At 37.3% G+C, this 70837-nt stretch overlaps 2 protein-coding genes and 1 long non-coding RNA gene across 4 annotated transcripts; 1 reads left to right on the forward strand and 2 right to left on the reverse strand.

Moving 5' to 3' along the window:
• The first annotated feature begins 2243 nt into the window (after window positions 1-2243).
• On the forward strand, window positions 2244-54755 carry LOC113052413 (brain-specific angiogenesis inhibitor 1-associated protein 2-like protein 1). Its single transcript, XM_026216859.1, has 14 exons — window positions 2244-2548; window positions 6324-6399; window positions 8352-8438; window positions 31706-31767; window positions 34864-34935; window positions 35564-35698; window positions 40075-40227; window positions 40741-40896; window positions 40994-41099; window positions 42133-42346; window positions 45831-45890; window positions 47997-48162; window positions 53317-53357; window positions 53909-54755. Exons 1-14 carry the CDS (start codon window positions 2498-2500, stop codon window positions 53979-53981), a joined length of 1452 nt encoding a protein of 483 aa, XP_026072644.1. The 5' UTR covers window positions 2244-2497; the 3' UTR covers window positions 53982-54755.
• LOC113052440 (uncharacterized) lies at window positions 37697-40068 on the reverse strand. The gene is made up of 2 exons (XR_003277026.1): window positions 38720-40068; window positions 37697-38628 (listed from the first exon to the last, which is right to left on the reverse strand). It is a non-coding gene; the product is annotated as an uncharacterized LOC113052440 (long non-coding RNA).
• A 230-nt stretch (window positions 54756-54985) lies between the features above and the next one.
• LOC113052421 (brain protein I3-like) lies at window positions 54986-58582 on the reverse strand. 2 transcript variants are annotated; one of them, XM_026216874.1, is made up of 3 exons: window positions 58118-58582; window positions 56714-56840; window positions 54986-56045 (listed from the first exon to the last, which is right to left on the reverse strand). In XM_026216874.1, exons 1-3 carry the CDS (start codon window positions 58236-58238, stop codon window positions 55913-55915), a joined length of 381 nt encoding a protein of 126 aa, XP_026072659.1. In that variant the 5' UTR covers window positions 58239-58582; the 3' UTR covers window positions 54986-55912. The 2 variants fall into 2 exon arrangements, with proteins under 2 accessions (XP_026072659.1, XP_026072653.1); XM_026216868.1 differs by having other exon boundaries at window positions 56714-56861; window positions 58118-58581.
• Window positions 58583-70837: the final 12255 nt, after the last annotated feature.

Below are 70837 nucleotides of genomic sequence, written 5' to 3' on the forward strand. Positions count from 1 at the left end.
CACAACCCTTCGATTGGGAGTCCAACCCTCTAACCATTAGGCCACAACTTCCCAAATAATAAAACATGTCTTGAATTTAATACTGTTTTGTCATTATTTTTGTGGTCTAGAATAGGACATCAATGTGTTAAAAAATGTTTAAAATAATGCAAATCTAATTAATGTCAAAACTTGACGTCAATTTAATGTCAAGTTTTGACATTGATTTGATTTGCATATATATATATATATATATATATATATATATATATATATATATATATATATATATATATATATATATATATATATATATATATATATAAAACATTACCATGTTAGTTATGAACTGCCCTTAAAAAAAATAATTTAATGTTAAATTAAATAAAACATTTATTGAGCTGTGGATTAAAAAGTGTCATTTATGCGTGTTGTGGTATTTGCATCAATTGCGAGTTATAAAGTTGAAATTCTGAGATTTCTTTTTTTTCTCACAACTCTGACTTTCTAACTCACAGGTGAGAGTTTATATCTCGCACTTAATACAGTCAGAATTGCAAGATATGAACTCACAATTATGAGAAAAATTGTGGGATAAAATATCTTTTTTTTTTTTCAGTGGTCAAAACCGTTTTTTTTTTTTTTTTTTTACAGACATCAGTTCATGCCATTATGAAATCAGCACTCAGCTGGGTGAAGGAGGCTTTGGAAGTGTTTATTCAGCAACTCGTTTGGACAATGACCTACAGGTAATAATTTGTATTACTAGATGTTTACCTAATCATTTCTGTCCTGTTATACTAGTCTCACTCTCTTTTTTGCAAGCACTTGTGTTTCATATGAACTAGTGACGTGTCAGACCTGACCTGTTTAGACATGCTCTACTGTTATTTAAATTCATGAAAATGTATGTTCAGTGTTAATGATCGAAATGTTATGAACTGTAACTCTTACCCAAATCCTTTTTTGTTGTTGTTGATTTCTTCATCAGATGGCAGTAAAACTCGCCTCCAGCAGGAACATGAAATTCATCAGTATTGTAAGTAGGCTGCAGTTCTCTGTTTCTTCTCTGAAGTTACTGTTTTCAGTTTAAAACATCTCTTATTCACCATTAATCATAGACTCTCAAACTCAGAGTAGGTCTCAAACTCTGGTAATGAGTGAGTCAGGCTCTCATGAAGCATCATGGAATGCGATCCACTTTGTGAATCAATAGCATCAAATCATTTCATACAAGATAATGGACATCTATATTTAATAAATACAATTATTTTAAAAAGTAAAGATTCTGAAAGCACTAAAGCAGATCTCATATTAATGTAATATAGATTTTGAGTGGTAACAACAAATTACATTATATTATATGATTAATATTAAATAGGATGGTTTCATTATAAAAATGGAAAAACTGGAAAACTGGCCTCCCAACTGAGACTGGTTTCTCTTAAGTGTTTTTTTCCTCCATTTTCTCTCCACTGTCGCTTTTGGCTTGAGTTGGGGAGGCTTGACAGATTGCACAGACATTACTGGAAGAGAGCTGAACTGGATGATGACATCACTGAATCATCAATGAACTGACTTTACAATATTCTTTTACAATACTTTTACAAATTCTTGTTATTATTGAATTATGCTATACAATTTGTGACACTGATTGCACCATATGATCTTCTCACAACTTTTATTTTATTTTTATAATTTTTTTTTACAAATGAGATTCAAGACCAATTTTAACTGAAAATATGTATTTTAATTACTACTTGGACAAAATTCTGAACATTTCTTTGTGAAACTGAAATATCAAATAACTAAATTTTAAAACAACCCTTAAATCAAGTAAATAACACCAATAAAAGAAACAACATAAACAAACTAAGGCTTTGCCTGCGCTCTTTACATTCAGTTAGAGGCAACTACTCTATTTTAATCATATCCCAAGCAAATATACTGCATGCTGCATGAGAATGTTTTATTTTTATTTTTTTTATCTAAATTAGATCGTGTCATTTAGAAATTATTCCCCTCGGAGATACATTCATATAAACTCTTACTCCCAACTGTGTCGCGATTCATTTAACATTTCAACAGATCCTCACATATTTGTATCCGTGTTCAACCGGCTCAAGGTGCATCCTTACATTCCTAGAAATAACTGCTCATTGATCTTTTGATGTTGCGATACATGTCCAAACGGCTGCAATATGGTGAGTAATCGGCAGAAGGCAGCACTGATGTTGTTCCTGTCCCAGTGCACCTGTCGGAGCGCCGCCCCTGACGCGCGCGCACATTCACGAGCTCGTAAGTTTGAGGCAAAGCCTCTCTCCTCTCAACTCCACCAGTCCGTTATTGAGCTGCTTTCTGTCGGAAATTCATAACACAGCTCCAGGAGACGGCTGTCTTGCTATGAGGACTTGAGCAAGGCGATAAACGTGCCGTCCTGTCCTGATTATTTCGGAGTAGTCGACTGAGCGCGGAGTTTTTGGCGAGTGCGCGCGCTCGTCGCGAGAGGGGCAGAAGAATGTCGCGCGACCCCGAGGAGGTCAATAAACTGACCGAGAGCACTTACAAGGTGAGAGACATGACACCTAACGCCAAATTTATTCACCTGCTGAGATCTCAGCGGCTAGGATAACCGTGAAACATCCACGAGATTGCTGGATAGAGCCGGTTATTTACTGGTTAGGAAACTTCTAAACTGGTCAGGAAACTTTAAGACAAATTGTAGGTAGCACTTTACTGATTTAGCTGGTAAATAAGGATGTTCTGGTCGGGTCTTTACCAGAGCACATATGGCACATTTCATTTATTGACACAACCAAACGAGTCAGATGTGAAGCCACATTTAGGGATTTAGACGCATAACTATACTGATAAAGGTGTTTTTTGGTTTTTGTTTTTGGGAATGTGTTATTACTAAACACTTGTGTGAATCATATGCTTTATTTCAGCAAAAAAACAGGCTTAATATTATAATATTAAAATTGTAATATTATATATTATAATAGTAAATTAATATTATAATATTAAAATGAGCACATCCAGATATAATTTGTTTTTACACACACGCGCAGATTCACTCTCTGACAGCAGGTGGCGCTTATGGAACAGCTACAATAGTGTTTCCTTGGTTACCACTGTAAACAAAGCAATACAGCAAATAAGACATAAATATGGATTATATCAAAGACTATAGAATACCATAAACATGCCTCTCGAGTATATATACACACACACACACAATATGCTGTCACAATTTGTGCTGCTAAATATTTTTTTGGAACTTGTAACCATTTTTTCAGGATTCTTTGAAAAAAAAGTGTATTTAAATATATATATATATATATATATATATATATATATATATATATATATATATATATATATATATATATATAAAACTATATAAACTACTGCTCAAAAGGTTTGGGATAGTAAATATTTGTTCTCTCTTTTTTTTTTTTTTTTTTTTACGAAATGAAAACTTTTATTCAGCAAGGATGCGTTAAATTCTTAAGTGATAGCCAATATTTATATTGTTAGAAAATATTTATATTTTGAATAAATGCTGTTCTTTTTAACTTTTTATTCATTGAAGAATCCTGAAAAACAAGTATCACAGTTTCCAAAAAATAAATCAGAATATAAGAATGATTTCTGAAAGATGATGTGAGACTTTATACTGGAGTAAGTTTAGGGAAATTCAGCTTTTCATCACAGAAAAAAAATAAAAAATATATATATATATATATATATATATATATATTAAAGTATATTAAAATAGAAACCATTATTTTTGTAATTTTTTGATCAAAATTAAACGCAGCCTTGATGATAAATTTTCACTAAGGACCAATAAATGTATTATCTGTGTTGTTTTATAGAACATTTAATATGTGACGTTAACTTAGTAAACAGTGCAAAGATGTCAGGGAAATGGTTTTAAAAGATTTTAAATAATCCACAACGCTTGGCACTCAATCCTCAAGAATAGTATTTCTGACGTAAAATTTCATGTAAAATATTAAGCTGCTTAGTTTATGTTCATTTGCTTTTTTATAGAATGATGGACATTTCTTTTGAGAAAATGTTACAAGTTTACAGTTAGTTTGTGAGTACCTAATTTTTGCAGTATAACTGTGTACACAAAGAATGAATGCTTTCATTGGGAGGAGGTTTATTATCAGAGACCGGCTCCCACATGTCATATCTGTGTATGAGTGCGTCATTCCAGTATAATATCAGCTGTGCGTCCTGTCCTACAGTCTCAGGCGGTTCGAGACGTGTCAGGGAGTGGAGAGGACTGGGCTTTCTTCATGCACTGAGGATTAGTAAGCATTAAGTAAGCGCTTGTATACCAATTGAAGTTCAGTAAATATAACCAAGCCCAAGTGTTCACTAGTGACTCATTCAAATCTCTGCCTCCGTTCTTCCTTTGAACTAATGCAGTGCTGGCGACTATTAAAACACATGGCCTTGTTGCTCAGTAATTGGTCTTGTTGTGAAGAGCAGTAGAGTTTCCCAAAGTTCTCATCGTGAGCTCATTCTTCCAGACTTTATCATTCACGTGACGTCATTGACTCCAGGTACTCGGCCATACTCACACAGAGTGGTCCTCATATGAATTTCAATACAACTGAAAGTATCCTGAAAGAGTCGAGTGGATCAACTCATGAATGGAGATTTCTTCTTGAAGGTCTCTCGCAGGATATGCAGATGACCGGCTCTCTATAAGTTGTTAATAAGTCATTTTATCCAGTATTGACCCATATGGAAAGATATCTGTGAAGTCATTCAAGTTTCCATATGACTCATTATCAAGACTGTTGGAAGACCATTTCAGGTGACTACCTCTTGAAGCTCATCAAGAAAATGCCAAGAGTGTGCAAAGCAGTAATCAAAGCAAAAGATGGCTACTTTGAAGAACCTACAATATGACATATTTTCAGTTGTTTCACACTTTTTTGTTATGTATACAATTCCATATATAATTCCACATGTGTTAATTCATAGTTCTGATGCCTTCAGTGTGACTCTGCAATTTTCATAGTCATGAAAATAAAGAAAACTCTTTGAATGAGAAGGTGTGTCCAAACTTTTGGTCTGTACTGTATATATATATATATATATATATATATATATATATATATATATATATATATATATATATCTGGACCGCATATACGTATAAATTACCAGGTTTATCTACCAGTATTTCAGTTTCAGTTTTAGTGTTTGGTAAAAAAAAAAAAAAAAAAAAAAAAAGAAAACATGGTGTACTTCTTTTTAAGAAGTGGACCATCTCTTCCTCTTATAATGTCTCTGATAACCCATGGAATATTTTATAGTCTATATAAAATGGTTACTTTGGGGGAAATGGTAAATAGTGTTTTTGACTGACCATTTTCAATCTTGAAGACCAAACTCGAAACTGGTCCAACAACTTGTTCTGTCTCAAAATGTGTGTATGCACTTGGACAAAATCAGTTATCTTAATATTAAAACAATTTACTCTACCAGTAATTACAAACCATCCATGAGATTCAGTCCTGAGCCAGGATGAAACCTTACATTTTATAGTTTGTCAGGTCTCTTTAGGGTTGTGTAGATCTCCATATTTTTACCAAATGTGACCCTGGAACACAAAGCCAGTCATAAGAGTAAATTTTCTGAAATACAGGACAGTATACATCATCTGAAAGCTGAATAAATAAGCTTTTCATTGATGTATGGTTTGAGGACAACATCTGGCAGAGACACAACTATTTGAAAATCTGGGTGAAATAAATAAAATTGGTGGAACAAAATATAAATCTAAATATTGACAAAATTGCCTTTAAAGTTGTCTATTCTTATCAATGCAAATCACTGATCAAAAATTAAGTTTTTATATATTTACAGTAGGAAATTTACTAAATATCTTCATGGAACATGATTTTTACTTAATATCTTTAAAATAAAATTGGCAAAACAAATTATAATTTTGACCAAACAGTGGCTATTGCTACAAATATACCTGTGCAACCTAAGACTGCTTATTGCTGATTGGCAGCGAGTGCATTTTGGGTTTCGGTCCAACAAATATTGCTTAGTGCACTTTAAATATGTTGTTATGGCCCAAAGCAAAAGCATTTTACACTTTGAAATCAGGTAAGGCCTGCTACTTTTCATGTAACCCTTCTTGCACAGTACATTAAACTAGAGACCATTTAAAATGGCACTGAAGAGGTTGTTTCATGAACAGAACTGTCTCTTGTCCGCACAATGTCACGATTGCGACTGATTACATCATGATTGCTCATGCCAATATTTGAACCATTTCCTCTGTTTGAAATCCCTCTTCTCAGAATGTTATGGAACAATTCAACCCGGGGTTACGTAACCTCATAAACCTGGGAAAGAGCTACGAGAAAGCGGTTTCAGGTGAGCCTCGCCTTTTCATATCCTTACTATAAGAACATACAATAAAGCACATTGAAATGCCATTTTAATAACTTTCATATACCAGCATTATATATATTTTTAGCCAGTGTCGGAAATTGAATTATTTGGTTATTTGCGAGTCCCTGTACTCTTGTTTTTATTAGTGCTTGATGATAAATACTGGGTTTTTAATGGCCCATGCTTATATCTAGAGAGCAGATTGTTTATGGCAGCTATTATATACATTAAGATTGAGGAAAAATGTGATGTGTGATCAGCTTTGGATAACGAGGTCTGATAAGCCCAAGATTAATTTGTCAAATCAACAGCCGGGAAATAATGACACATCCAATATCCACTTCTCCAGTTTTTCTGGGAAGATAAACATCAGTCCAACGTAACTTTTTTAATGGCAATCAAATTAAAATCTATACAAAGGGAAGACTTAACTAACGAGTTACACATGCAAAATGAGATCCAGATGAATTATGGAGGGAAAGCTGGAGCGCTGATTTAACTTTTCTTGTTTTGTGTAACATCCTTCACTCCCATGTAACCCTTTCCTCAGATTGCTTTCTTATATATAGCTACAAGTCAATCTGGGAAAAGTAGGTCTCCTGAGCAAAGGGTGGGTTTCATCACATCTTGAACAAATGGATAGCTGATTTAAAAACAGGGTTAGACGTAATAACCATGATCGCAGACTAAACACAACCCTTCTTTTATACAGCTTGTTGTTCCTGGACTGACTGAAGAGGTTTGTTGAATTTGACCTCTTGAGGTGCTAACCACAATATACGGGTCTTACAGACAGTAGCTCTCCTGATTGAGTGTGTTCATAAATCCTTTGTTTATTTTGGCTCAAGAACTTCTTATGCCATAAACCCAGTGGTAAGACACTAACTATGTTTCCATCCACGTATTTGTATGTGCATTTTGGATTATCGCATAAAAAAAAACGCTGGATGGAAATGCCAAGATGCACATAAATTATAAAAATGTGCATAAAAACGTATGTGCACAACTGAGTAGGATCAACTTTTTACCCGATAAGACAAAATGTGCATAAGTTAAGATGGAAACACATTTACCGAATAAATTCCACCATGCGCATTGAAAAAAATCATGTGATTTTGCGCTATTAGACGGGAAACTTGACTAACCAGTTGACCGATCTCGTTCATAGCATCTATATGTTGTTTTGGTCGTACTGAAATGCCTGAGGAAAGTATTTCAGTATAATTGATGTCTTACATGACCACGTTCCCGAACAGCAGGCATCCACCTCTAAAAGCAATGACCGCATTTATTGTTTTACGTCTGCTCTCTCTGAAGCACAAGTAGTTTGTTACATATAAAAAATTATTATATTCAGTGGCTTCTCCTAGATTTCTTAGAGATATCTAGTACCAGTTTATCAGGAAGGGACGGACAATATTGTTTTCTTTGACTCTTTGGATGGAAATGGTGCTTTCTTCGCAAATGTTTTATGCGATATTTGCGAAGTTTTGCGATAGAAGTTAAATTCGCATCTTTGGATGGAAACAGTGACTGTGTCAGCTTTTAAAAAATATGTCTCGGGACACTGGCGTTCTGTTGTGCCCCATCCAAATATCTAGCTGCTTTTTAATTGCTTAATTATAATTCACTGATAACAGATGAAACACTTGCAATCTGGTGAAATGAAATAATCATAGTATTTATTATACTCAAAAGCTTTTGGAAAACATTAGAAAGCCTGTCTGTAGATTTATTTTATATTTTTTTAATCAACACAAGAATTAACATTTCAGTTATTAAGGCGCACTGGGACAGTCATTATGAGTAGTGATAATGCTGTATATTATCTCTAGTAAACAATGTGCAGCATGTTTTGAACACAGAAAGTAAAACAAAAATCTTGCACGATTCCACCTCAGTAGAATAACCATATTCTTATCCTTGTTTTGCAGCCATGGTTCTTGCTGGGAAGCTATACTTTGATGCTGTATCTAAGATCGGGGAGAACGTAGCCACTTCTCCAGTGTCCAGGGAATTGGGTGAGTCACGGCTTATTCTTTTTATTAAAAACGGCATGGGCACTTCTTTCCCATTTACTCTTCCTATTGTGCCGTTTTGCAGGAATGTGCCATAAAACATGTTATGTGGCCTGAAATCACTTTTCAGTGTCATGTTCCATTGAGCATGTTTGAAACAGTCAACTTTGAGCTGTTTGTTGACACATCATTGTATCTGCCAGACCATAATAATGGTGGATGTATTGCATTTATTCAATTGTGTCATGTTTGGGAACTCCGGGTTCAAATCACATGTTGAAAGCCTCTGTTTTTTTGTTTTGTTTTGTTTTTGAAATTGATTGCATAATGCAACTACTGTATAAACATTTCATACAACATCAAATGCTACATTACTGTCACATGATCTCAGGACATTGCTGGCCTGCTTCCAGAACAAAACTGCTTCTGAAAGGAGTGCGGCTGCTCTGGTATTTCAAGCACAGACATAATGTGATGGCACTTACAGTAGAAGAATATTTTACAAAGCCCCACTGTGACAAACTAGTAGGAGGTTGAGATTTTACTATATTATGTGCTTCAGCTTCATTGGTTAGTCATTATGTCTTTAAAGTCACTATGATTTTTCTTATTCTAAGTAATTAAAAAAATATTACATATATTATGAGTATGTTGACAGCAGAGGGTGTAAAACCATGCAAATAAACTATAGGATGTAGGGCTGCAACAACTAATTGATAAAATATGTTTTTTTTTTTTTGTAATTTGACGTAGATTTTAAATTCTTTATGTAACACAAGTAATTGTATTTTTCTTATAGAGCAGTAGTAGTACAATTTTATGGTAAATATTTTTTTTCAGATGAGTTAATGTGTATTCCTCCTGCCTTTTGTATTTCTTCATTCTTTACAATAAGCTTTAATTTTACTACTTTAAAAATGGTAAGCAATGATTTATGGTTTAGAACGTTTAACCCTTATTTGCACATAATTGGTATCATAGCTTACATAGATGTGCTAATAATCAACAGATCATTCAATAATGTATATATATATATATATATATATTTGTTGTTGTTATTATTATTATTATGTAACGGAAACAGGTCAATTTAGCTCAATGGGAATCATTTAATAATTTAAAGGGAATTTAAACAGAATCACTGTTTCACGGCTGATCACTGAGACGCCCTGCGATTCACTGAACAAGCTGTTTAACATCAAATCTGTGCTGGATATTAATATCCAAAGTATAGTGAAAACACTATCAATTAGCACAGTAACAAGATCGGCAGTTTAAGACATTACACAAGATACTTCCCTTTTCAATATGAATAAGGATTTATTAGATAAATCTAAGATATATAAGCTAATCTAACACATAAACGCACGCACACACACATTCACACAAGTTGCAGGAAGATAGTCCAGGTGAAAGGGCTATCCCGAGGTCGCTGATTGGCTGGAAGTTCAGTCGCTGAAGTGACGTCTTGGGGAGCCCGTGGTTGGACATTGGCTGAAACTGAATTGTGTGGCTGGTTGGAGCTGAACGCGCAGACGAGGTCGACATTACAAAACTTAACTCAGAACACAAAACTCTCAAACGGAAAAGAAAAGAAATAAAGTTTGACGAAACTAAGGTGGTGTTTCTTCTCATCGTGGCTAAGTAGCAGCAGGCAGGCACGCTGGAACCGTGCTCAAAGAATAGTGATGACTAAACAGCATGGCTAGAAGCTACAAGCTAGCAGAAGCATAGCTAGAGACTAGAAAGCCACATGACGAATAGCAGCAGCATAGCTAGAGACTAAAAGCTAAGATTTTATGGTGTCCTGAGTATTTAAACTGGCCTGTTGGCCACACCTCAAATGTTGTCTTGACCAATCAGATATTGTCTTGGCTCAGAGGTATCATAAATCATATGTTTATCTTACCAAGCATGTGGTCCGAATTTTCCCACTCTTGCAGGGTCTAATTTTGGACATGATTCCTATAACCGAATATAATAGATTTGACCTATAATTGATTGTCAGGACAATATCAAGCAAGCAGATTCGATTATATCAATACTAGACATGACTATGTATCCTAAAGTTATCAAAAGACATACACAATAAGTGATTATACAAGATAGTCGAATGTGTGGGTTACATATAAATGAATATGGAGTTAAGCGATGGAATGATATTCATTTAGAAGTCATTTTGGAGTTCATTTTGGTCCATATATATGTACAAAAGACAGTTTCTTTGTCATTCTCTGACATAGGGATGTTCTGTGAAGACAGAGGTTTAAAGCCCTTCCCCCCCTTAGGAATTTCAGTCTGGTTCTGCTGGGTGGGGGGAAGTCAATGGAAGTGTTTAACTTTAACTCATGGGTTTCCATGTGATGTCCAGAGTTGGGTATAACGCGTTACAAAGTAACGCGTTACTGTGTTCTAATTACTTTTCGTGATAACGCAGTAATGTAACTCATTACATTTAAAATAAATGTAATTTGATTACAGTTACTGATGTCAATAAAATTACGTTACTTGCGTTACAAATGTATTGGTAAGAAAAAATATTAAAGTAAATAAATTAAAATGCATTTCTAATCACGTTTTGGGGCGGCTGCGTCAGTTATTGAGCATGCGCTTTAATGAATTACCGGAGAACTCGTTTTGTTAAAATGGACGGAGATTTTTGTTCAAGATCGGTAGGGAAGGTAACTTCTGGACAGGTGAAGAGAGCTGTAGCAGCGTGTGTGGTGGAGGAAATGCTGCGCTTGTCGACTGTGGAATCGCAGTCATTTAGAGACTTGCTTACGATGATAGTGACGGACAGCTCTGTAACCTTGCAGGACCGAAAGACATTTGCAAGGTATCTAGATAAATGCTATGCGGATGGAGGGCTGTCACTTTTGTGTAAAAAGCATTTTCGATTTTTAAGACATAAGTGTTCATTGAATTGATTGTAAAATCGATTTTCCATGTCTAAAAAAAAAAGACGTTTCCTTTTTTTTTCAACGCCACATATCGGACGAACGAGAGCGCTTGGAAACGCACAAGTCAGCAATATTTCTTATTTATTGGCATTAGAGCTTTAATCTGGCCTTAAAAGTTAGGCCCGACAGGACCCGAGCTCGACAGGTTTCGGGCCGAGCCCGAGAAGTACATTTTGATTGACAGCTTTTTAAAAGCCCGAACCCGTTTGCAGCCCGACATTCAGATATGCGCATACACACACAGCTCTTTTGCCTTTTGTCAACAATGAGTCATTTATACATGTTTTAACATAATTTATTCATAACTAACATAGACTAGGCCACTTGGAAGTTGGAATAAAGAAATAAAATAAGTCCTCTGTAACATCGTAACATCTCAGCACTCTAAATAGACATAGACTCATTTAGCCTATAAATAAAAAAAAAACGCACCAATAAAAACGAGTCTTTTTTAACAGATTAAATTAAGATACATTTTTTAATTAAGATGGGTATTTGGCAATAACGAAATAAAGATAAAGGCTCCGCTGGGTTTGCTTCTCCACATATCAGCTGACATTTAATAATAGAATAATGCCAACATTAGCGTAAAAACTCAGTCCACGTTATGCATTTAAGCCTTAATGAATATATAGTTATCATTTGAAAAACCTTTACACAGAGAGATTAGGCTAGGTCTACATGTTTTTGTGGAGGAAAATGATTGAATCCACTGTAGATGTCTTCAGCGCGTTCCTGCGCTCTCTGATGGTGCGTCATTATTCACTCATTATTCTCATTATAAACATGGTCAAAACTTTTCCACACCTCAGAACTTTGCTTTAGTTGCTGGTGCAACCAAAACGTATTTTCGCCAGAGGCAAGCCTCCGTTGCATCTACTCAGCATCCATTTCACATCTTTCTCGCGCTAATCGAAACACATCACATGAACGTGCATTTACCTCACAAACTGGAGCGCAAGCCCGAGCCCGCGTAACATGATATAAAGTAAGCCATAACACAAGTTTTTTACATCTATATTTTTTTAATTGTTTAATTATTTTTAAATAAATCGAGAATTATTTCAAAATCGATTCCCTATTTTCATTTTCGAAACTTTTTTTGGTTGGTCCCATCGATTGTGCAATCGATTTTCGAACGAAAAGTGACAGCCCTATGCGGATATGGAGTATGTACTTAAAAAAAACATTCGATCGTTTGGAATATGTCTCCACAACCGCAGACATCTGGACTTGTAATAATAGAAGCTTCCTTGGAATGACACCCATGTGGTTAAGACATACTGTAGATACATTTAAAAAGACTACAGTTTTCATTGTTGGTCAAGTTTATGTTAAGAATGTTAAATTATAGAAATGCATTGCATTTTTAATTCAAGTTGCTGTTTTCATATTTCTCTAATATTTTTCAGTCAATATAAATAACTTACGGAAAGAACTGAGTTTCACTTTGTAGTTTTTTTCCTTGTATGTTTAATAGGTTTTCAAAGTAACTTGAAAGTAAAGTAATTAGTAATCTGATTACTTTTTACATGCAGTAATCAGTAATGTAATCAAATTACAATTTTAGAGCAGTAATTAGTAATTTGTAGTGGATTACTTTTTTTGAGTAACTTACCCAACACTGGTGATGTCCAGCATTGCATTTCAATTACGAACAACACATTTGACACCAAATTTCTCTTCTTCGAATTGAAATTGCAAATAATTGTTCTAGTAGTGTTAATGTTGAAAGCTGTTGTGTGAACAAGTTGGTTGCTCATCTTGCTTGGGACTTGTGGCACAGAATGTTTTATGACTTCATGAAGAATTCGGCTCTCGTGTTTCAGACCCAGCTTTGATAGAGTGTTTAATTTGTCTGGTTCGACTCATTTCTGTTACAATTATTATTATTATTATTATTTTATTTTTAATATTTGTTTGATATGGCTGATGACCACCGGTTTTTTTATTGTATGTTACAAAGTGTTGGGAAAATATAAAAGGAAGAAGGAAGTATTAGTACAGAAGTATATATACTTTATGGAGAGATTGTAAATTTTACACACACACATACATATATACACACATTTAAACATTTATCAAATCAGCCTATTTTGAGTAAAATGGCACAGCTTCTTAAATCAGTCAGTATTATATTATAATAAGATATTTAAGCACTACTTAATGATAGAACATTATTGATAAGACTAAAATGTTGTAACTATGTATGAATGCATATTTGTCATTTTAACTGAACTGGTGGTGATGCTTAAGATATTGTTGGTCATTTAGGGTTTCTGTAAAAAAAAAAAAAAACAGAGAATAGTAAAAGATAGTAGTATTTATTATTAAACAATAATACTACTACTAATTCCACTACAATACTAAAAATATACAACGCAAAAAGGATTGATGAGCTGCTGGGTTCATAAATATGTCAGCATTTGCTCGAGCTGATTTGCTGAAATCAAAACAGGGGATGGTACTAGATGAGCACCAGCCAATGAGATTGCCGTGTGTGCATTAGCTCCGCCCATCAGGGGGCGGCTCCTGCCAATTCTCCCAGTGGGGGCAAATGTTAGATCGATTAAAGAGGACAGGTCACACATTCAATTGATAAATTAGCGTGTAGTTAAAGATGTAAAGGGAACTGAAAAATTACAGTATTAATAAAAAAAAACTGACATTAGGAATCAATCTCTTGCTCTACTTATGTTTCTATATGCGTGTTAACATAATTCAGCAGCAAATGAAGACTGACGCCAGGATGTGGTTTTTCCAAAAAAACCTTCAATTTCAGTTTAATGAGAAACACATTCTGAAATGCAAAATGCAGCGGTAAATGAGCAGAATAGAGTGTCAGCTACTTTGCAGCCTATTAGCCTTTTTCTCCGCTCATACCACGTCCTTGAAAATCCTTGTTTATACGACTTCCCATCCTTTGTAGATACCGGTTTGATGTTTAAATTTGGTCTTAGTTGTCCTAATTCTTTAATTGCCAATTTATCCTTATTGCTACAACGAATGAATGGGTTTTTTTTTCAATGACACGATAGAATTAATCTGCGCTGAGGTAACGTTCGCCGTGATATCGATCAAGTTCAGCTGACAAAGGCATAGCTGTCCCCTGTTTTTGTTTTTGTTTTTGTTTTGTTTTTCACAAAGATATTAAAGTAGTTTTCATTTTTTTCTTGTTGTTAAAATTCAAAATATTTGTTTAATATTATAGGATGTCACTGTTCCCATCAGTCGTTGCACAAGTAAAGGTTACGCACAATGACGAAAGCACGTTAGGGCGAGCCCTCCCGGAACTCATTGAGATTCCATTGCAGTGCCTGAAGTTTGAAAAAAAGTCTATGAGAGCAGATCATTTTGACTGAAATCCGCCAAAAAGGGGCGGTACTACACAAAACGCGACTCAGTGCTAATTGGACTATTTAGAGGCAGCACAAACAGTATAAAATAGTGAACGCTAGCGTAACACTGTGGTTGAATGTAAAATAAATTTATCCCTTTCCTTTGGTGGTGCTTCGCCCCATCACCCTAATGGAGAAACCGCCACTGCCGCCCACTACCATAGAAACTGCCATATCTTCTGCTTGTTCTTTAAAGCTGAATAATTCTAAATGAACTGTTGCATGTCGATTCAGCGTGGTGTGTAAGACTCTCGCTCTCTCTCTTTGCATGTGTGCGACATTATTTAGTAGCCCAGAGTGAAGATTTAGTCGCATATTCGAGTGATTTACTCGCAATGTAGAGGGTTGCAATAAGATAAAATAAGAGTTGAATTTAAACTATAAGATAAATATGATAAACAATTAAGTCCTCCATATTTGAGCTGCTGCCTATCTTGAATTAGTTTTTTACTAATAAGTAAGGTTTGGGGCTGTGGTAAACCGATCCTACACCAAGATGGGCAGCTTCATCCCAGAGCAGGAAGTGTAAATAGTAGCCAGTGGACTGACTGAGATCATTCCAGCAGATTCTCCATGCGTTTGTTGGAAGAGTGGTAACCGAATACTCCTATTTTACAAATGCAAATTAGGAGACTGACTTTGCAGGGTCAAGCAGGATAACTAGAGCAGGGATTTTGAGTGGATGTTGGCAGGGATAAAGGCAGTGAAATCTGCTTTGCCAATTCACTTTTACAATTTCAGCTGAGACTGCTCTTTTTTCTTTTTTTAAATACAGCTATATTTTTCTCTTGGCAGTCTGATCAGATAATAAGGAGGATGAGAAAAAAATCACAGCAGATATTATTTCCAGTTCATTATTCAAGCTGGAAATGGAAGGTTAAGTCAAGTGCATTTCATTGTGGGATACAGCATTGTACACACAGTAAGCTTCCCTTTTTACTGCACAGTTTGGCAAATATGGGAAGTCAACCATGTATTCCATGCATACAGATCATTTGCATATACACATTATTGGTGTGTGCATCTCCATTGTGTCAAGCTGTTGTAACAGGGCCTGAATTTCATTTTGGAAAATGGTGGGGAATTTCCAGCATAGGTGAATGTTATTTTTAGACATTTTTTAAAAATAAATATTCAAGTACAGAAATACTACAGAAATTGTATAATCTATTCAACTGTAAAATAACACTGATTAGTCTTCACTGTATAAATAAACAGTAATTCAGTTTTATTTAGGCTGCTGTCTCTTTAAGAGCTCATGCACGGATCTAATATACTATTACACCTGTGTTTCATTTCCTAACTGCTTACATTCACTTAATATCCTATACAACAACTCAATTCTGTAGTTACACGCGTTCAGAGATGTGAGCTCATAGAAAACTGTCTCTTGGAGAGATAACAAAAACTCTGAGTTCTCTTTCGCATCTCCTTTCACTTCAATCTTTCAGTCGGACCTTCATCTGTCCTTCTTCTGTCCCAAGCGTCTTCCACACTGAAATATTTGTGGGAATTTGCAGAATCGGTGGAAATGTGTTCAATTATGCGCAATACCCTCAACCCTCATAAAATCAAGCCCTGTGTACATAATGGCAGTTGTTTTATGAGCAATGTTAATAATCATAATCTGAGCTGGATTAAGCAGAGGTTGTGACATGCCAAACAGAGCACATTTGTCCCCGACTGACATCACATCACTGCCATAATCTGTTCATGTTCATTGTCAAATGAATCAATGATATTTCGACAAATTAATTAATCTTTTAAAATGTAATCAGATAAAAATGCAATATTCCTTTTTTTATGTTCTGCCAAACACGTGGATAAAATTTACAGTGTGGATGGAAAAAAAAGAAGAGTCACAGGAGATATTTACAAAGCATGTTAATACCAGGTGAAAATGGTAGTGCATGTCAGCTGGCCACTTGTGATCAGATCACTGAAAGCGCAAGCGTAAACTGGGTGCGAACACTTATCAGCATTCATGCTTCAAAGTGATGGATTTTCTTTTCTTTGTATTTTAGTGCGGATGACCTTTTCTTGACCTTTTCTTTTGAGGGCCGTAACATTTGAATATTGCCTTAGTGGTTGTTAACACAATGCCCTCCCTATCCGTAGACGATAAGAGGCGAAACTTGCCTCTGTTAGGGCAGATAACAACCCAACGCAGACCTTGTGTTCCACGTCACTTGTGTTCCTCAGCGAGGGGAGCCTCTTGAGCTCTGACTGCTCGGCTGAGCTGAAACCAGAGCCGCCTTCAGGCAGATGAGCTGACACTGGATAGTCTTGAGAGTCACGGACAGATTGACACCCTCCCTCCCTCCCTCCACGAGATCAGGTGTCAGAGAAACGGCGATGCTTTCATTCTTAACCAGCCCTACCAAAGACAACACATCGTCCAGCACCACACAGGTGTCCTATGTGTTAAGATTTCAGACTCTGTGTCTCTTATAACCCAACAGGTGTGATGTCCCACTCACTAAGAAGGATGACTCCACTGATCAAGGCACCTTGTTTTGTCATATCATTTGACTGCAGAGTGCCTCGCTGATGGCAGATCATCAGATTACGCTCATAGAGTTCACTGGAATATCATTCAAATACCTGCTTGCATTCTTATGGAGATGTGCTTGTACAGTGGAAATGCTGAGTAATGCATGAACGCACATGTGCAGCATGCTAAAATTCCTTCTTGTCTGCTGTGCACCTTAGTGGATAAAGACACAGGTCATGTTGAGAACAGATCGGGGTCATCCAGATTAAGTCGATATGTGAGTGCCATTGTGCTTGTGTTGACCTGGGAACAGAACAACAATGTTAAAGGTAGACTCTGCACTCTTAAATGAATAGTTACTCTGACACACGTGTTTCCTGGAGTCAGTGCAGTAGACTTTTGCCAGTTTTACCTTGCACTGCCATTCAAGTAAGGTTTTCAGATTGTTTTTATAGAAGTCTCTTCTGCTCACTTTAGTAGCCCTGTCGCAATAATCGATATATTGATTTATTGCACAATGTATGTACATGACCTCAATAATATTTGGTGACGCAATATATATCACCCATTACATTTACTTTAAAAAATGTCAACATGTTTTGTACATTCTACTTGCGCCTGTGTAATTTTGCAGCTTCTCGTACATAATGTAGTAAAGTCATGAGGTGCTAGTTCAAATTTAAGAAATGCTTCTCCCAAAAAGTTTAATCTGCAGATATGGTCTTTTTTAGGGATCTGTGCCTTTGTGCATACGGACATCTGACTGCTAAGTATTGATTGTGTTTTTCAGCAATACAGTGCACCCTTAATTTACAGAGAAAAGAAGGTCAGGGAAAAATCTGTAGATGGAATACTCTCCATTACAAGTTGCTTTGCACTTTTTGTTAGAAAATCTTTATTTACTATTTATTCAAGTTTATTCAAGTCAAATCTAATATTTATTAATCTAAATATTCTTAAAAATCCAACGTTTGTTGTCGTTTGTAGGTGTGTAGGCCTTCTTGAATTATTATGCTGTTACATTAATGTTACATATTCAGTGGCATAAAATGGCCTTTAAAATTGCAATAATATCGTTTATTGCAATTGTTTCTGGGGCAATATATCCCACAGCAAGAAGTTATCGTGACAGGCCTACACCTAAGCTACATTTATTTGATCAGTTAATAGAGGTGCACTGATCCGATACACAGTATCAGCATCGCTCCATTACTGACACTTTATGGTGGATTCGGGGGATCAGTCAGACCGATCCTTATCCGATATTGTGCGCATACTATTCTGCGCTATTGTTAAGTCCCAAAAAAGGCACGGAAACATTGAAAAGCACCATAAAGTTTTCATGCACTGTATTTCATGTGTTCTGAAGCTGTTCCATAGTTTAATGTGAGGTAAAAATGTATACTTTTAAATTCAAGTGCACATAAACTGCAGCCATCTGTCATTCAGCATTAAGCATCGCATTCAGTTACGAGACAATCGAGACAATAAAACTCTCTCTAAGATGATACAATGTTCCTATTAATATACTTTATCTGTAGATAAAGATCTGTGGTTTTGCATAAAAGGATGAGCACCATGAATTGTTATTCCTGCACATTGTAACTGAAATTTAAATATGTTAAAAGAAAAGGCTCAATAAACTATCACAGATACAATAGACTATGCATCAGTATCTCTTCCCTTTTCTATGTGGAGTGCTACATTCTATATACTTTCTCTCTCTCTCTCTCTCTCTCTCTCTCTCTATATATATATATATATATATATATATATATATATATATATATATATATATATATATATATTAGTGCTGTCAATCGATTAAAAAAAATTAACTAATTAATCGCACAATTTTTTAAAATTAATCGCGATTAATCGCGATTAAACGAAAAATGAAAAGACTGAAACTTTTTGGATATGTAAATGTAAAATGTAAATAATTAATGTAAACTCAAGACAAAGAAACTATTTAAATTCAAAATATGATTGTTTATTGGAATTTTTGTTTAACTTGTAACACAGATTTTCTCATGTAAACAACATACCTGCAATAAACCATCAATATTCTCCAAATTAACTGTTGGCTTGAAAGCCATATTTATTACAGAAATAAAAACACAGGCATGTAAGTACCATTTGAATTTCAAAACAATCAATGCCAATAAAAAACAAAAATGATTTCCATGTTGAATTCTAAGTGGACTGCAAAAAAATTCCAAAGTATAGTCATTGCCAGTGCTTTAAGTGGGCCAGTATGCACCTGTACTCAGTACCGCCACTTCCAAATATAGCTCTTGAGCTTACTGCCACCTCTCCATGCGCCCAGAACGTACTTGTAGCGTACCGGTACGCTCATTTGGACATCTGTTTTAATAAAGGTTTTAATCTTTCACCTGCACTGCCGATTTTCAGAGCGCCCTTCACAATGCAAGCTTCCTAATTCATCCCACCCAGAGCAGAAACTACATTACCCATTCACCCTTAAGTTATACAAGTGAATAGCGCATGTGTCGCTTTTCCCACTGTTAAGTGTCAACAACTCAACGTGGCCGGAGAAGGTGTGTGAAACTCATTGTGAGTTATACTAAAGCAAAATCTTGAGTATTTATTGTCTGATAAACATTAAAAACTGTCTGCGGAGGTTGAGTCGTCCTGCAGCCCCCGCTGGCTGTTCATTGGCTGCAGCATCTTTTTTCTAAGTTCTAAAAAAATACCAAGACGGCAAGGCACAAATTTAGATATTCATTTATCGAATTAATCTATAGCCTATGCACAAAGACAATATGATCTTTTTGTCCCCTTTTTGTTTTAAAGCTTGATGAAGAGAGAGAGCGCAAGTTGCTGCAGCTGCGAGGAAGACAGTGATGCACGCGTACAGGAGTGATTGACAGTTCGCGGCACTGTGTACAAAAAATACTCCGCTACACAATTATTTCGTTATTTCGTTTAAGCTTATTAACGTTAGCGTTACAGAAAGGTCTGATTTACGCACTGTTACAGTCATTGTTTTTTTTTTTAAACAATGACATTTGAGTTCATGATTTTAATGTTGCTGTTTCTTGTGGCAGACTAAATGAAGAGTAATGTTTCTTGTGGCAGACTGAAGAGTAATCCGGCAGAGTTTTATACTGAAACTTTCCGTCTAAAAGTCCTTCCTTGGTCTTATCCATATTTCTTTGCACGTTGAACACACATAGGCCACAACTGGAAATAAAAAAAAACCTGAACCCGCGTTAATTGCGTTATTTTTTTTTAACGCGTTAAATATTTCAAATTAATCGAATGCGTTAACGCGCTAATTTTGACAGCACTAATATATATATATATATATATATATATATATATATATATATATATATATATATATATATGAATGTATTTTACAACAATACAAAGAGCAATGTTTAACATTTTAACAGATTCAGCCCTACACATACTTTTATTTGTTCCTCACTAAATGTTTAGATTTTATACAATTGTGCATTAATGATTTTTCCAGAGTAACTTTTGCTACGGAATTATCCACTGACTTAGTTTATGGTAGTATTTTTTTTGTCATAGATTGATTATATATTTATTCATTTGTTTCGTTTTTTTTACCTTTAAGTTCTATATGTGGTAGATTGTGTTTTACACACAAAAGAGTGATGATCAGGTCAATTCTACACTGCTTGGTAAACTGTGCTGGTATCGGATCGTTATCGGTATCAGCTGATACTCAGAATTTCTGTTATCGGATCGGAATCGGTTCTGAAAAAGTGTTATCGAGCCAGCCTTAGTAAAAAAAATTATATTGTGAAATATTATTACAGTTTAAAGTAACTTTATTCTATTTGAATATATTTTAAAGTGTTTAAAGAGTTTATTCCTGTGATGCGCAGCTGAATTTTCGGCATCATTACAGTCTTCATTGTTACATGATCCTTCTAAGAAATTATTCTAATATGCAGATTTGCTGCTCAAGAATAGGATTGGGAACAAAAAACAATTATTATTCAAAACTGGTTCTGTTTTTGGAAAAGAACTGGAACTGTGAGCAATTTCTTAGTCTCGGTTCCAAAAACGGCTCTGGTGCAACACGTGACCAAGCGCAGTGAGCCGCCTTGCGCCGCTGTAGTGACGATTCGGCATGTCCTTTAAAGGATGTCTCAAACCAAATAACAGATATGCCGCCCCGCATTTTTAATTACTGAGCACATTGTTTCCAATGACATGAACTCCACAAACACACCGCGTCGCATTGTTTCCCTCGACTGTACACACACTCGCACCTTTGATAACTGCAATTTATTTTGTCCGACTGCGCATGTACTGTCAGAGCGCAGCACCTGCTGCCACTAAATTACATTATATTTGTCCCATATTGTCATTAATATACATACTGACTTTAACTTGGACCACTAAATAAATAGACTTCCTTTGTTATGCAAGTATGAGGGTTAGATTATTTAGTGCACTGGTCATTTCAAGAGTGATAAAGTGATAGAAAAGATTTATTTTCATGCATGTTAAAAATGTTTAAATGTAAAAAAATGTGGAAACCACCATCTCCTGACTGCATTGTTATTTGTAATATAGGGGCTTTATGGAGTGTGTGTATACATGGTTGTAAGTATAACAAATCTATATAATTTCATTAATTTAGGGAAATGAACAAGTGTCTCAGACCTCAAGGGACTATTTGGCTAACCAGCTTATTCCTGCTTGAAAAGTAAAATGATTGATAATGTAAAAAACATCAACTTGGAAGCACATGCTGATTGATGGACTAGTATTACTCAGCATTACTTACTACCTTCCAGCAACACTGCATTCAATAAAGGAAAAATAGTAAAAAAACATAATAATATTTCATTTAAATGGAATCGGAACCTGAAAATTTGTATACTGTAATAAATGTTGAATTTTGACATTGCCAACCTTTAAATTAAGTTGACGGTAAGTAATAAACAGTACTGAGCATTGATTAGTTGAGTATTTGGCATTTTTCCTTACTATTTTTTTTTTTTTTATCATTGTTTGCAGGAAGCACATTGCACTTGCTTGACTGACAGAAGTTAATTTGTATGCTCTTTATTCAAAACAGTCTTTTTTCTTCCTTACACCACTGTGTTTTATCATCACACCATTTAGTCCCATTTTAAGGATCCTACAGACACAAAGGATTTAATTCACCATTGATCCCCAGAATGTTTTGCTTAACTGTGTAAGTGTTATGTCAAACTCAATCTCTTTGTTTAAGAGATCACACAGAACAAATATTACTCATCTCGTCCCTGATTTTCATTATTAGAGTGTTAATACCATTAGACAGCAGAAGGATGAAGTACCTGTATGATGTGGTTTTCTCTTTCTGTTTTGTTATGCAATAGTGGGTCAAACAGTTCTTCACTTTGTCAGGAGTGTTTAGGTTCAGCTGACCCCACCTGTTGCCTGGAGTCGTGTCGTTTTTCGGGAAGAACACACAAACAAAGCAGGAGTGAACCACAGTCAGGGAAGATGCAAAGTAGCCTTTGTGTTTCGAGAGACACGGTCCTCTGCTTATCATTGTGCATCAGGGCATGAGTCTCTAAACCACTCTTGACCCATTTTAAATGTGCCAGTTTTGCTTTTTTAACCAGACTGCAGAATCACAAAGTTATGAACCGGCTCCGAGACTCCCTGCTTTTTTATTACTCCAATCCGCTATGTATAGTTTGCTTTCCCACTGATATTTCCACCTTTTGTGTAAAACGCCAGTAGCTTCTGTGGTAACGGATTAGTTCAGCCACAAATCAAAGTCAATGTGTGCTCATACCTTCATGCCATTAAAAGCATAAAAGCAGTCCATACAGTGTGTTTTATATAACCAAGTTATGTCATCTTTGCCACCAGCAGAGCTCTGAATCACATTCAGATTCGCAGAAATGGACCACACTTGGTTTGACTTCACTGATGCCAATTTCTGATGTGTCTTGGCTAAATGAGTGCAGACCATTTTGATAATGTGGAATGGACAATACCACTGCTGAGGTGCAGCAGAACGAATGATTTTCCTTGTAATTTTAGTTGTTCCTCATAAAAGTATTTTGTATGGCTTTAGAAACAAGACTTCAGTATGCTGCTTTTTTTTGTCCTTTTTAGAGCTACTAGAGCGTCACTGTGAACTGCTGTATTTAAAAGAGCTGTGTAAAAGATTATTCAGAAATACTCTTTTAAAGGCGTGAATATAACAGCATTTGGGTTTGGCACAAATGTTGAAAATATTAAAAAATTGTTGCTTTCCCTTTCCAATCTGTTTTGGGTCATTAAACTGAATAAATACAATACTAAACTGAACCATTTCCCTTCTTTTTTATTTTAATTGATGTATAGTGTTCATGGAATAATAGGTGTTATTTTTTATTCTCCTTGTACTCAGATTTATCTTTTAAACAATGTCACCTGCTCTGGTATCCACACCCCTCTTACTTGATTTGTGTAACAGTGAAAGCAGCAGTGGCTGCCAGTACCCACACACACACACACATACACACACACACACACACGAACACACACACCCTCATTGGTGCCACAAAGGAAGCTTTTTACCAGGACTTTCTGGTGTCCTTTAGTCTCTTGTGTCGTTTGAACTGTGCTTAGCAAGACTAGCCACAGGACAGCAGTCAACACACACACACCCCATTAGCAGTCACATAAGCCTCAGTGTGCAGTGTGAGAAATTGAATTATTGCATAATATGTTTTTTTTTTTAGGGTTTTTTTTTTGGACTGCACCAAACGAACCAAGAGAATCGAACTACAAGTATGAACGCACCATTAAAGTATCATTGCATTTTTCCAACATTTTATTTTTCCAACAAAGCTTAGCATCATTATCTGGCCGTTTCAGGAGCTACAGGAGATGAGACTAAAGCTGGGATATTTAATGACATGTTTCAGCCAAATATTGAAATTTACTCACCTTTGTGTCATTCCAAATCCATAAGATTAAAATTAAGGATTTTTTTATGACACCTGAGAGATATATATATATATATATATATATATATATATATATATATATATATATATTATTATTATTTTTTTTTTTTATTTATTTATTTATTTATTTTTTGCCCCTCCATTGGAAGTCGATTTCACCAAAACTTTGACTTGATATCAACTTTGACCAATATTAATTTGCAAGTGATATTTTTTCTGAGGTCACCACTGGCGACTATAACAATTTACATGCAGGGCTTGACATTAAGCCTTGACGTGCTTGTCCTTCTGACAAGTAAATCAATCATTAACTTGTCAGAGTCCTTTTTTTTTTTTTTTGACTCTGACCAGTTAAAATGACTGAGTTCACCAGACAAAAGATATTTTCGACTTAAAACAGTGCTGCGCACACCGATCTGCGTAAGACATCAAATTTATAATTTCATTTTGAAATAGGCCTAATGCTGACGCTAAAGCAAAAGCACATCAGGAAGCAAAATATGCGGGGTAGCTAGATTTCATAATCCCTGTATTTTCATTGCAAAAGAGTCACATATGTCTTAGCAGAAAGTTGAAAAATGTTGCGTTTACTTCACACAAGTAAATCGCCATTATTTCCCAATGGGAACCTTATGAAGTGACGTAATTGAAGCGACGTGAACATCATCCGTGAAGCCCGCGGTGAAACCAGGGTGAAGCACGCAAATCATTCTCATAACAAAAATAAGCGCAAAAGACCGCGCGAAGCAGTTACCCGGTGTGTTACATGACAGTGGGGGCAAATTATTTTGAGAGAGGGATGAGGATGGGGAATGATAGGCCAGTGTTAGAGGCTACGAAGTTAGCTTTCATTTTCACAGTGGACTGTTGTAGTTTCATTCAGAAGTTGATGCACCTCTACAGTTGTAAGATTGCACTTTTTTGTTACAGAATAGTATCAAAACCTTACAGTTGTAAGTATATTCGTAGTATGTAAAATAATTTACGTTGCAGTAAGATGTTGCACTTTGCAATTCCTGTAAAACAGCATTTTTTTAAATATTTTATTTATTCATTTTTACAGAAGTAGTTGAATATTCCTTTTGTAAAGCTAGAGAACTTGTTTGACTCAATTTTTTGTAATTTGAGCCATGTGTTAATTAAGGTCTGAAATAAAGCAGAATGAGAACTTAAATATTATGTGATTTAGTATGCTTGCTTATCATAGTAAGTCATAAGTAATGACTCTTTACAGTGGCCTAGTGAGAACAGGGTGTTGGGGGGATCACCTTTTTTTCTCTTTTTCATCAAACCGCAGTTTTTGCAAGTTCCCGCAATTTCATTGCATAAAATTGCAAAAATATGCCGCATATTTTAAGAAAACCTGCCGCAAAATCAAGGATTTTTGCCTGGAACAATCACAACAAAAAACTGCGTTTTTCTGGAGGGACTGATATATAGGCTAAAACAAAACTGAAACCAATGTTGGGTCTCTCATTTGACACAAAATCAAATATTTCCATATTCACAATGTATTTGAATGCCAAATTATATTGTCATGTTATTTATTTTGTAGCCTGATTCATTCGCGTTCCAATATCCACGTCAAACAAAATGTTTGGCAAAATGTCACGCCGGTACGGTGATAACACTTAATGGCATAGATTTTGCTACATATTTAAACTGAGCAGTGTGTTTTTTCCCCATATGTTTGACTGAATAGTTTTTTTTTTTATGATAAATTACAGACTACATTGTAAAGGTAGCAAAGCATAACTGTTTGCGCGCATGTGGCACCAGCGCAGTCACTGGGATCAACTTCTCCATTTAGTCATAAAAAGTTGAAGCAACTTCTCCTCTTACTCATAAAGATAACCGTAATTGTAAACGGTGTGCCTTTATTGGTGTACATTGTGTACAAAGAAAAATAGGATACCTCTTTTTGCCATTTATTTCCTTTCGTGCAGCACAAAAATTACCCGAAACTGCGTTTTTCGTTCATGTTCATAATTTATGAAATAAAAATACATTTCTCGTATATGCCTATTTATTCGCTATATATAGCCTAGCTTTATTATGTTTTTCAGGTGCATGATGTGTTATGATGATCCTCATTTTCTGATGTTTGCTGCTTTTTGCCATGTAAAATTAATTTGTGGGAAACAAATGTTAGTATTTGTAATGGGTCACAGACACTTATCGTTTTTTAATTTAATTCAATTTTTATTTAAAATAATCTTGTCGGGTAACAGTTAATAAGCAGTTAATGAGCGTCGGTTGTAGGTTAGGAAAAATAACAGAAATTAACATCCCTAGTTAATCCCTGATACAGTCCATTATACTGTAAATAAAGTAGATTTAATATGTTCATTGTGCGTTATAAATATTCATACTCTTTAAGTTGTAATCACGAATATACGTAAGTAGTATGATGTATTATAATTGTCGTTGTTATTATTTATGAGTTGATATATTATAATTGTTTATAATGCATTATGAATTCATTAAGAATGCTTATATATTGTTCCCTTATAGTGAAAGTGTTACCAAAAAAATCCTTATTGAGCTAAATAGTGAACTGTTTTTTTAAGGCACAGTCACAGATTGCTAATATTTGGTGCGAGAAAACCTTTGAATAGAAACAGTTGATTTATGGGCTTATTCACACCAGGTGAGAACATTTGCATGCCATCAGCTCAGCATTTTTATTTTTTTTTAACAGCAAGCAGTGACACTGCAAAGAAAACCGCAAATTTGATGCGAGTTCAGAAATCTGCATCAACAACACGTGTCCAGTAATCAGAAATGACTGGAAAAGTCACAGAAAGGTCATTGTTTAAAAAGGTGTGAGAGTCAATTGTTTATTGTGTTCCATTACTATTAATAAATTAAATTAAATGGAAAAATCACTGCAATGCACAGCCTCTTGTGACTTCTAGCTTTGTTAAATCAATCTCAAGTTATCCTCTCACGGGATCTGCTATCCCTGTACTCATTGCTTACTAAGAGCAGCCCTCATTCATGTAGATCCATCTAGAAACGGCGTGAGTTTTGAATCACTGCAGACGCACCGGTTCTGTTTCATGCTTATTGTAGCTGGAATGTTTGCTGTTGTTGTCCTCGATAATACAGAAGCGTTGGATGATCTATGATCTATTGTATCACAGAGTAATTGTGAACTGTAAAGCTCTGCTCATGACACTGTTATTGTCTGCGTGCAGCTTTTGTTCTTAGCTGTGGAAGTTTCTGTGTCTGACTGTGCGGCACCTACAGCTGCTGTGATCAAAGTCTGATCAAAGTCCTCTCATTTACATCTACCACATTCAAATTCATACAGCTTGACCAGCAAGCTCTAGCCTTTATGACTCAATATTATATTGAGCAGAGGTTTTAGCATTTGTCATTGAATCTTTTATACCTTTTCAATGATTCCCATTATCATGGTAAACCTAGAAATCGAATGCTCTTGTTGTCTGATGTCATGCATCGATGTTTCTGGATCCAAGCGCTCTATCAGATGCCAAAACAAACAACAAACGGTGCTAATATACACTCATGGTGAGCTTTAATACTGCAGACAAATCACAATCCTAAATTTTATATCCATCCCAAACTGACTCATCGAAGCTTAGCTTAAATGTGTGAAATGAATAAATAGTGCTCATAAATGGCTGTATTATTCTCAATTGATAACGATTATTATCGTGAAACCATTGTTAATTTTTTTTTTACCATGGTATTGAGTTGCTGGATGTGTGGTTTATCTCCATTGGTTAACTTTAATAAAACTCCGAATAATTAAATTTCTCCATATAAAAATTAGGTTGTTACAGTTGTTTACAGATGTTACTGTTTTTGATAATGAACATAAATGTACATCTGCATCCTAACTCAAGCTACTGTGAAATGTGCATTTCTAAGAGACAGAAATACATAATATTATTAATATTGCAGCCTGCGCTACAAACTGTGCTGGAGGTACACTTCATCATGTTTCATGATTTGAAACAATATCACTAATTAGAACATGCAGATACTAAGAAATTATTTTTTCTATATTGACAATTATTTTGTTAAGGGAAAATGACTGGAGAAGTGTAAAGAATTCAGAAGCGTGAAGCGTTTGTCATGTTCTGACCATAAAGAGTAGTTTAAAATTACATTTAACAGGCGGGTTTCTACAACTTTCACTTAGGAAAAACAATCTGAATTTAAACTTGAAAGAAATAAAGATTTGAAATTTATAGTGATAATTATCAATATCAACTGATGTGAAAAAATTAATCGTGATTATTTTTTTTCCCCATATTGCCCTGCTCTAATTGACAGTCAGTAAAATAATTGGTTAAATTGGGCAACTTTTCTTTATAATTATTAGGACAGTTATACTTTGTTGTATACTGTATTTAATTTTTTACTGAGATCTGACTTTAGATCAGAGGTGCCCAAACTTTTTACAATGGAGGGCCAAAAATTCAACTTGATTGATGGTCTCAAAGTAAATGTTGCATTATGCAGCAATTTTATATTAAAATGTATTTTTTTAATACTATTATTCTGATATTCTTTACATTTTAAGGAAAACCAAAAATTTGTATAAAGAAGAAGAACAAAAAAAAATACTTTAAAAGTATTTTTTTCTCCCTCCCCTTATTTCCACTTTAATATGATGTTATGCAATCAAATTTAATCACTGGCCAGATTTGACCCAGGGGTCCTGGTTTGGACATCTCTGCATTGCATCCTTTTGCCAATATGTTTTATGTATGTACCTGTTTGAACTCAAACCATTTTCTACAGTTCAGTTAATAAAGAAAAATGGATTACATCATGGGAATATGAGAGAAACGCAAGCCAGATTCAAACCTATCTCTCCTTTCAATTACCTAAGCCAAGCCTTTGCTCCAACCTCAAATTGCATTTGTTTTTTGTGTTATTTTATCATTTATGAGTGAACAATAAAGTCACAGAGAACTGTTTCCAGCAGTCCACTGCATGTACTTCCTGAACACTGGGTCAGTAAATGTCCAGAGACATGACTCTGGATAGGATGGTTAACACTTTCCTTGGTCTAATCTTTCTTTTATGGCATTGCCACAGGCACACACAAACAAACTCACATGCCTCGAGTGGAGCTGATAAGACATCTGGGCTGACTCAGGGTCAGAGAGCAGATAAAGTTAAAGTGGGTCAGCTGAGACAGAGGAGGGAACCCACACCTGCTGCTCTCATGTGACTCGAGACCGAGGCTGGCTTCATGTTATAGATCTCTGCCTCTGCTCCGCGTCTCATTCACATGGCCTCACCTTGACTTCTTATTTGATTCTTTTATCTCACAGGCTGATTTACACAACATGGTCTGTTTAGCTGCAGCTTTTGGACATCAGTACACTGAAAAAATATTAAATGACCCATCTTAAGTTCAAATTTTCTGAGGAAATTCAAGGAGAACCAGTTTTTGAAGTAAATGCTCTCAAAACATTTAATTCATGTAATCAATGAACTGCGTGGGAAGAGTAACTCTTATTAATACCTACTTGTAATATTTACGTTCTATGGTCATTACCCATAAATCTAGAAATATTGAGTACATTTTCATCTAAAAATGCATTCCGTGCATTCAGGCTATTAATTTTTACCTATCATGTGTTCCCGGGGAATCGAACCCACTTCCTTGCGCTTGATAACGCAATGCTCTACCAATTGAGCTACAGGAACACTATGATATTTCAGCAAAAAAAAAATAAAAAAATTCAGTAGTTTAGAGATTCACAAAGCACAGTTTTTCTCAAAAAAAACTTGTGCACAATTGCAAATTAATTAAAATTATTTAATGTTGTAACTGCTAGCTAGCTAACGTTGCTAAATTAAAACAATCGCATAGTTTAGCATAGGGTTCAACTTGCGTAATAGGCTTCATAGTTCAGAGCAATAACATTGTAATCTCATAAATTGTTGTTTTGTCGCTATGCTAAGCTAACATACTAGCTTACCTTATGTTACGTCTCCCTAATTACTTGGCATCTAGGGGTTGTGTGGGGTAACACATGAAAAATTTAAAACAAAAACTGAACTTGAACTTGCTTTTAGTAAAAAAAACAATGCATTTCGATACAACAAAAGACCCATAATACAAATAAACAGTGAATCAAATATACACCCAAAATAAATATCTATTCACAAATTATATTCGAACACAAGGGATTAAAGATAAAGCGAGGGACAAGAGCGGTGCTAGAGAAATCAATAAAACATAAACGCACTAACACCAATCAAACTCTAAACTAAACAAAAGAAAATAACATCATCAGCGTAGAACGCCACTAACTACGCTGTCTAATTTTAAAAATACATGAGTTGGCATCCGCTCATAACCTAGCGTGTTTAAAAACAACTTCCCTAAGTCACTTGACATACTACCCCCATCACTAAGTGGCGAGAAAAGACTTGAATTAGCCATTATTGTTGTTATGTTTTTTTAGTTTCGTGATTTGCGATAAAGGTATAGACCAGAGGTTCTCAACTCTTTTAAAACAACTATTGTCAGATCTCAAATTGGCCACAACAAGCAATAAGTTTGCATAATATATTACCATAATATCAGCCCACCTTAGAGACTTGTTTTATTTGTATTGTGGTGGATTTTAGCAAAGGTGAGGCTAAGTCATTGTTTTGCAAGTCACAAGTCTAGAGTCTTCTGCATTCAAGTCCCGATTCAAGACAAACTTTAAGCTTCAAGTCCTAAACAAGTCATTAGTGCTGTTTGCCCAAATTAATGTCTCTCTATTAGTTACTACAGTAAATTTCAAGTAATTAATAGTCTATAGTAAGTATCATTAAGTATAATAATAAGAAGAAGAAGAAACATATAATAATTAGTGGTGTTTTGTTACTGGGTTAATACCGAACATGTCAGGCACACCGTTCAAATGATGCATGCAAAATTATTCATGAGACCATCAGAAATATTATATTTCTGTTTCTATGAAAAAACACTCTTATTTTCTTCTTCCACATCTGCACGCATCGGTCTCTAGGGAAGGGATAAAATCTCTCTGCAGATGTCAGAGAGAATTAGCTTGCGTTTGCGCCGAGCAGTAACTCGATGTCTGTCCCTCCTTCTCTCTGTCCAACCATCAAATGCAATTCTTAAGGATGTTTGAGAACTGCCTCTCAAATAAGTGTTGGCTAAGTGTGTGGTGGGCGGATCCTTTATATAAAGTGCTCTGATTTATGCCATTGGCTTTGCATTTTAATCCCCATTTGATTACAGCATGCTGGGAGATATATCTGTGCTGGCACAACGTGCTTTAATTACAGTAGCCGCTGTGAGGGAGGACTGTTCTTGGAAAACAAGGCTGTGGGGGTTTATTAGACAGGGGAAATCTGCGGATTATTAGATTAAAAACAATGGATGTGTTAATTGCCTTTGTATTGGTGTGAGAGCCTAATAAGTGTTTTTCTCTGTCTTTAGGAGTCGTCTTGATGGAGATCTCAGACGTCCATCGGAAAGTCAATGTAGAACTGGAGGAGAATGTGAGTGTGTCTTTGTGTTTGTGCTTGTTTCCTTTCTGTAAACACGTTCTTAGGCTGACCGAAAGCACATTCAAACACACCCAAATATAAGATCGCCATCTGCAATTGAATCGTGTATCAAACATCCCATTTCCCTTAAAGGAACACTCCACTTTTTGAAATTAGGCTCATTTTCCAACTTCTCTAGAGTTAAAAAGTTGTGTTGTACCGTTTTCGAATCCATTGAGCCTATTGGCGGTAGCACTTTTAGCTTAGCTTAGCATAGATCATTGAATCGGATTAGACCGTTAGCATCTCACTCAAAAATGTGCAAAGAGTTTTGATATATTTCCTATTTAAAACTGGACACTTCTGTAGTTACATTATGTACTAAGACTGGCGGAAAATTAAAAGATGTGATTTTCTAGGCCGATATGGCTGTGAACTATACTTTCATTCTGGCGTAATAATACAGAAACTTTGCTGATGTACCATGGGTGCCCCATGAGCAGTGATATTACGCAGCGCCTGAAAATAGTCCCAGCTAGGTAACTTCCAAAAAGCCTATTTTCAGGCCCTGCGTAATTTTCCAAAGAAATATATATATTTTTCCTATTTAAAACTTGACTCTTCTGTAGTTATATTGTGTACTAAGACTGACAGAAAATGAAAAAGCTGTGTTTCCAGGTTTATACGACTAGGAACTATTCTCTAATCCCTGCGTAATAATCCAGAAACATTGCTCTTTGCTCTTGCTCTTTGGTAATTTTTGAGCGAATCAGATCAGATTCAATGATCTATGCTATGCTAAGCTATAGGGCCGTCACTTTAGTTCGAAAATCGATTGCACAATCGATCGGACCAACCAAAAAAAGTTTAGAAAATGAAAATATGGAATCGATTTTAACCAAATATGTACATTATTAATTTTAAAATAATTAAACAATTAAACAAGAAGAAAAAGAAAATAAAGAATTCCGAAAGTGCAGTATGCGTTACGAAAGCTAGACATAAAATACCAGCAATTTTACGCGCCTACAAGACCCAGTGACGTCGAAAGCGACCTCTTATGCTGCGTTCACACCAAATGCGAATAGAGCATCTGGCACGAATGATTTCAATGTTAAGTCAATGTAAAGACGAGTTTACGCGCATCTGGAGGTCTCGTGGCACGGTAGACACGAATTCGCCTCATTCGCACATCTAGTTACAAGAGATTCAGAGTGAGGTCGGAGCGCGTCTTCTCAACAGCTGGACATATAGTGAATAAAAAACACTCTGCACGCTCTCTTTACGTTCGTCCATTATTTGACGTTGAAAAAGTAAACGTCTTTTTTTTAAGACATGGAAAATTTATTTTACAATCGATTCAATGAACACTTGTGTCTTAAAAATCAAAAATGATTTTTTTACAAAATCGACAGCCCTACTAAGCTAAAAGTGCTACCGTCAGACCCTGAGATCGACTGAATGGATTAGAAATCAGTTAAACTCAACTGTTTAACTCTAGGGGAGCTGGAAAATGAACCTATTTTCTAAAAAAGTGGAGTGTTCCTTTAAACTTTACGGACTCTCTCACGTTGACTCATTAGTGTAAAGAACAGGAAAGTGTGGAGGAATACAGAGGACACACCTACTGCGTGTTAGATTGTAGTGTGTTTTTATCAGAGCAGGTTTGAACATGCTTGTTTATGCACCTGAGCCCAGCACCACATGATGACACGGCCGTTCCTGCCGGTGCAGCTGCTGACTGCAACCTGTGTGAAGACGGCCGTTCACGTGGTCGCCCTGCCATGACAGTAACTGACCCCAATGAGAAAACGCAACATAGAAGAATGTGTTGTTTTTTTGCTACAATGCATTTTTATATTTTTATCCTCTGTAACATTTCAACACATTTTCAACTCCGATTCTTGATAAGAAAAAGACCTGCTCAGATATTCATAAGTGGCTATTCGACCAATGTAAGCCACTACTGCTGTTCGGTACACTGCAGACTCCAAGCAAGTGATGTGACAAATCTAAACCCATTATAGACGAGACAGTGTACTTTATTATCTAGTCTAGTCTAGTCAGTTTCATTGATTTTTAACAATAACATTCATGAGAGTCCAGAAGCCTCCGTGAGCTCTGAACCACAGGACTCAAAAAACTGTGGTGTGAAGTCTGCAGACACTGTGACCGCTTCGGTGATTATAATGGGATGGGTGCGTTCTGATAATGTCGCACTGCTGCTTTGTGCATAATTTATACAACATTTGAATACGTTTTGTTTTTCGTGCTTCAAATACCACATCTGCTGTCGTTTGCAACCACGAAAGAAACATTTTCTTCCCTACTTGAGATTTAAAGACACTCTTTTCCGTCGCATAATCATTGGCTTCATTCACAGTAATGTCCAGCAGCACAGATAGACACTTTTATCATCCAACACTGATGGTTGTGCAGATTTCACGACAGCCTCCATAAGGATTTCTCATAATTATGGCTGAAATGACACATCAGCGGTTGCATTTGGTGTATAATCAAAACCCTACACGTTATGAAATTTACAGATTCATTTCTGTTTCAGATGTGTAGGTTACTATGTCAGCCTACACTGTATCCAGAACCTAAAAATACTCATGTAGATCTATGAAATGATGAAACAAGAAGATCTTGAATATAGGGCAGACACATCTAAAACGCAACATTGATTGCTCCTTAAATGGCTGTAACAAATGAAGCATTTTTCTGAATGGAGACATGCATTAATAAAGACGCGTCAGGAAGTGTAGGCAAACACTGGCAATGTGGGATCTCACTTAAAAGGGTGCAAAAACAGATTAGTGAAGGAGAGGGGTGGGTGGGTATGTATACTTGTAGCCTTGATGATTAGGTGTTGATGTAAGACCTCTCGCCCTCGTTCATTAGGATGATGGGTTAGTTAGTGTGTTTGTCTGTGACTCATCTCTTCTATAAGTACTTCAGCTTATACAACAATTGTTAAAAGTGTGCCGGATCATCCGGTTGCCTCGTTTTCTGTTCTTGTATGTGTGTAGGTTTCTCACACTTTCATGCCAAACCATTATCATTCATTTAGGTTGGAGTTTGTGCTTTCTGTCTCTGTCTCTACAGTTCAGACGGTTTCATCGGGAGGTCATCGCGGAGTTGGAGAGGAAGACAGACATGGATGTGAAATACATGACGGTGAGCTGCCATATGTTCATCATTGATGGGGAAGCTACTTGAAATACTTGTATAAAGAACAAATGCATTAAAGGGGGTAATGTAGTCATTGTCTTTGAGGAACACTTGTGGATAATGAATACGTGAATTGTTTCTTTTGTTCTGGCCTCATTTGCAAAAATGAATCTGACTTCCCTGTGCTAGAGAGACAGGGGGAGCATATTTGCATTTGATTGTTGCCTCTGCATTCTCAGTTATAAGGCTGTGTGTATGCATTACAATGTGACCTGAAAACAACAGTGATATTTAGCGCGATGTCACGCTACAGTGCTGCTAGTTAGTAACAGGAAATGCTTGATTATTTTGAAGAAGACTAGTGTCACGCCACTGAAACATTTGGTTAGTAGTGGCATTACTTTGTTCCCAATGTTGGTGTTCACTTATGATTCTTTGCAGATGCTATATGTCTATGGGAAATGTGCCTAAAAATGGCATTATCTTCAGAGATGGGCATCGAGAATCAGACTCATGTCACACTATTTGTTTCCTGTCTACATCTGACACAGAAGACAAACAAACTCTTCTCTGCACTGACACACCGTGCATGTGTGGACATGAGCGACACTGATCTAATGCTGTCTGTCAACAGGCCACGTTTAAGAGATATCAGACCGAACACAAGATGAAGCAGGACTCGCTGGAGAGGTCACAGTCAGACCTGAAGAAATTTAGAAGGAAAAGTCAAGGAAAGAACGCGTCGAAGTATGAGAGTAAAGAGAACGAGGTACGTGGGTTTGTATATACCTACACATGTGCTCATGTTTTCATTTACACTTCAGAAATTATAATAATGCTAAAATGCATTTTTTTCCGTTTCCTTGCATTTCAGCGATAGTTATTTTTTTGTTTTAAAAACATTTATTTTATGGATGGAACAAGGATGCCACATGTACCTGTACTTCGGTACCGATACAAATGATTTATCAATAACAGTATTAATACTCTTTTAATTCAAGCTTCTTTTGAATGCTTGTATCCACATTCATCATGAACACTATTCACACCTTGGAATAATGTGTTTGTGCATGAATGGTCAAATGCACTTCTTCCAGCACGATTAATCTGTTTTCAAGTGTCTCAGAGTGGTTTGGTTTGCAGTAAATGCTGCTCCACACAAACTTCATCTCTGCATCTGCTCTGAGTTTGGCTTGCTTTAATGAGTAACATGACAGCCGTCTTCCCATAATTATAATGAGAAGCGCTTATCAACAGAAGAGAAGCTTTAAAAGGCTTTAAAGTTCAGTGGTTTTTAACGTTTGAAAATAAAGAAATTAACACAGCCGTTAATAGCGGTGTTATCATTTTCCAGTTGTAGTGTGCAACAAAATTATTGTAGTTTTTCTCACATTCTCAATTTTACAGTGAAATAGTTACATTTCTTGTACATTTTATAAATTTCTATTTAATATTTATTATTATTTATTTATTTATAGAACCATATTGTTTAAAATCACAAAAATCGCAGTTAATGTTACTCTTTGTAATCAGTCGCGTACCGTATTTTTCGGACTGTAAGTCGCACCTGAGTATAAGTCGAAAAATACGTCATGATGAGAAAAAAAACATATATAAGTTGCACTGGACTATAAGTCGCATTTATTTAGAACCAAGAGAAAATATTACCATCTCCAGCCGTGAGAGGGCGCTCTATGTCTTCAGTGTAGACTACAGGAGCACTGAGCAGCATAGAGCGCCCTCTCTCGGCTGGAGACGGTAATGTTTTCTCTTGGTTCATTTCTCTTGATTCATTTCTCTCGGTTCATGTCAAATTAATTTTGATAAATAAGTATAGTCCGGAAAATACGGTATTAGCTGTGGTATCGATGGTCATAACATATTGGTATCTGCCCCTTGTGGAATGCAGTACTGACTGAATGCAGGTCCATTTTATAAATACATTTAAGTAATAGCAGCTTGTTGGAAGTTCATCCGGCTGCCACACAGTTGAATATGATTGAACATTATCAGATGCAGGCTTGTGTTCATATATGTTCATCCCACTTTACAAGGACGGTGAAACAGGACTCGCTGGAGAGATCTCAGTCAGACATGAAGAAACTCTAAAAGGAAAGTCAAGGAAAGAACGCTTCGAAGTATGAGAGTAATCCCTGTATAAATAAAGTCCACTAGCAAACAACTGTACATGAAATCTGACCCTAATCTTCTGAAACTATGGCACATTTATTCATCATAACCATGACTCTCTGCATAGACCCTTCTCATCAGGGTCGCCTGTGGAGATTAATTGCTTTTCTCTGTGTGTTTGCACCCGGGTGGCTAATGTCTCACGTCAGCGTGGAATTTACTGACAGGTCTCTCTCTCTCCCTCTCTCTCTCTCTCTCTCTCTCTCTCTCTCTCTCTCTCTCTCCCGCTGATGATGGATGGATGCGCCAGTCACAGCGGTGTCTGCGATAAGAGACTTACAGTACCTCGTCCCTTTGTTCCAGACAGCACATCATTGACATCCTGACATTTCACCGCTCCCGCGTTCCTCCTAATCAGTCTCTGCTGATCTTTACAAGCTTTTTGGTGTCCTCTCTCACTAAATAAACTCCCTGTTTAAGCTAAGAAAGGTTAAACGGCATGCTTGCAAGTCCTGAGTTGAAAGAAGTTTACGCTTATTTTATGCAATACTGAAAGGTTTGAATTGTTCAAAGGTTTTGGGTTTTAAAGTTCTTTAGCATTTGTTTGCTTTAAAAATAAGGTAGAACCATATTTTTGAAATATTATTGCAATTTAAGATAACATTTTGCTATTGAGAAAATAGCCGAATGTGTAAAGAAGAATTTTCTTTTTCAGAAACCATATATATATATATTCTTATTTCATTAATAGACGGTGCAAAAGAACAGCATTTATTTCTAAATGTATTGCATCTGTCTTTTTGAGGTTTTTGGGCAGGAATGGAGTGTTCCTCATCTCTTCTCCTCCATGTGCGGCATGTCCTCTGTTTCTTTTACGTTTCTCCACAGAGGGAGGATGAAGGTGTCCATAGCAACAGACTTTATCATGGGTCTGTGATGATAAACAGAACAAATAGCACTCTTACGCCCCTGTCCGTCTCCCGTGGCTCCATCACAGCTCTCTGGGACGTGCTCGTCTGGACAGATAGGCTGCTGCTTTTAACTCCGTGTGTGTTCATCTGTAATGTTGCAGAAAATGCTATCTCTGCTGACCAGACTGTGTGTCTGTGTGCCAGCCAGAGAGACTATGTACGCATGTAAGAGAAAGCACCCCATGTGTCCTCAATGTGTGCGGGTTTGGTTTTTAATAAGCCCACTTCACACACAGAAGTACATCTTTTCAGAATCAGCTAGTTTGTCTTTAGATAATGCATTCTCACACCCATTAGACACCAAGCAGACAGTTTCTTATGGGGCTTCTGTAATTCGATTATATCAAGAATTTAAAAGATTATTTGATTGTCAGGCAACTAGTCCACCATTTTGGTCTAATGGTTTATTTGTAGGTTGTGTTGGTCTGTTTATAAACCCACATTGGCACACAGAGGAAGTGGATTATAATCAGTCATAAGGACCTTGGGCCTTTCCCTCTCATGAATGATGAGGGGGTTCACCCCCTGGGTGAGCGTCACCCTGCGCCTTCCTGCATCACCAGCTTTTATTGTTCTCCTTTGCCATTAATAGCAGCACCTGTGCTTGAAAAACAGCAGAATAACAGGCTGGCCCTTCCTCTTCATTAACAATTGATCCCGAGGTTTATAGCAGACAGGAAATGTCGTACCAGGTGGGACGTGTAGATTACTGTCCCAGCTGCGACTTGTTTTCTGTGTCGAACATTTGATCAGTTTTGACCTCGACTCACCTGATGAAAGAATGCATGGGATCTATTCTGTTCAAATAAATGAGGATTCTTATTTAGAATGTTACAAAGGTCAAATAAATGCTTCCACAAAAATATGAAGCAGCTGAACTGTTTTGACAATAATGTTTCTTGATCAGCAGATCAGTACATCAGAATGATTTAACCTTTAAAATATATTAATATAGAAAACAGTTATTTGAAATGATAATATTTCAGAAAATTACTGTTTAATGTATTTTTGATCAAATAAATGCAGCCTTGTAGCAACCAGTAAGTTGTTGATCGCATATAAAAGACATTTTCTGTGGGGTCTTATATAAAATAAAAATGTGTATATATTTAAGATCCTTAATTTGCATATTTTAATCATTATTTCAATTTAAATAGGCACAGTCACCAAAAAAGCCATGTGTTATATAGTTTTATTTTGATTAGTGGAATGCATCTGTGAAAAGTCAGCCTGTTCACATTATATACCTTTGTATCTTTGCTCCAGATATTATGTTGGGAGAGGCTTTATGTAAGATGCCCAAACATTAATTTCACGAAGTAGCAACATTGAATCACACTTTAGTTTCCTGTTTCAGCAGTGATTAAGTAGATATAATGATTTTAAAAAAAAGCTTGTTGTTGAGTGAAAGCAAAACCAACATGGTGACTAGTGACACCAAAAACTAGTGAGAGAAGGGAGGGATGTGGTGCATTCTTTGGCTTTGATTCATCAGTGAGATCACAGTGTCATCTGTGAGGAGCAGAGATCTGATGAAACTCATTGTGAGATGAATGCTATCTTACGTCACCTGCTTTTGCCGGCATGAGGGTGTGTGCGTGTGAATACACCTGCATGCAACCGCTTCCACAGGCCGCACACTTAACATGTGCGGCGTAGGGAAACCACAGAGTGAGGAACAGGCAAAAGTCAAGTCACTATTCGCTGTAAATCAGCAGTAGCTCTCAAATCTTAGTCATGCTTCTGCACATTCAAACCTGTCGACTTCACAACTCAAATTACAATGTGTTAGACCTCTAAACAATTCTACATTTACGTCATAATTATAAAAGCTGAAGGCTGAGACTGTGAGGTGATCTTTAGCCATTATCAGCTCCTTTGACACATGCTTCTGTCACAATCGGACGGGTCACTTTGTTCCTTTATAATGCTCTTATAAGTTCCCACCAGAAAGGGTAATGTCATCTTCACAAAGCCATGAACACGCTGTTTATCGGACAGCTGATAAGAGTCTGCGACCTTCTTCTCTTTATGTTCTCTGCAGTGTCTGGAGACTCTCACTCACCGTCAGATGGACATGCAGAAGTTCATCGCCGATGGCTGCCGGGAGGCTCTGCTGGAGGAGAAGAGGCGCTTCTGCTTCCTGGTGGACAAGCACTGCAACTTCTCCATCCAGATCGCTGCTTTCCATGACAAGGTGAGTTTACAAAATTCATAGTCAACTGATGTTACACACACTGGCCCCTATAATACACCCGGCGCCATGCGACGTAAGGCGCAGCACAAGTGTCTTTGCTAGTTTCAGTTTGGCGGCGTTCACATTTACCCTTCCAGCACCACGTTGTTTAATCAGCAAATGCATTTCCGTCGTTAAAATAGCAAAAGTGGATTTGGACACGCCCTGAGTGCACCTGCCCTTTGCATTTAGATCTTTAAAATAGGGCCCATGGAATGTTACAACCATGCTTGATACGTTTTGTGTTTGTTTTCATTAATAAACAAAGATGGAGTAATTAGACCATCCATGCAGTGGACCAGTTTATAAGTGTATGCTTCAGTTCAGTGCACACTTTAAAGTTGAATGGATTTTAAATGACACGTGGTGAAGATTCTCGCTCACCAGCTGGAAGAATCACTCATAGAAAAAAATGCACACTGCTTTTCTCAGCAATTCAACTCTTGGATCTAATACTTTCTTGTGTTCTTGAAGGCTCGAGAACTTCTGACAGAGAACCTGACCAGCTGGCAGGACAAATGTAGTGATGCTACCGATGTCCCTGAGAGTGTGGTGTCCATGATTGAAGGTCTACGCACTCCAGTGTCCAACACTCCACAGGCGTCTCCATCCCTCCAGCGCTACAACAGGGTGAGGAGGACACCAAATCCTTCACTATACAGTGCACTGTACACATGAGAGACTGTCTTGTATGAACGCTTACCTGCTTTGTTCTGTCCTCGTACAGTCCAACTCCGATGCAATGATTCATGCCCCTCCTGCACCACCTCAGACGAGTCCCCTGGCCAACATGTTCAATCAGGAGTCCTCCAGGAGAGAGGAGAAAGAGTCCGGTATTACCTCTATTATTACATAGATTTATTGTCCACTTTGTAATCCAAAACAAGTAATCTAATTGTTGTATGCTGCGGTTGTAGTTGACGCAGGAATTACAGCCTTTTTAATGTAATTTAATTAATGTCATTTTAATACCAGTTAACATAAAGATATCAGCAATTATAACTGTAGCATATATATATATATATATATATATATATATATATATATATGTATGTATATATGTATGTATGTATATGTGTGTGTGTGTGTGTGTGTGTGTGTGTGTGTGTGTATATATATATGTGTGTGTGTGTGGGGTCAGTGTTATTGTAATTTTATTTATACATTTAGTATAGTATTTATTAATATTTTAATTAGCTTTAATTATATATATATATTATTATTTTTATTGTTTTTTTTGTTGTTGTTAAAGTTTCATTCATTTTAGTTTTAGTAATTCTATGTGTATTTTGTCATTGTGTTATTTTTTTTATATTTTTAATTAGCTTTATTTCAATTTATTAGCATAGTTTTTTTATTATTGCATTTTAATTATTTTATTATTAAGCGTTTTATTTTAAACGTTATTAGTTGCAAAGACATTCTTAAAAATTTTTTTTAATGAAAATTCTTAATTTCCGGTTCGTTTTGACTAACTTGATTGATTTTATTTATTAGTTTTAGTTAACAATAACAGCACTGTTTTGATGCATTGATATGCTAAATGTTTTACAGTTCAGTCAGTTCCTGAATATATATATATATGTGTGTGTGTGTGTGTGTGCGTGTGCATACCGGTGTGTGTGTGTATGTGTATATATATATATATATATATATATGTATATATGTGCTTCATGTTGAATATCTTTTCAATTTGAAATATCACATTACAATAATTGTAAAAAAATAAAATACAATTTAAATAAACAAAAAGCAGTGAATTAGAAATTCACAGAACTATGATATATCAAATTTGCACTTGTATACTCGTTTACATCATTAAAAATTAAGCTTTGAGGACCTTGGGTCTGTCTTTTACCCCTCCAGCCTACAACAACGAGGACAACGGATTGTCTAGGTCTGTGTCGATGGCCACTGGCCTCAATCACATAGACAAAAGACCCAAAGTGCGCACCATTTTCCCACACAAGTCTGGAAACAACAGCACGCTGCTGAGCTTTGAAGAAGGAGACATTATCACTCTCCTGATTCCTGACGAAAGGGACGGCTGGCTGTACGGAGAGCTGCAGAAAAACAAACAGTGAGTGAGAGGCTGAAATGTGCTGATTTATATACAAACTCTTAAAATATATAATAGTAAAGTTACAATACTATACAATACTAATAATACAAAACTTTAACTTTGAATTACACAATTGTATTTCTACTCCAATTTTTTTTTTAAATATAAACATTTAAATGGTGCTTGTCAAAAGGATTTTTTTCAATTAAATATTGAAGAACAGTAAAAAAAAAAAAAAAAATCATGATGAAAATGTTATATGGTGCATATTTAGCAAAATGCTCCTCTCTAGAGTAAATATTTCTAGCTGACTAATGAGTTCATGGTCACCATGATGCTAGGTGACATTGTTTACAAACTTCTGTCGTGTTTGATTTCGGTAAGATGTACTCTTTCTTTTAACACCTTCAGATGTTCATCCATGTTTATTTCATTCTGTAACTGCTGTTAAAGCGGAGGAGACGATCTGTCACTCACCAAAACCAAATTAGTTTCAAATTAAAAGTAACAAATCGCAAAGCTCATTGCAATTTATTGGATTGGATGCGCGACAATCTTCCGTTCATTATTAGACAGGCTAGACTAATCAATTCTTGGGATTTATGAATCAATAGCATTTTATAAAAATTAGAATCGATTAAACCAGCCCTACTAGTAATAATAATTTGGCTTTACAACTAAAACTTGATAATTGCTGGATGCCAAAATCATACTTGAAATCACAATAGGATCTATAGGTTTTAAGAATGATGTGCAGGTGAAGTTGTTTGGCTCATGAACATCTCAGATGTACCGAAGAGGCTCAGGAGGTGAAGAGATGTTATGTGTGCACAGCTGCTGGTGCCAGTCTGCAAACCAGCTGTGAAGAAAAAAACCCAGTTCATTGTGGTGTCAGTCAAAGCTACGTGAAGCCCTGTTTGGAGAGAGCAGACGGGGCGGCAGCTTATCTGAGATACAGGACACAGCCTCTCTGAGGACCTGAGGACTTTCAGCAGGTGGAGGAGACGTAATCAGAATAACTCATTTATGGCCGAGAAAGCGAACTGAACATGCCAGCATTCCTGCCAAAAACTGATGTTGTTGGTTTGAGAGAACGCTAGCAGATGGCAAAACAGCATTCAGAGCCGTCAGTAGCTTTGCCACAGAAGTCAGAAGTTGGAATAGAGCTAATTAATAAACTTTCTGGATGAAGACAAGTAGTAAAATTATGATTCAGACTTCACTAAATGATTTTCCTTTGCCTTCCGATAAATCCCTCATTTGTATCTCTCCAATGCATTGGCTGCTACTTTGAATATGTGACCAATACACAGCCAGTATTGTTTTTTTTTTTTGTTTTTTTCAAAAGTATTTTTGATTGAGGTTCACTTTTATATTGGCTGTCAATCCATTATTTTCTGGTAACTGGGAAACTGTGTATTATTATAGTTGATTGATTCATATAATTATACATTTTATTATATATTATTTCAATGTGTAATCAGATATTATATAAAGTTTATCTTTAAAAGAATAATCAACACGAAAAAGAACATTGTGTTATTTTCTCAAACTTAAGCCACCTTTCCACAGTCTCCGACATTTAGATACAGTTGTCGCATTTCTCTCCTAGCGGCAGTCGCGCAGACCTTTCAAACTGATCGTGAAGCAACCGTTACCCTCAGCATATTCCCCATAGTAAAATGAACAATATAATCAACGTATGAATATATCCATACATAACAAATGCCCACCCCAAATAAAAACACAGTAGGCTTTACAGGGCTAATCAGTGTTAATAATGACTAAATAATTATTTCTGCCATAATTATTCTAAATCATAATTTCACAGAAATGGTGTTTACAAAATAAGGTTAAAGTGGAAAAATATTGCTAATTTTAACCTCGCGCTCATAGGTTTGATAAAGGCCCCGTCCACACGGAGACATGTTTCACTGTATACGCATACAGTTTGTATCGTCCACACAGATCTGGCGTTTTGGGAGAGTGAAACTGATATTTTTTTAAACGGGGACACAGTGTGGATAAACGCTGCCTTTGCGTTTTAATGTGGACAGCAAATCCGTATATTTTTTGAAACGATGACATCATCAGCCCACGTCTCGCCCCTAATCAGACACCGCTACGTCACGTAACAGCAACAAAAACATGAACACACACTGAACGATTGTCTTTTTATTAACTAACATTAACACAGTTTACCGTATTTTTCGGACTATAAGTCGCCCCTGAGTATAAGTCGCATCAGTCCAAAAATATGTTGTGACGAGGAAAAAAACATATATAAGTCGCACTGGACTATAAGTCGCATTTATTTAGAACCAAGAGAAAATATTACCGTCTACAGCCACGAGAGGGCGCTCTATGTTTTCAGTGTAGACTACAGGAGCACTGAGCAGCATAGAGCGCCCTCTGGCGGCTGTAGACGGTAATGTTTTCTCTTGGTTCATTTCTCTCGGTTCATGTCAAATTCATTTTGATAAATAAGTCGCACCTAACTATAAGTCGCAGCCAAACTATGAAAAAAGTGCGACTTATAGTCCGGAAAATACGGTAATAAATGTATTGTTCCATGTTTGTTAGTACACCGCGCGCAAGGTTTATGCGCATAGTTCATGTCTTCTTTAGTGTATCTCTGTGGCAGAATTACAGCACCACCTGCTGGTCTGGCATGTATACTACATTGTTTTTTGGTTTCGTGTGGACGCGGATATTTCACGAGACGAGGAAAAAAAAGATTGTATAGGGAAAGCTCTGGCTTTGTGTGGACGTAGCCTAAAATACATCCCACAGTTTGACTCACATAGTTGTTTATGTGTGTTGGTGGTGTTCTGCTTTAAAAACAACATCAAACTTGTCTGAACCCTATAGGGAACAATACATGAAGTCAGACTAGTCACCTAGCAACCCATTAATATGTGCCAAATTACACACAAGCACCAGTTGCTACACGAGGCACTTTAAAACATTACGACGACCCGCTCAGACAGACTGAGTGCTTCTATTTTAAGAAAACTTCAGCCTTATTGACAGTTGTTATCAGGAACACATATAATAAAACAAAAAACTCCATGCAGGATGTTGTTTGTCTTTCCTCGTGCCTTTCAAGAGGTGGAGGCGCTTGTAGAAACTCCCATCAATATTAACATTCCCTTGGATCACAAGAACGCAAATCCACACCAAGACAAACACTGCCATTGTGCTTAAAATAATGACGGGCCGTCCTATGTGCATTTGCAGTTGTCCGTCACCCCTCATCGCTCCACGTTCAGATGATGGCACTCAGCTTGGATTTCCTTTTTCTGAAAACGCAATGCAACTGTCCATGTTCAGATTGCTTTCAAAATGCTTCTCTCAGTGTTTTCTGTCCCATAGTCCCAGACTGTGTTCAGTAAACACTAAGCAGACATTATAACAGACAGGTCCAGATAAAAGCATCCACTCTCTTTTATTTTATCTGACTTAACTTGTGCTCTCTCTGTGTGTGTGTGTGTATTTACAGGCGGGGCTGGTTTCCATCATCTTACTGTCGCGCATACACCGAGCCAGCAGTAAATAACAGGTAATCAGATACCACACACACACACACACACTAACACAGCTCTTTGTTGTCCTGATTAGCTCTGATACTGATCGCTGTGCTTCTGAAGAGAAGGAAACACAAGCTTCACAGCAGTCAAGCCCTATATTAAGACCATAACCTGTTTTATCTCAAAAACCACATCCCTAAGGTATTATATTTTCTGTATTGCATGGATTAACAGAGACCAGGAAATAAGCAGTGCGCCATTTAAAATCGCCAGAAGGGATTGTTTTCAAACAGGTTTCCTGAACACACCCCAAGACCGCTATTGGTTGGACAAACAGTTAGTCCTGCCCCAAACTCACACCATTGGTCGAGTCAATGCAGTGTTGCTGTGCTGTTCTCAAACAAACAGCGATGTTCACACGGCATCACAGTGGTACCCTATTTAGGGAAATCATCACTGATAACATGACACACTTCAGCTTTAATGGTTGATTGATTAAATGTTTTTTGAGAGCTGCAGATTTACACTCTCTGATTGTCATGAGGGCAGCAGAGAGTGAAACATTAGGAGGCTTTTAATCCCTTGTGCACTTTGCCTCTGATGTTATTCAAAATGTGTGAGGTCAGATCATGCACCTACCTCTGCTAATGTTTGCTTGAAGAACACAAGACTTTGCAAGACAATGCCTTCTGATGTCAAATTAAATCCTATCCTCTTGGACCCTGAGGGGGTCCTGTAATGCCTGATCAAAAAGCCTTTTGTTTTGCAAACTAACATCAGCTGGGTTTCCATCCAAAGTTGTGAATTTAACTTATGCACAAAATTGGAATATCGCATAAAACATTTGCGAAGAAGCACGGTTCCCATCCAATGTGTCAGAGTGCAAAATTGTCACTTCCTGATAAACTGGCACTATCACTGAGAAAGGTAGGAGAAGCCACTGAATAAGTTAATTTTCATATATAATAAATTACTTGTGCCTCAGAGCGAGCAGGCGAAACACAATAAATGCAGTCATTGCTTTCGGAGGTGGATGCTGCTGTTTGACAGTTCTAGGAGACAATTATACAGCAATACTTTGACGAAAGACTTTCAGAAAGACCACCCCAATATTTCAGATGTTGTGCAACAAGATCATCACTCATTTCTGATGCAATACTTCAAAATGCGCATAAACAACATGGTGATGGAGCACAGAATACAGTTTGCTTATTATGCTTGCTAACACGGTTTGTTATCTCATTGATTAACTTGTTACCGTGTGTAGTTTCCAGGCCTGGACAAGTCATGGAAATAAATGCAATGGAAAAGTCATCAAAACATAGTAGAATGATTTCTGAAGGATCATGTGATACTGAAGACTGGTGTAATGATGCTGAAAATACAGCTTTGCATCACAGGAATAAATTACATTTTTAAGTATATTCAAACAGAAAACAGTTGTTTTAAATGTAAAAAAAAAATAGCAAAAATGACGTTTTTACTTTATTTTTAATCATATAAATGCAGTCTTAAGTGAGCATAAGAAACTTATGCGTAAAGTAGCTGCTTTAGAACGTGATCATAATTCTTTGGAATAGTTTTGCGTTAATTAGTTTGATTTAAACCATATCCTGGGAATCACTGGTTTTATGCGGTTAAGGAGATTTCCTTTGATAGATACCGACCAAAGCTTATAACATTAAACTGTAGGTGCGTCCCAAATGGCGTACTCATGCACTATTCTATGAGGTTTTGTAGCATAAATAGTGTGAGTAGTGCGTTAACACAAAAAAATTAAAAAATAAATAAAAATAGTGCACTTTAAACACCCGGATGACGCACTTAACCGATGAATGTTGGACACTTCATGCACTCAACTGTCGCAGCTTTAATTACATAGAGAAGGGGGAGGGGCTATCAGACTCCAATTTTTAATGACAAAATAACCTTATATAATCATACACTACATGGTTGAGTACATTGTATATGAGTGCATAGTGTATAGTTTGTCATTTGGGACACAGCTTGTGTGTTTGCAACACTATTTGTCAGAGTAGTTTGTTAGTAAGCCTTTAAAAAATGCATTGTAAATCAAAGTTTCTTCTAATGAAAGGATGGGATCAGTGTTTTAATGGTGACACGACTGTATTTTGTAGTTTTGTTGGAAATCCTCCGATGCGCAGTAAGAGCGTGGCCAACCTCATGCAGAAGGACCCAGAGGACGACAGGATGGTTTTACCTCCAGCAGACTACGATTCGCCCGTCAGGAGAAACTCCACCAAGAGTCTGATGCAGACATACACCCCCACATACGAACCCCCGGTCAGTCTTCTTCATAATCCTCCTCTTCTACCACTATAAACATCCCGAGTGCTGCTTTCACTGTCCTCCCATCACACTGAGCTCATAGTGTCTGTTGAGATTAAGGTTAATCTGTGTTTGATGTATGATTGTCGCAATAAAATAGGCCCCAAAATCCCATTTACATATATTGAACTGTATCATAGAGGTGTGAATAGCCTTTCAGAACACTTTAGAACATGCTTCGCAACACCTGGACATCGCAGTGGTAAGTTTTCTGTTGACAAGCATCACTGTCAGGAAAAGTTAAAGTCTAAAATGCTGTTAGGCTGTGTTTATTGAATTCAGCTTAGTTTAGGAACAGTAGAAGCTCATGTGCGTCAGTGTCCGAGAGTCTAGGCTGTGTCATGACGTGTATACAGTTGCAGTCCTCACGTCTGAGTGGATCAGAGGATCAGGATCACTTTAAAGAGGATTGATGGTGGAACAATGCTAAATCCAAACTGCTCTCTCAGAAGAGTGTCAGCTCTGTGACAGCAAAGAATAAACCAAGAGCTACCCTTTCAAGCCCAGCACACTTCACTATTTGCTTTAGCGTGAACAAGCAAATTATTACTATAAATTGTAATAGGAGTGGGAGATAAAACAGTACAAGTAATGTAATTTACATATTTCGCTTGAAATTCTGCACCCAAATGTATATACAGTATTACATAAGAACGTAGTAACATTTGCATGGTTATGTAATATATGCATACATCAATAATTAAAGTAGTAAATAAATTATTAAATGAAAGAGACATTGATCTGATTCCTAGCTTAATAGCTGCAAACCCAAAAATAAGATTATTTGCAACAAATCAATGACACATCTGGCATATGCGCAAAACCAGCTTCACATTATGAAACACTTGAAGTGTTGATGCTTAAAAACTCAAAACATCATGATATATACACACCTGCAGGTCTGTGCTGTGTGACCACACATCAGTTGAGCTCAGTATTAAAGGTGCTGCATGTAATTTTTTTGACTACTAAAGCATGAAAATACAGTAATTAAGGAAACGTAAAGTTCATAAACTCGTTTCTCCGAAAAACAAAGCTACATCCTGGTATTCTGCTTTGAAATGTGTGTTCCGTGTCGGAATGTCTGTTTCTGTTTTGGTCTGTGTGATTCCACTCACTGCCAATTTACCCAATAGTATTTCGACATCAATCTGGCAACCCGCGTGAGATTAATTTATATGCTTATGTAACATTTTCAGATCTGATTTGAGTTTTAGGTGCGCAAGAATTCTTGTAGCTAGACCATATGCAGCTACTAAGGATGTGTAATGATAAACTCAAGTCACGATTCGATTCACAATTTTGATTTTATGATTCGATTCACTATAAAAAAAAAAATGTACCAAATGAGATTTAAGACAAATTATAAATTAAATGTGTCCTTTTGTTATTGCTTGGACAAAATGCTGCACGTTTCTTTGTGAAATTTAAATATGACACTATAATAATGTACTAATGTAGCACTTAAACATAATATTGCTCTTTTGTTCGTTTTGATTGCTTCTATAGCCCTCATTTGTAAGTCGCTTTGGATAAAAGCACCTGCTAAATAACAAAATTTTAATTTAATGTAAATGTAAATAACAAAACTAAATTGAGATTTAAAAACAAGCCCCAAATAAAATAACACAAATAAAATAAATCTCTTCATATAAACAAAATAAGGCTTTGTCTGTGCTCATTCCATTTAAAATGAGGGACAACCACTGCATTTTAACCATGATCCAGACAAAGATGCTGCATACATGCAACATGAGCAGTTTTTAATCTAAATTAGATTGTATAATTTGGAAATTTTAAGCAAAAGCAGAATGGTTTGACTTCAGTTTTGTGAAACTATACGTAAATAGTATCTACATGCAACAGAAACAGCAGACGAGCTGAACGAGATGCAGATTCACTCTCTGCCAGCAGGTGGCGTTTAAAGCGTTTCCTTTGTTACCGCCGTAAACAAAACAGCACAGCACTTATGAATCGCGATTTGTTTAGCATCTCAACCGATTTGAATCGTCACATATTTTAATTTATTTTCAACGGTTAATCGTTAAATCCCCAGCAACAACCTGACAGGATGTGATATATTTAAATCAAAATACTGCGTTTAGTAAAGAACAATGTTAAAAGAACCAATGTTTTTCCACAAAAACCTTATTCTATATTATTCTAAAAAATTATTTATATAATTAATTAATTGTGTTGATTAGTCATAGAAAATCAGCTTTGCTGTTTTTTTCAGAAATGTTTACAGTCCATTGTTTTTGTGTTGATATATTTATATATTCATTATTCATTCATTTTACTATGGTGAATGAGCAGAGACTTAACGACCCATTGAAAGTTCAGTGAGTTACAGCCTCTGCGGACGAAATGCGACAATCAGACGTCAGTAGCCGGTTTTCCATCCAAAGTTGTGAACTTAACTTGTGCACAAAATTTTAATATTGCATAAAACTTTTGCGAAAAAGCACCGTCACTTCCTGGTAGAACTGGCGCTAGGCTATATATACCTATGAAACTTAAGAGAAACCCCTGAATATAATAATTTTCATAGGCTTATGTAATAAATTACTTGCAGACGAAACTAATAAATGTGGTCATTGTTTTCGGAGGTGGATCCTGCTGTTTGGGAACGCCATCGTGTAATGGTTCTGGGAGGCAATTATACAGAAATACGCTGATGACAGACTTTGCTCTGACATTTTTTAAATAAACATAACATTTCAGATGAAGATGTATGAGATTGATTCACTGGTTTGGTTTTTCCATCCCATAGCGCAGTCACATTACTTTTTTGATGCGCATGGAGGAATTTACCCTACAAATGCGTTTCCATCTCCATTTATTCGCATGAACCCCAAGTCAAAAAACACCAAGTAAAAAAGTTAAGAGGTTTTTATTCAAAATTTGCTGTTTCCATCACTCGTTTCTGATGCGGTACTTCAAAAGGTGCATTAAAACAGAGTGATTGAAACAGCTCATGTCTGAGATGTTAATAAGGAGGCTTTAGAATGAATGGTATTTCTAACACGATTATATATCCAAAAACGTCACAGCACGTTTTATTTGCATGCATGCAAACATGTGGCAGAACTGTGGGCAGTGACACATGCATACCAATGCATGTAAATGAAAGGATTTTGCTTATTCCCAAAAGATCCTGCACTGTTGGGCCCGGCAACGATTTCACAGAGCAGCACGTTATATAAGTCAGGCAACACAACACCAGAACTGCATAACGTCATGGTCCATGTCTATTGTATTATACTCATGCTAATTTTAGTGTTAGGGCTAATCTGATGAGACACATGATCTCATTCCAGGTGCTCCTTTTAAGTTGATGAAGTCTAATGACTCTGAAAGAGCTACCTGCATACATAGCGCTATTTGTTTGGAGGGAGCCCTGATTTGTGATATTTGTGGGCTGTGGGTGTCAATGGCCAGGCTGTGAAACTGGACACTCCTCTCTCTGGACCCGGTGAAATATTAATCACTCACCAAATCCTCCGCCGAGCCCCTGCCTCCTGTCACACATGCACATCCGGGCCACGGCTCGACCTTTCCGATGGAATTCCACACGACTTCAACCTGAAACCTTCTCTAAAGCGTTTCCGAATCCACTCATTCCTGCTCACCTTTTGATATTGTGCACACAATAGAAGTACAGGAGCCAGATCTGTAGGTGTGAAGCCCTGTTGTTCGGCACCTGTGCTCCTTGCCGAGGGTTGGCTCATCGCTGTGGTGAACGAGGGACTCGTGCCATGCAATTACTCAGGCGAAGCTCGTCTCTCCGCCCTGGAAAGCCGGGGTAAATGTGGACACTCTTGTAAAAGCTCCCTGTATTAGAAGACGTCAAGCAGCAAAGGAATTTGTCCTTTTCAAGAGAAACAGAGGCTGTGTTTTTCCACAAACAGTGGAAAAGAGTGCTCACGGGTGAAGACTGTGTGAAAAATGCTCCCTACCTGGTTTTCTGTTTGCTTGAGAGAGAGAGAAAAACGTCAGAATCTGATACAAGACCGACAATAGATGTGAATCTCAAAAGAATGCAAATGGTGACATTGTAAGCATGGAAGAGCCTGTGTGGACACTGACTTCAGAAAACATCTGACTTGCTCTGTGTTAAACATGATGGGTGTCATTAACATCAAGGTTGAGAAAATTGGCTTTCAGACAAGATAGAGAAGACATATGGCCATGTTGATGTCACGGACAAGATCTTGCTGGTGTCTGGAGTGAATATGCACAGCTGGATTATGATGCCAGATGACCACTTACTGAATTTCCTGTGTACATTTACTGCGGTACACTGTCGTCCTCTAGTGGAGAAACCAGCTCAGCACTCATATCATGATTTGGGTTTTATTCTGATGCATTTTATTCTGATCATGCAGTCCTGGAGTGAAATCAGCATACCATTAAGACCTATGGGTGGACTGTTCTGACACGAGACTGTAAACAACTACCCAGAAACACAGCAGTGCGTTTTTAACATCTGCTTATACATTTGCATCGTATTATTTTGGTTATTAATATGACCTCTTATGCATGTGTTTTGCATATGCATATGACAGTGGCTGAGATTCTTTGCATGCAAAATCCTTGACAGAATATCTGAAAGACTCCCTGTTCGTGGCAGACACTTCCAGTGTTCTGCCCTCATACCTGATGGCCGTAATCAGATCACGTCTGCTTTTATACCAGTCCCAGCAGTCACGCGTCTTTAACGTGAGGTTAACTCGACTCGCGTTTCCAGCAGGACTAGATTCCAGACCATCCGCGTCTTCCTGTTAGACATCAAACCTGCGTGACTGCTGGATGCAGGAATGTGCATGGAAAACAGATGTGGAACAAGAACCAATGATCTGAACATGTGTTGCACTTGATTAATTAATCATGCACCATCAAGTAATTTACTATTTGAAATTGTTGCACTCTTTCACACTACTTGTTTTCTAGTATAATATACAATATGCAGTAAACTGTGCAGTACTAGTAGCATGTCTGTTTCTCAGCTTTTTAATGATTCCTTTTGTGCACTGACCAAACCACTGAAAAGTGCTGTGGTATCTGCTCTGTAGATTTGTGATGTGTTCTGCTCTTTGTTCCCTGTAGGCACCTCAGTCGAACGGACTGCCAAAGCATCCCATCTTTGGGTGAGTATCAATGTGTCATTTCATAAGGTGTGTTCGACTTACATCGGCGATGTGCAGAGCGATCAGTGTTTGACGCGATACTTTGATGTCACACACCAATCGGTCTGCACAAGGCCACTTTTAGTCGAAAGCTGATGAAAATGATTCAGGGAGCAGCTCACTGCGTAACGTAGCCTATAGAATGCAATAAAATCCCCCCATCATTTTAGTTTCTTATTTAGAGTATCATTTCATTAAAAAAGTCACATTTACATATTAAAATAAAATATGAAAATGAACTATATCTATTATATATAATAAAATATATTTCATGCATTTCTCATGCAACCCAATAAATGCTCTCTTGTAGGTCATTTCTCAGCCAAATTTGATGTGCAATCAATATGCGATGGCGATTACTTCGTTTCATTAATTGCCACATCATGTTAAAATCTATTTTAACAAATAAAAGCACTCTGAACATGTATATATCTATCTATCTGGTCCGAAATACTGAGTGTGAGCGGTCTCTGTATACGAGCCGCCGGAGTAACAGTGTGTTGTGTCTGTAGGGGAGGGAATCCATTCGCTACAGTCAAACTCCGGCCCACAGTCACCAATGACAGATCAGCGCCCATCATCTGATCAACACCACAGAGGACGCTGGGATTACTCACAGGACTTATGCACACGGACACCACATACTGTTCAAGCACTATTGATGTCAGTCCCCTTTAACCCTTCACCTCTCTCTATGTGTATATACTGTACACACATATATAAAGTGTGCATTTAGAGAGGGAGTCATTATATATATGCATTTAGTTAGAAGTCAAAGTGTCGTTCTGTAAATACATGAGAAGATAAGTGTGAAGTTTTTTTAATCATTGTGAAGATATTTTTAAGTAACATGTACACTAGATGGGAACCTGCGTTAGCAGAGAAGTCCCGATGATAGTGATGTGAACCGAAATGCTGGTGAAAAATGACACTTTCTGTAAATGCTGTCTGAAGTGGTCACTAGCCCTTAACACACTTGACCTGGTAACTAGTGGAACGAGCTGAGTGTGATGTTCATAGATTGGAAAGCAGAGCAATGTTTTCCAGAGTTAGCAGGCTAACTCACTCAGCTGAACCCAGTTTGACCCGGAGACGTCCAGTGTGCAGGCCTCGACACTTTCAGCTAATTGTGACTTTAAGATCATCAGTGCTTTTAGAACAAGCGAGCTTTGCTTTTATCAGCCTGGTTTTAACACTGAACAATGATCCATTGTCTGTCGGTGGATCGTGATGTATTTATCTTCTGCTTGGGGGAAACTATTCATTTGGCTTTGATTGTATCAATGCACTTTTCTGTTGACGTTGGCCTGAGATCTTGTAGATCACTGCTGTATGACAATAAAAGATTTTGTTTCTAAATGTGTGTAAATGTGTAAAGTTAAATAGGTTGGGAAGTTTTGGTTGAGTTTATTTGAAATAGAAGTCTTACCAAACATTATGAATATTAACTGTTGCTTAAGATCAAGTGAAAAAAATACAAATGATTCATTGATAAAGGTCAGAGATGAGGAAGTTCAAGATAAGTTTCACTGATGTTGTTTATGCATTTTGGACATTTCTAGGACGTCCGATAATAATCAACAAACACAAAAAGCAACACTAGTAGAATTTATTTACAATCTCTCAATGTAGAAAAACTCATAGCGTGTATAATACGAGTACATCATGAATTAAATCACACCAGACGCGTCCGAGATTGTCGGTCGCTGGAAGAAACAAAGCTTTGTCCTCGGGTGACATTTCACATTGTCTGGACGCCAGCTTCCCTTGTTTATTGCAGGTTTCAGTTCAACCTGGATATGGCTGAGGTCCAGTGAGTGAAACGTAACTGCATATTTACCCTCGGACACGCTTTCAGAAAACCCAGCACTTATTAACACAGATTCGATGAAAACATGGCCCCCAAAATAACAGACTCTATCCGGAAAGAGCGTTGTCTAAAACTGATTCAGGAATCAAAGATATACAAATAACTGTTTGTTTTTTTAAATCAAAATGAATACAGAAAATGCTTTTTGATCTCGACTCAAGATGTGACTGATCAGGGAGCATATTATAGTCAACAGAAACAAAATGAACGACAGAAATGCTTACTTCTAGACACGAGAGCAAACGTTCTGTGATGGAATTCAAATCAACACAAACACACACACTGTTCCTCTGCGTTTGTTCAGAGTGGTGTGGGGTTTTACCCTCAGTGAGTCCCGGCTCGTTTAGTTTATGCTTTCTCTGCCGTCATAAAGGCACTAGTGATTAGATGACTGCATTAAGATTTTATATAAAGAACAAAAACAATCAGCAAATAGTGCTTGCGAGGCATGTAAAAACAAAAAACAAGGACAGCCCGTCACATGCACATCTTGTATTAATCGAAGAGTTTGTGGCTGGTTACTACTGTGATCTGTCATTCAAGCGACGTTTGGCATTATTCGTGTGCAGTGATTACAAATAAACGATGCTGATGCGTAAAACTGAGTTAAAAAGACGACAACGAAGACGACAGGGTTTTGGTCCCTCTAGCCGAATGTGGCTCCACAGTTTGGACATCTCCTCTGACGCAGGGCCAGGCAGAAGAGAATTCCCAGAGGAAAGAAGAATATGGCACACATGATTCCCAGACAGGTGAAATCTTCCTCCAGCACGCCGACCCTGGACAGAGAACAGCAGCTCGCTCAGATCACTCAAACATCATTATGATTCAAACAACTGTTTTCTCTAGAAATATATTGCAAGCTCTAATCTATCAGCATCATTACACCAGTCTTCAGTGTCACATGATCCTTCAGAAATCATTCTGATGTTTTTATATAGTATTACTGTATTTGTCTTTAAATGCATCCTTGGGGACTTACTTTAAAAACGTTTAAAACTCAAAATTCTTCCAAATGCATTTGATTTCAAAGTTGGTAGGGAACAACAATCAGAGTTTACATGTTTGTTTTGTGCTCATGCTCATCTCTCGAGTCACATGAGCAAACAGGAAATGATTCTGGATTCAAATATAAAACAAGTCCAATGCAATGCCACATTCACAGTTTAAAACTCACATGCTCTTACAGTAAGGTTTTAATATAAACCACGAACACCACAAAGAATCAGATTCTACAAATCACATGAACAAGGGTGGGGGGGGCATCTGGTCATCACATGACATGTACAGTATGGTGCATGACACAGCAGTAAATTAGCAGTCACAAGGGAACAGGATGATGACGGGGCGGATACACAAACCACTGCATCTGCTTTATTTCTGTTCATTCCTTCACGGAGTAACTTCACATCGAGTGTATAGAGAGTGGGGTGACTGTTCGCCTCACCTGCAGGCCGGACACCCCCCCACCACCACCACGGAGGGCTGCACGATGGTGTAGGTGTTGGTGTAGGCTGGCTGGCTGGTGGCCGGACCCGGGGCTGCTGGGAAACCTGAGGAGGCTGCTGGGAAACCTGAGGATGCTGCTGGGAAACCTGCGGGACAGAGTTCACATCCGTTAAACACTCCACATCACACACCGGTGATGAGCAGCAGTGATGTTTTATGAGCTGTACTTCATAAAGGAAACATGAGGCTAATCGCATTTAATGAACATTGATACTCTAACCCATTTCCATGTAATTGTAACCCACATGCTGAAGTATTCTGAAGGACATACGCCCCTCAGGAACTGTCAGTGGTTAGTTAATAACTAACCGTCCCAACCAGACTGTGTGTGTACAGTACGTGACTGCTTACAGTGTATTTATGGCTTCTGTGGTCTATTATAAAACTACTTATAAACACTAGTGGCAGCTTTGGTACACTCCATGGTACTTAATGATTCCCTTACTCATATTTACATGGTATACAACAACATCCCATTCTTGTTGGGACAGAATCAAAAACGAAAAGATTCCTGCGAGGTCTTTTACATGACGAGATTGTGACCGGAGGCCTGTTGCATAAGCTGCTTAGACTAGTTTTACAAGTTAGTCACCTGCTTTTATTTCCTTTTATTAAGACTGGTCATATGTCAGTTGTGTAAAGCGTAGACTGATTAGTTATTGGATCAGACTAGCCATTATTACAGTCCGCTTACTGAACCAGCTCTTAATAGTGAATCACAAACCAGAACGATAACTGAATGAATCTGATTCACGCGCTGTGATTTATTAATCTATTAAATTATTAAGTAAGTAATGTCCGATAATTTATATTTAATTATTAGTGCTGTTTGTTTGTTTTTGACACTCGAATATATGTTGTATTATTGAAAAACTTTCAGTAAATGTGTTACCATATTTTTGTTTTTAAGTATTTTTTATTTAATGAATAGCCACAGACAGTGGTTGGCTGATGTCGTTTTTTTAAATAATATACAGTTAACGATTATTGGATTGATATGCAAACACACCCGTTGAAATAAGTGAAAAAAAATATATATATATATATATATATATATATATATCCCGATATTGGTCAAATTAGTAAACATTACGTGTTTTTTTTTTTTTTTTTTTATGGCATGGCATGGCAAAGTTAGTTCAGGTTTTAAAGGTCAACTTCATGAAGTGACTGCTTTCGCCAAATGTTTCTTCCTCAAAAGTTAGAAAAGAATAATTACAGGAAGCTGATTGTGAACCAGTATCGTTATGAAATAATATCGCTGATACTAATAACACACACACACGTTATAGACTCGAGCAGTGAGTGTGTTTTCGCTGTGAACAGGCGGTGTTTCTCTTGCCTTGGTAGGGCGGCGGGGCCGGAGCCTGGAAGCCCGCCGCGGGGACCGAGCCGTAGTCGTAGGCAGCCGGGACTGTGTTGTAGGCTGGAGGTCTGTCCTGGAGAAGAGGTTTAGTATCCATACTCGGTCTGAGGCGTGCTGTGCACTTCAGCAAACTAACACAAAATCTCCCCGAGCTCCTTTAAAGTGGACGATCACTGAACTAGCAAACACAAACCAAAACAAAGATCAAACCGAAAGTTCCTCCACTCTCCCCACGCGACGTCAGCCAGCTCTGTGCGAGGGACAGGAATGATTATTAAGACGGCCAATGGTCCTAAAGATGAGCCATAGCGAACTTTTCTTTATTTCTCTCGCTTATGAGAGAAATCTGGACGACTTTTCGACTGAAACTCCTTATCAAACTCGAGCGACGGTTTTTCCTGCTCGCCGCACTGTCACAAGACTCGAGTCACGTGATGAACTGGCATGCGGCTGGGTGGGCGACGTCTTAAAGCTACACACACCCATAAAAACGCACACTGTTTCTGTCGCAATTAAAGAGCCACACAGATGGGAAATCAAAAATTACCTGTATTACAGTGTATGATGTAGCTGTCCATCAGTGTAAACAATGTGCAAAGTAATTAAACCAAAAAGTACACGATTTATAAAGTTATTGGCTTCTAAAGTAAGGAGTCGACTCTGAATTGCTGAAACAAGTCGTTATAGATTTCACATCTTTTGCCCATCTCTATGTACGTCACTAGGAGCACTTTGCATAATAATCTCCGCCTACCGTCTTAGGAGGAACATAACTCTGAACTGCCCCCCCCCCCCCCACACAGACGCTCTGGTTGGTGTGATAGCATCATGTCGAGGAGACAGTGTGTTTTTAATTGTAAAGGCAAGTTTGTTTTATTTTCACTGCCAAAGAATGAAGATCAGAAGAACCAATGGCTAAAATTCATTTTTACCACAATACCAGAGCAGTACAACAAATCCCTTTTGTTGTGTTCACAACATTTCACTGATGACTGCTTTTCTAATCTAGTACAGCGGGACTTTCAAAGCGTTTGGCCATAAAAGATGTTTCATTACCAACTTTATTTAGACCAACGAGTATCCCCGAATCACAATGCGAAGTATGATTATGAAGTTATGTGTCTGTTTTCTCCCGAGCATCTTATCAGTATGTGTGCTGTCTGCAGCCTGTCTGCGCTGATCGTCATGTACAAACACGTCATTAAAATCAAGTGTAACTCCGTGAATACTCAACGAAGAGACATGAGAGAGATATCTATAGAAAGCTTGACATGTCTACTTTAAAACTAAACAAGTGCTGCTAACAGATATTCTGTGATAAAGTAATCCATATGAAAACAACACAATGTCTTTTTTTCATGTCTTTCTTCATTATATCTAATGTGACCACGCCTCCGCGCTGAACGCGCTATTCAGATTCAAATTGAAGCGCGTGGCTTGAATACGCCTACACAGAAGAAAAAGCAGCGAGACTGTTCAAGTTTTTTATTTTACTGTTTGCTTCGCGATGAGAGGAATAAGACATAATTCACCCCAAACAGATGCTAACGCATAGTTTACCGTGGAGGTGTGTGCGGAACAACCAATCCAAACTGGTTATGTTAGTTGACCAATCAGAACACAGTATGCTACCGAAAGGTGGGGTTTAAGGAAACTGAATCTTTTGAACAGCAAAATGATGACAATGTTTTTTTAACCTTGGATGGATTTAAACCTAATGTACAGGACTTATAAACAGTGATAGAAAGCTTAGAATTTTCATCTTACTGGCTCTTTAAATGAAGTTATTAACAGAAGTTTGAAGAAACAGTACCTGAAGATCATATACTAATAATAAATATAATAATAAATGTACAGTGAAAATCACAAGTGACCAGTTTCAAAACATTGAATGCTGAATTAATTGTGAATGCAGAAAGAATGCTACATTTAAGTTTTAGTTTGGAAATTTAAGGAAGTAGAGCATCGAAAACTTCATGAGGAAAACAGAACAAAAAATAGGAAATCCTATCACACTGTAGGACCACTATAGACCCTCATGACTTTAAAGGTCAGTAAGTCAGTAAAAATCAGATCATTTTTCCTTTTTGTGACAAGTTAGCTCAGGTTTTAAAATATCATCTTCCCCCAAAACATCTAATGATTATGATATATATATATATATATATATATATCTATATATATATATATATATATAGATATATATATATATATATATAGATATATATATATATATATATAGATATATATATATAGATATATATATAAAATATATGATTTAAATATTGGATGCTGATTGTGAGTTTTGTTTGCCATTAGCTGTAATTAGAATCTATAAAAATATTTTTTGCTCTCTGTTAATTTGCACTTGAGTGGCAAACTGTACCACAGTAGTTTCGATTTCAAGCCATATGCATGCTGTAGGCTTTGCATCAGCTGATTACACATTTTCAGTTCTCATTCAGGATCAGTCTACTGCATTTGACAGTTAAAGGGATATAGTTCACCCAAAAATGTGAATTTTGTAATTTATTACTTACCCTCATGTCGTTCCAAACCTGTAAGACCTTTGTTCATCTTTGGAACACAATTGAAAGGCCATGTTGCAGGTTAACCACCACTTTTGATTAATGGGTACATAAATCTCTAAAGATATGTATATCATTTTTTTTAAATGTCTCAAAAATTGTCTTAAAGACCAGTTTTTTACATTTTGGTAATAAAGTTTTCTTTTTTTTTAACGCGACTCTGTGATGACGTCACATTGAGGAAAAGTGGAGGAAAGGTAACCTCAGCCTAGTATGATGCCGCTTTCCAGGCAACCTGTAACCCGTGTTTTTCCAACCTTAAACCCATGAAAGTGGGTTCTGACGTCACACAGCATACGAAACAATGATGGCAGCGCCTACGAATGATACTGCCTACAGATGCGTGGTACACATTGAAAAAAAATGATGTTAGGTCAATGTAACGTTGCAATAAAATAAATAATCTAGCTACAATTCCTTGTGCTCAGAAAGTTTGGCGTAACTTGCCTGGAACAGTACAAAGTCGTTAATTGTGGTATGAAATAGGGATTACGAGCTCAAAAACTTGCCTGGAACGCAGCATCAGAATTATAACAACTGACTGGGATGAGGAAGAGGTGGCAAGAGCCAACATGTATGATGGCCCACAGCCGTGTAATTTCGAACCAGACAGACGTGAGAGGGCAAATGAGGAATTGCCAAGAACTGATGTCCGTCAAAGCCAATGAAATGCATGATCCGAGGAGAATGAGTGGAGAGTTGGTGAAGTGTCCTGGTGAGTTGCTATCATTTAGCAACGCAGCAATGAGCACTGGAGCTAGTCTACGAGCAACAGTGCACAATAACGACACATATTTTTTACTGTCATTGGATAGCACTGAGTGAAAAATCAACGTTTTCTTTATGTGTACTGGCAGTGATCATGACGTTAGTTCAGATAAGTACCGGTAACCTTTGTCATAGTGTCGTAGAACTGGTAAACTTTGTCAAGTCAAGTCAAGTCACCTTTATTTATATAGCACCTTAAACAAAATACATTGCGTCAAAGCAACAGGCTCTAAGATGGTTTAGATCCTACCTGTCCGATCGCTACGATTTTGTTTACTTAAATGGGGAGTCACCTCATTTATCATCAGTAAAATATGGAGGTCCACAAGGATCTGTCCTAGGTCCCCTTCTTTCTTCAATATACATGTTGCCCTCATGGTAATATTATTGGAAAATACGGAATTAGCTTCCACTTTTATGCTGATGATACACTCTATATATCCCAATTCAAGATTCAATTCAAGATTTGTATTCGTCACATACAAAATTATATATAGCATATATAACCAGCAATGAAATGTGAGTCAGGTCCGCTCCATGGACAGTGCAATTATTAAAGAAAACAACACAGATGAAAATATACATAAATATAGCTATGTATGAATGAAATAAAAGTAAACAATAAAAATATAAGAATAAAATATAAAAAAATGTATATTGTAGAATTAAATATAGAACGCAAAATAATGTGCATGAATGTAAACTGTATTCTTAAATATTAAGATGTACAGGGATGTACAATGTGCATATATGCATTTTACTGTAGTCTTAAATATTAAGATGTACAGGGATGTACAATATGCATTTTACTGTAGTCTTAAATATTAAGATACCCAGGAATGTACAAGAAGCAAATGTGCAAAACAGGGTGACACTGTCAGTGTGTCTATGTGAGGTAGTGAATAAAGTAAAAAGATAAAGTGAACATTAAGTGGAGGCATGAGGATGTTAAGAAGCTGGTTTAGAGTTAAAGAGCCTCGGTTTTTGCCATCAGGCTACGGAAGCGCTTACCAGATGGCAGCAAAGTGAAAATATGATTACTGGGGTGGGTGGAGTCTTTGATGATTTTTGCAGCTCTACTTCTCCAGCGTTTGAGGTAGATATCCTGCAGAGAGGGGAGAGCAGACCCTGAAATGCGCTCAGCTAAGCGCACAACTCTCTGCAGGGCTTTGCAGTCTTGACTGGAGCTGTTCCCATACCACACTGAGATACACTGAGTCAATACACTTTCTATAGCCCCAGAAATAGAAAGTTTTCAGGATTGCTGGTGAGACCCTGAATTTCCTCAGCTGTTGCAGATGGTACAGTCTTTGCCTGGCTTTATTAACCTGTGATTAGTCCAAGTCAGGTCCTCAGAGATGTTTACACCAAGGTACTTGAAGCTGCTCACCCTCTCCACAGGGATCATAAGAGGAGTATAGGGCTGCTGCTGTCTCTTCCTGAAGTCCACAATCAGTTCTTTAGTTTTGCTCACATTCAGAGAGAGACAGTTGCCCTGGCACCATGATGTCAATTTCTCTACCTCATCCAAGTATGCGGTCTCATTATTGTTGTGAATGAGGCCCAGAACCACAGTATCATCAGCAAATTTGATAATGGATGTGGAGCTGTGCGAAGACACGCAGTCATGTGTGTAGAGAGAGTAGAGCAGGGGACTCAGGACACAGCCCTGCGGGGCTCCTACGTTCAGGGTGATGGAGCTGGAGGTGTACTGGCCTAGTTTCACCACTTGAGGTCTGCCGGTGAGGAAATCAAGGATCCAGTCGCAGAGTGAAGAATTCAGTCCGAGGTCTATGAGTTTGGAAGCTAGCTTTATGGGGACTATAGTATTAAAAGCTGAACTATAGTCAATAAATAGCAGCCTTACATAGTTCCTGCTGGGATTACACCCCAGCAGAGTCGTAGCGGAGCTGCTCTCTGACAACATCTTCAGGACACTTCGCTCCATGTGACTAGTAAGACAATTCTCAAATAACCATTATGATGAGTTTTGTTCCACCCACTTAAATGATAAAAGTACTTGCGCTGTAAAAACTATTAAGACTGTGTCTGTTCCCCGAATAGTGAGGTCAAAATATAAATATAATGTAGGATCTAGAAAAAATCTTGTCGTAATTAAACCAGAAAAATGTAAAGTAAATGAACAAAAACAATTTTTTAAGTTTGGGCTCATAAATATTAGATCACTCACACCAAAAGCAGTTATTGTAAATTAAATGATCACAGATAATAGTTTTGATTTACTCTGCTTGACTGAAACCTGGCTAAAACCAAATGATTATATTGGTCTAAATGAGTCTACTCCACCAAACTACTGTTATAAGCATGAGCCCCGTCAGACTGGTCGTGGCGGGGGTGTTGCAACAATATATAGTGATATTCTCAATGTTACCCAGAAAACAGGATACAGGTTTAACTCTTTTGAAATACTTCTGCTAAATGTTACTCTGTCAGACATGCAAAAGAAATCTAATGTATCTCTTGCTCTGGCTACTGTGTATAGACCACCAGGGCCGTATACAGAATTCATAAAAGAATTTGCAGATTTCCTCTCAGACCTTCTAGTTACAGTTGATAAGGCGCTAATCATGGGAGATTTTAATATTCACGTTGATAATGCAAATGATACATTAGGACTTGCGTTTACTGACCTAATAAACTCCTTTGGAGTCAAGCTAAATGTCACCGGGCCCACTCATCGTTTTAATCATACACTAGATTTAATTATATCGCATGGAATCGATCTTACTGCTATAGATATTGTACCTCAAAGTGATGATATTACAGACCATTTCCTTGTATCGTGCATGCTGCGTATAACTGATATTAACTATGTGTCGCAGCGATACCGTCTGGGCAGAACTATTGTTCCACCCACCAAAGAAAGATTCACAAATAACCTGCCTGATCTATCTCAACTGCCCCCATCAAATTGAAAAAGGTCAGAGAAAAACGTACTGTACCATGGTATAACAGTAATACTCACTCTCTCAAGAAAGTAACTCGTAGTCTTGAACGCAAATGGAGAAAAACTGACTAAGAAGGTTTTAGAATTGCATGGAAAAACAGTATGTCCAGCTATAGACAGGCTCTAAAAACTGCTAGGGCAGAGCATATCCACAAACTCATAGAAAATAACCAAAACAATCCAAGGTTTTTATTTAGCACAGTGGCTAAGTTAACAAATTACCAGACGCCACATGATTCAAATATTCCACCAACATTAAATAGTAATGACTTTATGAATTTCTTCACTGATAAAATAACATTAGAAATACAATAGCGAATGTAGATTCTACAGCATCTAACACTTCAGTTTCATCCATCGCACCCAAAGATAAACTGCAGTGCTTTACAACCATAGGACAGGAAGAGCTAAATAAACGTATCACTGTATCTAAACCAACAACATGTTTATTAGATCCTGTACCCACTAAATTACTGGAAGAGCTGTTACCTGTAGCCGAAGAACCACTTCTCAATATCATTAACTCGTCGTTATCTTTAGGTCACTCCCCAAAACCATTCAAGCTGGCGGTTATCAAGCCTCTTATTAAGAAACCAAAACTAGATCCTAGTGTACTGGCAAATTATAGGCCTAATTCAAATCTTCCATTTATGTCTAAAATTTTAGAAAAAGTTGTGTCTGCTCAATTGAGCACCTTCCTGCGTAAAAATGATCTGTATGAAGAATTTCAGTCAGGTTTTAGGCCCCACCATAGCACAGAAACTGCACTTGTTAAAATTACAAATTACCTGCTTCTTGCGTCAGATCAAGGCTGCATCTCATTTCTAGTCTTACTTGATCTTAGTGCTGCGTTCAACACCATAGATCATGACATACTCATAGATCGATTACAAAACTATACAGGTATTCAAGGGCAGGCTCTAAGATGGTTTAGATCCTACCTGTCCGATCGCTACCATTTTGTTTACTTAAATGGGGAGTCATCTCATTTATCATCAGTAAAATATGGAGTGCCACAAGGCTCCGTCCTAGGTCCCCTTCTATTTTCAATATACATGTTGCCCCTTGGTAATATTATTAGAAAATACGGAATTAGCTTCCACTGTTATGCTGATGATACTCAGCTATATATCTCAACGAGACCAGATGAAACTTCTCAATTATCTAAGCTAACAGAGTGTGTTAAAAATGTAAAAGATTGGATGACAAATAATTTTCTCCAATTAAATTCAGATAAGACAGAGATACTAATTATTGGACCAAAAAACACTACACAGAATCTTGTAGATTACAATCTGCAACTAGACGGATGTACTGTTACTTCCTCTACAGTCAGAAATCTGGGTGTTACATTAGACAGCAATTTGTCTTTTGAAAATCATATTTTCAATGGTACAAAAACTGCATTCTTCCATCTTAGAAACATTGCCAAGCTACGAAACATGTTATCTGTTTCTGATGCAGAAAAGCTAGTTCATGCATTCATGACCTCTAGACTGGACTATTGTAATGCACTTCTAGGTGGTTGTCCTGCTTCGTCAATAAACAAGCTACAGGTCGTCCAAAATGCAGCAGCTAGAGTCCTTACCAGGTCAAGAAAATATGATCATATTACCCCAATTTTAAAGTCTCTGCACTGGCTACCTATTAAGTTCCGTATCAGTTACAAATTATCATTACTTACCTATAAGGCCCTAAATGGTTTAGCTCCAGCGTACCTAACTAGCCTTCTACCACGTTACAACCCATCACGCACCCTAAGGTCACAAAACGCTGGACTTTTGGTCGTTCCTAGGATAGCAAAGTCCACTAAAGGAGGTAGAGCTTTCTCGCATTTGGCTCCCAAACTCTGGAATAGCCTTCCTGATAATGTTCAGGGTTTAGACACACTCTCTCTGTTTAAATCTAGATTAAAAACACATCTCTTTTGCCAAGCATTCGAATAATGTATCTTTTTAATTGTGAGTGTAGTTGCATCTGTTCAAAGGTGCATTTTTATTCATTAGCTTGGGTTAAACTAATTTTACTTTGTTGGATCAGCAGCTATACTAATGATGTCTGTATTTTGTTTCTATGTTTCGCCACGGGACTAGGATTTACACAAGCTCCAGTCTGGATCCAGAAAACCTGAGAAGAGATGATGCTGATCCTCAGAGGACCCCAGATGATGCTAACCCTGAATCAACAAACAGAACTAACAATTATTGCTAAATGTGTGACTGAATCATATAATAACTTAATTAATAATATTGATAGTTCATCGTCTAGCTGACTACGTCTTGTATTATTATTATTTTTTTTTTCTAAAATCATGTCAAATGTGCACAAACTACTAGCTACTACTAAATATTGTAGAAACATAATTTTCTGTAAAGTTGCTTTGTAACGATTTGTTTTGTAAAAAGCGCTATACAAATAAACTTGAATTGAATTGAATTGAATTGAACATATATATCTAGTGAATATTAGTGATTCAACTGTATTGTATGTTACAACGCTACGAGAATACTTTTTTGCACAACGAAAACTAAAATAACAACTTTATTCCACATTTTTATCTCTACTGTGTCTTGTATTCTTCAACTGTAAGTCGGATAAAAGCATCTGCCAAATGAAATGCAAATGTAAATATTGAAAATATATATTTTTTAATTCACCTTTGAAATGGCAGAAAAATGGGACAGACATTTGATTACAACCTTCATAGTAATTCAACATAATAGTTTAGATTATTTGATGATAATCTTCACACCTTCTCTCTTTGAGTGAGAATCAAATTCTTTTATTGTCCACAGTATATCTCATGGCACTGACTGAGACTTGGATCAAACCTGATAACTCATGGTAGAGCCCTTTCACGTTATAGCTCACATGCGGGCAGGCCTCGGGCCTTTTTTGGGTTATCCTTCTATTTATATTTTTAGACATTACATAAAAAAATGAGAACTTGACGTCGACGATAGAAAAACAAACATAGCTCGCTCTGTGTTTAGTGTCCCGTCAGCAGCATCAGCGAACGTGTCTTTAGCGCAGCGGGAAGAGTGATAGAAGAGAGGAGGACTGGGTTAAAACCTTCTTTTTCTCCACGATGCTCTGTAAGAGACTGTAATAACTTTTCAATTGACTGGACTTTATTTTCGTTTAACTGTTGGAAACTAATGGAAAAAAGAATGGACATGTTCTGTGGTGCATTTTTGAGGTAAGATAACCTGCAAGTTTGTTTTTAATTAATTTAATTTGTTTAACTTGTAGGCTATTTCTCATTTCGTTTGCGAGTACTGTTGCGAGCCTGCCTCAGTATTTCATTTTTTTTTTTTTTTTACTCACTGTAGTTTAATAAATAAACATTTATTAAACTAACTGTCTGTGTGATATGTTTGAAGTGTTTTATATATGGATTTTATTGTAGCCAAGTAAAGTATTAGCGTTAATTTGAGAGGCTTAATTGATTAAATATGTTTTAGGCTACTCGCTGTCGGCTCGGCTGTTTAACGTTAATCGTCATAAAAATAAAAAAAAAGCTTGTTAAATTAACTTGATAAAGAAACGAAAAGAAACATAACACAAAACTGCCACCTTTTATAATTGTTGCAAATAGGACAGGCTCCCGCTGTGTAATAAAATAAATAAATAAATAAAAACACGGGCTCGTATGAGCTGTCGGACACGGGTCGGGCTAGGGCCTGAGCGTCTTGGGCCAGGGCCGGGCTCGGGCCTAGATTTGAGGATTGATTTCAATTCTAGATTTATCTGACTGAGACTTGGATCAAACCTGAAGACACTGCTACTCCTGCAGCCCTCTCCACTAATTTCACTTGTTCCCACACTCCTCGTACCACTGGGAAGGGTGGAGGTACTGTTCTCCTTTTATCAAAAGAATGGAAATTTGATCTTCAGCCATCACCTACAGATAATGGTTCATTTGAATCACATGCCCACCGCAATGTAAACCACCCTGTTAAAATCCACTTTGTGGTAATTTATCGTCCCCCAGGTCAATTGGGAAACTTCTTGGAGGAGTTGGATGTGCTGCTTTCAAACTTTCCTGAAGATGATACTCCTCTGGTACTGCCTGGTGACTTCAACCTCTACCTAGATAAACCACAGGCTGCCGACTTCAAAACTTTGCTCACCTCATTTGATCTCAAGTGAGTGTCTTCTACAGCGACTCACAAATCAGGCAACCAACTGGACCTCATCTATATGCACTGTTGCTCTGTGGACAACTCTTCAGTTGCTCCACTGCACACCTCAGACCACTTCCCCCTTACTGCTAGCAATTACTCCTGAAGCGGCACACACTCCAATGCAGGTCACCTTTCAACGGAACCTATGCTTACTCTCTCCATCTAGCCTATCTTCTATGGTTTCATCTTCGCACCGCCCCATCTGCCCCCTGACTGTCTGAGGTTCTCCGTGAACATCACTCTAAACTCAGGGCTGGGAGAGAGGAAATGGCATAGATCAAGAAACTCTACCGAACTCAGTGTGTATCAGTCTCTCCTCTCTTCCTTCTCTGCAAATGTCTTCACGGCTAAAACATCCTACTACCACAAAAAAAAATTAACAGCTGTTGTGACGCTCGGACTCTCTTCAAAACATTATTTTCTCAACTCCTCTCTTCACTCTGGAACATTTCCCTCAGCATTTAAGCAGGCTCGGGTAAGCCCACTGCTTAAGAAACCATCTCTAAATCCAGCTCTTTTTGAAAACTAAAGACCGGTATCCCTTCTTCCATTCATTGCAAAGACACTTGAGCGAGCTGTGTTTTCTATGTTCCTTATACAGAAAAACCTCCTGGACAGCAACCAAATCTGGCTTCAAAAGTGGCAACTCAACTGAGACTGCTCTGCTCTCTGTTACTAAAGCCCTGCGACTGGCAAGAGCCACTTCAAAATCCTCATTACTCATCTTACTGGACCTGTCTGCTGCTTTTGACACTGTTAATCACCAGATTCTCCTGTCCACCCTCAGAAAGATGGTCATCTCTGGAACCACACTCCTGCGGGTTAAGTCCTACCTCTCTGACAGATCCTTGAGTGTGTCTTGGAGGGGTGATGTTTCTAAGTCACAACACCTTGCTACTGGGGTTCCTCAAGGCTCAGTACTTGGACCACTTCTCTTCTACATCTAGATGACATCTTTAGGATCTGTCATTCAGAAGCATGGCTTTTCTTATCACTACTAGGCTGATGACACCCAACTCTACTTCTCATTCCAACCAGATGATCCGACGGTAGCTGCTCGCATTTCAGCCTGTGTGAGTGACATTTCTAGCTGGATGAATGACCATCACCTTCAGCTTAACCTTACGAAGACAGAACTCTTGGTGATTCCAGCTAACCCATTGCTTCATCACAACTTCTCTATACAGCTGGGCTCATCAACCATTACTCCTTCGAGGACAGCCAGAATAGGAGTTGTGATGGATCATCAGTTAAGCTTCACAGACCACATTGCTACAACGACCCGGTCCTGCAGATTTACCTTATACAACATTAGGAAGATTGGACCCTTCCTGTCAGAGCAAGCCACCCAACTTCTTGTCAAAGCTCTTGTTCTCTCCAGACTGGACTATTGTAATACTCTCCTGGCAGGCCTTCCTGCATATACTATCAAGCCTCTGCAATCGATCCAGAATGCAGCAGCGAGAGTTGTCTTCAATGAGCCAAAAAAAGCTCACGTTACTCCTTTTTGTCATCAGGTTGCACTGGCTACCAGTAGCCGCAAATTCAAGGTACTGATGCTTGCCTACAAGATGACCACTGGCACGGCACCAGCATACCTAAACTCACTGGCTAAACCTTATGTGCCCTCCAGAAGTTTGCGCATTGTGTTGCCTTGTGATGCCATCCCAAAGAAGTTCAAAATCACTCTCATGGTCCTTCTCCTGGACTGCTCCCAGCTGGTGGAATGACATCCCAATCTCAATTCGTACAGCTGAGTCTTTACTCATTTTCAAGAAACATCTAAAGATTCACCTTATATAAATAAATAAATAACCTGGCTTTGGATAAAGTCACTTTGGATAAAGACGTCTGCTAAATGATTAAATGTAAATGTGCATTATTGAGCCATTTGGCTCAGGTGTTCCTTTATTTGCCTTGTTTTTTTTGTTTTTTTTTTTCTATTGGGTATGATTGAGAACTACAGTATTGCTCTCATAAAGATCTCATCTTGTGAGAAGCCTGCTTAGATCCAGAGATTCTTCTTGAGCATGTACATGTCGTGTCTGTCTGTCTGTCTGTCTGTCTGGATAGTAAACCAGTTGTAGAAACAGACTTTCTCCAACTCAAGCTGCTGCTCTTGACCACTCTACAGGCAAAAAAATTTAAAGCAATAGACAGCATTATCTATAGAAAAAAAGGGAGA

The sequence above is a fragment of the Carassius auratus genome, chromosome 3, assembly GCF_003368295.1.
Source record: "Carassius auratus strain Wakin chromosome 3, ASM336829v1, whole genome shotgun sequence".
NCBI classification, from domain to species: domain Eukaryota; kingdom Metazoa; phylum Chordata; class Actinopteri; order Cypriniformes; family Cyprinidae; genus Carassius; species Carassius auratus.

Coding starts and splice junctions, on each gene's coding strand:
- LOC113052413 (XM_026216859.1), top strand. CDS start 2,498: ATGTCGCGCGACCCCGAGGAGGTCAATAAACTGACCGAGAGCACTTAC. Junction 6,400..8,351: donor CTACGAGAAAGCGGTTTCAG/GTGAGCCTCGCC, acceptor CTTGTTTTGCAG/CCATGGTTCTTGCTGGGAAG. Junction 40,228..40,740: donor TCGCTGCTTTCCATGACAAG/GTGAGTTTACAA, acceptor GTGTTCTTGAAG/GCTCGAGAACTTCTGACAGA.
- LOC113052421 (XM_026216868.1), bottom strand. CDS start 58,238: ATGGATACTAAACCTCTTCTCCAGGACAGACCTCCAGCCTACAACACA. Junction 56,862..58,117: donor GGCCCCGCCGCCCTACCAAG/GCAAGAGAAACA, acceptor TCTGTCCCGCAG/GTTTCCCAGCAGCATCCTCA. Junction 56,046..56,713: donor GGGGGGTGTCCGGCCTGCAG/GTGAGGCGAACA, acceptor TTCTCTGTCCAG/GGTCGGCGTGCTGGAGGAAG.